The sequence below is a fragment of the Xenopus tropicalis genome, chromosome 3 (genome assembly GCF_000004195.4).
Source record: "Xenopus tropicalis strain Nigerian chromosome 3, UCB_Xtro_10.0, whole genome shotgun sequence".
Lineage (NCBI taxonomy): Eukaryota > Metazoa > Chordata > Amphibia > Anura > Pipidae > Xenopus > Xenopus tropicalis.
The window spans coordinates 107,331,826-107,400,013 of record NC_030679.2 but is presented as its reverse complement, the minus strand read 5'-3'; the positions used below and the strand labels follow the sequence as shown (position 1 = coordinate 107,400,013).

The window sequence follows — 68,188 nt, the reverse complement described above, 5'->3', positions numbered from 1 at the left end:
CTAAAGGGGTAGTTCACCTTTAAATTAGCTTTTAATATGATGTAGACATTGATTTTCTGAGACAATTTGCAATTGGTCTTCATTTCTTATTTAGTATGGTTTTTCAGTTTTTTTTTTTTTAGCTTATCTCCATTTATTACTTTAGCAGCTATCTGGTTGCTAGAATCTTATTTAATCTAGCAGCCAGGCAGTGGTTTAAACGAGAGATGGGAATCAATAGTAGAGGGCCTGTGTAGAAAGATTAAGTAAGAAAAAGTAACATTAATAATAAAACTGTAGCCTCACACAGCAGTAGTTCTCGGCTGCCGGGGTCAGTGATCCCTATTTGAAAGCTTGAAAGAGGCAGAAGAGAAAGGATAATAATTCAAAAACAATAAAAAATAAATAATAATAACCAATTGCAAGGTTGCTAGGAATAGGCCATTCTTTGACATACTAAAAGTTAACTTAAAGGTGAACCACATCAGATTCTTGACTAATTACACCGTTCTGTCTTTCTTTGGGGTTTCAGGGATTCTACAACTTACAAAGACTCATTTAAAAAGAATTCAAACATTTTGTACAGGATCTGTTATTTGGAAACCTGTTAACCAGAAATCTGCAAAATACAGCAATTCCATTTCACATAACATCCTATTCAAACAAATGACTCTTCATTTTCACTAATTTGCTTTTTCTTTGTAAAAATAAGATCCTTGTAATTGATGTTACTCCGAGGTAGCATACATCCAATTTGACATCATTCCTATTGTTAGTTTAATATTTAAATTTGTGCTGCCATAAGGCATGGGGTTCCATCCATATTACATTTACTTATGTGGCAATCCCCAGGTCCCAAGCATTCTGAATTATAGTTTCCATGCCTGTACTGAAACGGTACGGCATGATTGCTCCCTGCTGAACTACCAAACCAAATACTGAAACATACTGCTTACCATTTGGTCCTTTGTTAATATGAAGCTATTGTGACCTTTATAAAGAGAGGCAGCCATGCATGCTTTTCTCAATAAAATCTTAATGCCCTAAGGCAGTGCTGTCCAACTGGTGACCCCCCTCTGTGTGGCCCCCCACCTGTCTGGCTGCTGTGACTGATTACCTTTTTGGAAACTTAAGGCTGATGCCACACGCGGCGTAGGGCTGATTTTTTTGGCAAGCGGAAAAACGCTTGCCGAAAATTCAGCCCTACGCCTGCTACTTGTGCCTGCACCCGAATGAATGGGATACGCTCGGGTGCAGGCACATGTAACCGATATACGCACGAAAACGCGAGAGAATGCAAAGTCTCGCGTTTTCATGCGTATATCGGCTACATGTGCCTGCACCCGAGCATATCCCCTTCATTCGGGTGCAGGCACAAGTAGCAGGCGTAGGGCTGAATTTTCAGCAAGCGTTTTTCCGCTTGCCGAAAATTTCAGCCCTACGCCTCGTGTGGCATCAGCCTTAAATGGTGTCAGTACTGATATTAACTGGCCCCTGCATTGTTCACACCTCAGATTGAGGCTGTAAACCCCTGTATTGTTTATTCATGTAATCCCCTGTACTGTTCACACCTTTAAACCCCTGTGTTGTTTGGTGCCTGCATTGTTCACCCCCTGCATTTTTCACACCTCAGGCTCAGACTGTATGCACTCACATTGTTCACCTGTTCACACCTCAGATTGTAGGAGAAGTACCAGCATTGTGTCACTGTATGTACTGCCTGCCCTATGCTGCTTGTGTGTATGGCACACACAACAGCATAGGGCAGGCAGAGTATGGAACACACAGGCAGCATAGGGCAGAAAGAGTATGGCACACACAGGCAGTACAGGGCAGGAAGGTGGATTTAAGAGTATGTCTTAATATGACATAATATAATTCTTTCACATATGAATGATGGGTAATATCCCTACAGTGAGCACCTACCATTCGTGTTTTTTCTGCACTACCACCATTAATGTGGGGATGGTCTTAAAAGCTCTTGTGATAACATGGGTGTGGTTTGAAGTGGGTGTGGTTTAAAAAAGAGGAGTGGACAAAACTGGCTTCCATTATTGGCCCTCCACCATGTAGGCTAGAAAAATTCCGGCCCTCAGTACCACAAAAGTTGGACTAAGGTAAAGTACATTGAAATACCCTAAATATTATCAGGAAACCCGTTATTTGCTTTAAAATATATTTCCAAATACGCATATATAGACTCTGATAAGCAATGCAGTGACTTACTGCTGTACAGTGCTGCATGCACAATGAGATCTATATAAATAAAACTGTATATACATACTGTACAAGGTGGCCAGACTCAAGCTTTATGGGAAAGAACTTGACTTGGAAAGTTTCCAGTTTAGAAATCAGCAGGACTAATTTACAGTGGATCTCAAACTGGAGCAGCTTAGGGGGACATGAATATAGAATTATCTTTACATGTAGAATGCACCTTCTACCAGAAGAGGGAAATGTGGCACAAGACTGGAACACATTTCCCTCTCTCTTGTGTTTCCTGTACGCTGAACTAATACGCTGAACGAAATAATACCTTTCTCCCAGCTGTTACTAATAACCCTAAAGGTTGTTAACGCTTAATGCATAGTTTTTTGCGTTAAAAAGTGTTTGATAATTAAGTATCGATTCAATCAGTCATTTCGCATGCTATACTACTCAAATCGCTGCGCAAAAAAACGCATTATCGCAAAGCGTTATTTGCATCGTATTGCGGTAATTATCTAATAGAAAAAATACTAACGCATAATTCACAAACACATATGAAGCATTAAACGCATGAAATATCGCAGTAATCTTTGCTAATATTAACTCCTACTTGGAGTAGGCGGTATTTAAAAAACATTGCAGTTCGTAGCAAGACAAGATGGAGTTAGCAGTCAGATTTTTGTTGGCTTGTGAAGAAGAGGAACAAGTATGTGTGTCCTAGAGTGATGCATCCTAGAGTTTTCAGGGAAATGGTCATTTTCAGAACACTAGTTTTCAGAAAGTAATGGTTATGTGCGTAATAATGTGCGCTAATATTGCGTGCTACGAAATAAAACATAAATATATTGCATGGTTTAAAATATCGCTTAAAAATATGTCATCGCCAGATAAATAACAACAATAAAATTGTTTCTTAATGTCCTTTTAGTGAATCGATTGTTAATTCGCAAATTATAAGAAGCGATATTTTTAACGCATATTAATGCTATAAATATCACTCGTTTTTTCAGACTTTAATGAATCAGCCCCATTGTATCTTTTTGATGTGAATTAAGGTGGCCATACACAGGCAGGTTTCAGCTGCCGATTCTGGTCCTTCAGACCAATTCAGCAGCTTATATGCTCATGTATGGGCACCCCGGACGGGCCTACCTGACCGATATATAGCCTAAAATTGAGCAAATCTTGAATAGGCAGGTTTAATTTTCCGTCAGATCAGGGACCGCATTGGATTATTGATTTGGTCCGACGGCGCCTAAACCTGCCATTGTAAGTTGATCATTTGGGCCTAAGGCAAAACAATTAGCCCTTAGGTGGGAATTTTAGGACAAGATAAGCTCATTTGGCGACCTTGGCAAACAAGCGAATCTTCCCATGTGTACCTTTATATAGGTATCTGTCTGTGACGGTGCTTTTGGCTTTAAACACTTTTCTACTTGTAAATTTATATTAGCCTATGACTAAGGGGCTGATTTACTAACCCACGAATCCGACCCGAATTGGAAAAGTTCCGACTTGAAAACGAACATTTTGCGACTTTTTCGTATGTTTTGCGATTTTTTCGGATTCTGTACGAATTTTTCGTTACCAATACGATTTTTGCGTAAAAACGCGAGTTTTTCGTATCCATTACGAAAGTTGCGTAAAAAGTTGCGCATTTTGCGTAGCGTTAAAACTTACGCGAAAAGTTGCGCATTTTTCGTGTAAGTTTTAACGCTACGAAAAATGCGCAACTTTTTACGCAACTTTCGTAATGGATACGAAAAACTCGCGTTTTTACGCAAAAATCGTATTGGTAACGAAAAATTCGTAAAGAATCCGAAAAAATCGCAAAACATACGAAAAAATCGCAAAATACCGATCATTACGAAAAAAACGCAATCGGACTCCATTCGACCCGTTCGTGGGTAAGTAAATCAGCCCCTAAGTGTGCTATAACATGAAATGCATAAGGCCAATGCAGGGTCGGACTGGGGGGTGCAGGGCCCACAGGGTCCTCCGCCGGACGTGTCCCCTGGAGGCCTCGCCGCACACCCATAACCACCCCGCTGGGGACCCCGTTCGACATACTCCCCTGAATGCGCATATCAGGGAAGGACATTGGCGGCCAGGGGAAGCGGCAACAGGGTCAGGTCTGGGCCAATGGGGCCCACCAGGTATTTTCCTTGTACTGGGTTCTGCTGTATATAATTTTAAGTGTGCTTGCTTTACAAAGGAGGGGCATATCTATGCATTTGCACCCCTCAGTTTAGTGCTATTTTTCAGAACGCAAAAAACACAGGTGGATGGGTACAATGCACAAAGAGAGCCCTGTACTTTATTCCTGGTCATTGGCAGGTTCTGCAAACCTTTGCATGTAGCGCCCAGCAATGCATTATCATCTAAAATCTTTTTTTTAAACAGATAAACAAACAGATAAAAGAATAAATGAATAGGACCCAAGATTAATTACTCAAGACCTTGATGATATTTAAACAAATGTGAAAATTCCCTTTCAAATATAAGTAGAATGCAAAATAATTCTAACAATTTGCTTTAATAAATCTTCTTATAAAACGATTTCAAAGGTAAACTATTCCTTGTTTTTTAAAATGCTGTTGTTCACTTTACATTTCTTCACAAACACATTAAAATGCATGGACATAGGTAATTCTAGACATAGGTCTTTGTTCATCTGGATATATATTTTAGTCAGTTTCTTCCCTTTTGGGAATAAAATATTATCGCCAAATTATGGGCAAAAATGGTGGAAAGTTTACAGGCTTCTTCTTATCTGAACAGTTAGTTCACCCAAAAAACAGAAGAAGCCCAAAGTATTTAGTGTCCTCAATAAGCCATTATTGATCATTATGACTGGGTAAGCATTCTTTACAAGGACAATGAAATGCTTAAATTCATTTCTCTAACACTTTTGCATGAAACTCCTGTTGCTAAACAGACTTTATAGCAGAATAAATCCTTTCTCATTGAGAGACCATGGGATGCTGCAACTTTGCATATTTAAAAGGGAATCTTAAATATAATATAATATCTCTTGTGGCAATGCTCTGCTAACACCGGAGGATGTCTGTTCTGTGTCTCCATAGTGACATATTTCTGAAACCAACCAGCGAAACTAGAAAATAAGCAAATCAAAGAGACTGAGAGGTCTCACTTGCTACTCTATTATTCAGAAAGCAAATGGAGCTTTGCTGCTTCCCGCCCTATCAATAATTGAGCAGCTCCCCTTTTGTGTTCTGAGAAAGTGGGCCCTGGATGAGGCTGTTTATGACAAGTGCCCAGGAGTGCTGGGCTTCGGGTTACAGGCTGAGACAAGGCTGCGGTGTCAGGTGAAAGGCTGAAATGATCAATTTTGACATCAAATAGAGCATATTACTATTTCTGGCTACCTGAGCCTTTTCATTCTCATGATGTTCCCTCATCTGGATACTTTATGTTAACCCTTTTGCCCACAGCAAAGTTTATTCTAGAGTTTTATATGTTTGTATTTTTCCTTAAAGATTCTTGTTTGTGATCTTGGAATATATAGCTCTAAATGTGATATTTGGATTTGAAACCCATTTATGGGAATACATTTAGTTAAATAGTTCATAAGTGATTCCAGTAAAAAAGATATGATAAACCAAGAAATAGGATAATTTACTATTATGTGAGCATTTCAGTAATCCATATATTTTTTTCAGGCTTTTGAAACCAGGGTAATAAAGAATTCACTTTCAATTTTTTTTTCTATAAATCTTCACTTAAACATTGTCCAAAAATGGCACAGTGCTTGTTTGCTTTACAGGTTAACTTTGGAACACAGCATCTCTTTGTACCAATGCTGGAGTACAATTACTCCAGTAACATGATAAGCAATTTGAGATAAGCTCTGGAGTTTTGGCGCCATAAATAGAGTTTTTATGTCATAAAACTCACATATGACATTGTCGTTACTAAGGCCTGATTTAGAAATCCGAAAAATAGGGAAAAAAAACCTCAGAAGGTTTGCTGCAAAACATTTATTATGGGCAGTGGTAGGGTGGTAGGGTGGTACCACTACCCATAATAACTGTTTTGCAGCAAACCTGCTGAAGCCTTATTTTTTGGATTTCTACAATTGTATTTGGTTGCAGCACAGAGCAACAACTAGGAGCTAAAGCTTTTTTTTCACAAGTATTTTATATAAGATTCACCAACAATTTTTAATGGTTAAGGCCTGATTTACTTTTTCGATATTCACAAATTTTTTGAATGGAAATTTAAATAGACGTTCATTTCTAGGAATCCTTTTTATTTTTCCCAAACAGGAATTGCTCCAGCAGCCACTTCAGGAGCATTGGCGCTCATTCTTGAAAAACAATAATGTGTTTAAGTTTTACTTGAAACTGGGTGAAATAGAAAACAATGATGGGATTAACTTCACTAGGAAAAGGACAAGTTGACAATGAATATTCACATTTTTAACAATTTTCAAGTTAAATTCGAACATTTCTAGTATTTGAAGCCTTCCATAGGACTCAATGGTACTTGACAGATCAAACCTGCCAAATGTTTTTTTCCCAGAAAAAAGTAACCTAAATGTTTATAAATCTCAAATTATTTGAGTTATTTTCTAATACAAATTTGCAGAGAAACAATATTATTATTATTATTATTATTAACATTTATTTATAAAGCGCCAACATATTCCGCAGCGCTGTACAATAAGTGAGTTTCATACATTGGACATACAGAGTAACATATAAAGCAATCAATAACCGATACAAGAGGTGAAGAGGGCCCTGCCCAAAAGAGCTTACAATCTACAAAATCGGAAATATTGAGTGCTGGTGAAAAGCCATTCGTAAATCTTGAAAAGTAAAAAAAAAAAAACTTTTTCTCAAAATTACTTAGTAAATGTGCCCCTTAGTCTACTTTACATATTATTGTGCAAGCCTTGGAATTTAGCTTTGGGTATTGCAACAATAGCAGGTCCTCTGGCCTATAAATTCATGTGCTGCATTCATGGGTGCCTGGACTGCCAAACTGCCAAGGGTGACCATGCTCTAAGGCTCATACATAATACTACCAGTTATGGAGCTCAAGGGATGTATTCTCAGGTTCATATATCCCAGTACTCAATGTTTTTGCAGATATTCTACATAAGTCACATATTGCTGGTACTTTGGTACAAGCAAGTATTTGTTACATTATGCATAATGATTTGTATAATATATAAAGGAAAACATTTGAGACATTTGGTTGTGTTATGTCATAAAATAGATACAAAATGGCCGCTTGTGTAATTGGCGTAAACTAAAGGCAAAAGCATTACATTGCTTTTCATTAACCTGGTAGCTATTACAATGCTTGTATGGCTAGTGGCAAACTATATCTCCAATAAATGTGATTAACTTAAACCCTGCTGCTAGTGATACTTCTATGACATAAACAGAACTGAAGAAATTGCAGTGTTTTACAGTGTATAATTAAGAGCATCGAATATCTACTAAATAGGATACAAAATCCTTGACTTCTACTGTATCTGCTCCATCAATCTGCTTTCACCAATTATAATCTAGAATAGAAACAAGAATCCGCTTTCCAACAAAGCTGTCTCTTTCAACCATGTAATAGGAATATTGGCTACAGGTTCACCAGGCATTGTTACTTTCCCAAGATAAGTCTTTTCATGAAGGTTCTAATTTCTACAAAACATGGGAATTGACACTGTAGGGAGATAAGTGGTTGCAGATATATGGGAAGAAATGAATAGTGTAAGAAATAAGGATAATACTTTGTGTACAAAAGCTATATTGTCTCTCATGTTGTTATCAGCACCCAATGATCTTTAACTGGACTGTGCTCATTGATTCATGGGTTTGTATGTTACAACAAACACTAGTGTTGTCTTTCGGAACTAGAATAGATTGTGATGTAACTGACATAAGGAAACATGCAGAATCCTATAGACTATAACTATGTAAAAACTGAAAACATTCTCTTTATGGAATAAAGGTGTGTTTTGTTTTCTGCCCCAAAACCTGAGGCTATTTAATACATATAATTAAAACAGACTGACAACAAAAACAAGTCTTGCATAATCACTGTATACAGGAAAAAATATTTGTGTTACAATAGGGGCAAAAGACGCAACAGTTGCTGGGAGGCCCAAGTATATTAAGAGCCAAGTGAGGGACTGACTATGTTTTTCTTGAAATATATGGTTGGAAGCTATGCAAAGATTTGTGAGGCCTAGTAATTAGTGACTTTAATTACTTTCAATAGATTTTTATTGCAAATTTCTACAAATTCAATTCCAGTGCTATTACAAAAAATGAAAATTGTTTGTGCATATTATACAGTTCACAATACTAACATCCTTATTTAAGTACATACTTGGTATGTCTAAATGAATCAAGTAAGTAAAGGAAGAAAAAAAAGTAAAAGAAAAAAAAATAAAGATAAGAAAAGACAAAAATAAATGGATACAGTTCCATGTATATATCTCCCATTATGACACACCCCGAGTTATAGAAGTCCCGCATTTCCCTGGGGCTCAAATTACATTTTATTATTACAAAGACAACAATTACCTCTGTAGAGAACCTTAACAGCTCTAATCAATCCAGGGCTGCCAAATTGCAATGAAGGACTGATGTTTATCTAATACTATATTAATTAGATTCTCATTGCAGAAAATCCAATAATGTTTCACCTTTAGAAAGTGACTTTACTTTCAGTTTGAGACTTTGCCATAAAATATATATATATATGTATAATAACAAAATATTCCTATTATATCCTATTAAAATCAATGGGGTATAGTTACATATTTAAGTTGAATATTGTGCTTGTCCAATAAATCATCCAGGCCCCTTTTAAAGGCATTAACAGAATCTGCCATTACAACATCACTAGGAAGGGCATTCCCCAACCTCACTGCCCTCACCGTGAAGAACCACCTACGCTGTTATAAATAAAAAGCTCTGTTCCTCCAATCTAAAGGGGTGGTCGCTGGTGCAATAATCATTTTTACTGAAAGAAAGAAAATGGAGGCAGGGGGACTTTGACCAGGTTGGGCATGCCAGGGAGGAGAGGGTTAACCTCTTAGCATCCTTGTTGAGTAATTGTTCCTGTCACTTTACATGTACATTTTGGTTAACATTGATAATAAAAGCTGCAGCCTTAAATGGTAAATGGTGGGTCAAGTAAAGGTAAGAATGACTGGTAGCCTTAATGCTGCCCAGATCAAAGCTGAATGTTAACAAAAAACTTGGCTTTTTTGTATAAAAATACATAGCATGTAATATAATTGCTGTGATCACTGGCCCTAGCAACTAGACTGGACCAACCAGTATGAAAGACAATTCAGAATGCACTGTATGTCCCCAATATTCCTGGCTTGCGCTGACACACAAGTTGGGAGACCCATGTATTACCCTGCCTCTTGGCAGTACTGCGAGAGAAAAGAGTAAAATGTTTTATTCCAAATTTTACTCATAAGGAAAAGTTTTATGAGTATAATCCAAATATAGGCTTATCTTGCACTGGTAATAATGTTTTTTTCTATAAGCTATTATCTTATTAGGTTTAATAAATAAGTTACTCCAGCAGCTGCCATTTTAGTTCATTAACTAACACTATGCAGATGTGCTACTAGCAGTAATCTGTTGTAATCCATCAGCTACACTAGTGCAAATTTGCCAACTGTTAGTAAATGAGCCCCAGGGGTTTAAGTTCTTACATAGAGATAAACAGGGTTCACTTGTAATTCACACACCTATATACTAACAGCCTTTCTAATATAAAATAAGACTATTGTTCTCAGATATATTTTTTTTCAGGTGCTAGGCATCTCTTTAAGGGGTCCAGTAGGTGCCAAGCCCTGCCTGGGGAAGCAGAAATATACAGTGAGGCTTTTATAGGACTGCATCTTGTGGCACAGAAGGGCGTAGGTTTTAACCAGCTATAAAGTATGAGTTTCCAGCAAAGACATGCTAATAGTGACAGTAAATGTGCAACAGGATCCTTTTTAAGCTTGAAGCTGGCCAGCAGTTTCAACTTAAGTGCACCTTAAATATTAGCTTGTGGATGTTACAAATGAGTCTTTGACAAAGGAGTAATGTGCACTTAAGCTATAGTTTTTGTCCATGTAAAATGTAAAAGCGATAATTGAGCTCCACCCTACAGGTCATGGTATCTGGGTATCATCTAAAGGATGGTCAAAGGGTCCAGAAAAGGAGTGTGTGTGTGTCACTACCCTTCAGTAATCTGATCAGGCAGAGCTGCTGATGGAATACGCCTCTGTTTCTGCTGGCCACAGATAGGTGAATAGGAGAAAAGGGAAGACGCCTGAACCAGGTACAGCAAGATCAGGTTTAGGAGCAGCTGAAAACCTCTTCTTACCAGCTTGGGATTCTGCAAGGGCAACTGCACCTGGGGGACGTGAGTAGCAAATGTGATGTTGTGCATGCAGTGTACCTTCTTTGGCTACAAACAAATGGTTTTCATGAGTGCCATACAAATTCCTTATTAAGCACGAGAGAGCAAATGCCATTACATGATACTGCCTTTTTTATTGGGGAATTGGATATTTCATGGTAAGAACATTTATATGAGTATGATTGCCTATACCAGCAGATCAGTCATTTTTTATTTATCCAGGAAGCTCTGACTTGCAGAAAGGCCATCTCCTATAGACTCCATTTTTGTTAAACAATTCAAAATCTCAAAAATCATTTCCTTTTTCTCTGTAATATTAAAACATTAACTTGTATTTGATCCCAACTAAGATATAATTAATCTTTTTAGTAGATTAAAATTACAGAAAGACACCTTATCCGTTAAACCCCAGGTCCCAAGCATTCTGGGTAACAGGTTCCATATTTGTATATATTCATATATTCATATATATATATATATATATATGAGATCAATATTGCCTGTAACTTGTTTTTGTTGTCTGCTAAGATTATATTAATGCACACTACGGGGGTAATTTACAAAAAATGGGAATATTTGCATTAATGCAGTAACCCATGGCAGCCTATTAGATTTTTGCTTCTATTATTTTTCCTGCTGCTGGCTGAACAAAGCTAACATATTTGTCTAGTATGGAGAGAATAAGAACTAAAATTATTTTTTTCCCAACACTGTGAAACTTGGCAATTTACTTTTTTCTATTGTATTTCTCTGTTAAAATTGCTATAACACGTTCCTTGGCTACTATATAAACATTTTGACATTTTGACAATGATAAAGTTAAGCTGCTCAGGTTTGTAAAGAAATGTGTTTGTCACTGTGTGTGCAGTGAGTTAAATGACCATTTGAATGATTAAAGTAGCACTGGAGGTATCACTGGAAGTTGCAGAATGTAATGCCTACTACTAAACTTACATCTGTATCACTAAGGTGAAAGGCCACCCCCAGTAACTTTAAGAGAAAGTTACATTTATTAACCAGAAATTCAACTCTTTTTTGTAGAACATCTTAATTACATTTTTTTACACTGGCAATACCACTATCCCACCCTGCTCTGAGAACAAGGTGTTTACAGGGCTCATAGGGAGGTAGCAACAGATGTGTTTGTATATTCATTTTCTTGCCACCTTGAAGTTATAACAATATATCATATACATTATTTGTACACTTTTTTGTACATTCATTACATTGTACAGGATCTGTTACCCAGAGACTTGAAGGCCATTTCTCTAGACTCCATTTTAATCAAATTCTAAAATTTTAAAATATACTGTAGTTCCTTTTTCTCTGTAATACAGGTATAGGACCTGTTATCCAGAATGCTCGGGACCAAGGGTATTCCCAATCAGGGGCCTTTCTGTAATTTGGATCTTCATACCTTAAGTCTACTAAAAAATCAATAAAACATTAATTAAACCAAATGATTATTTTGCATCCAGTAAGGATTAATTATATCTTAATTTGGATCAAATACAAAGCACTGTTTTATTTTTACAGAGAAAAAGGAAATCAATTCTAAAAATCTGAATTATTTGATTAAAATGGAGCCTATGGGAGACGGGCTTTCCATAATTTGGAGCTTTCTGGATATTGGGTTTCCGGATAACTAATCCTTATTGCCAAGAAAACTATCCTATTGGGTTTAATTAATGTTTAGACTTAACGTATGGAGATACAAATAACTGAAAGATCCCTTATCCGAAAAACCCCAGGTTCCAAGTATTCTGGATAACAGGTTTCATATCTGTATTTGAATATGAATATGGTCTCACAGAACCATGCTTATTATATTTAGTGAGATTGCCAGAAATGCTCCTTTATTAACCTTAGCCAGAGACTTGTATTCGAAGATTAACAGTAAACTTAACTTTTTCCTTACAAAGGAGAAATACTTTTTCTACCTATCATTATTTTTCTTCTACATGTTAATTGAGGACTGGCCAACTAACATGGTGTACTTTGTCCAAAATATTTATTTCCATAAGTGGAACTCGCAATTACTAGGCATTGGCAGTGTGTTTTACTTAGATAACACAGTAACATTGCACTGATTATAAGATTCATTCTCAAGATACCCTTTTTTGTTAAGGTACTGTAGTGTTATAAAAGGTGTATTGAAAAACGGACTTTAATGAGGTTTATTGTTGTTGCTAATCCCTAACCAGCATAATTGGCATCATGCAGTATGCATGCTGCCATTGCCTTGTCAGAGTCACTTCTCTTTCATGTGCTTAGTGGAAAGTGTAACTTGAGTACTGAGAGTAAGTAATGGTTGTAACTCCAGAAACTGATCGGGAAAGGTAGGAGTTTTGGTACTCAAGTGACAGTTCTATCATATCTTGTTTCCAGGTGCTCAGATGGCTCTCCGCTTACTCTAGGCTGCAGATACCAGAAGACATGAAGTTCCACGGTACATAAAGTATCACTACAGCTGTATTTCTCTTCACCATTGGGATACTGGTTTTATGTCCTGAGACAGAATATGACAAAGCAAAGGTTATGGATAATGGTGCTAGGGATGCTGCTGCTTGTAAGCAGAGGTATATGCTATTGCTAAGTAATATATATACATAAACTATATAACACTCAAAATAACATAATATAGCAAGATAAGTGTGGACCATATTTTGCTGCATCAATACAGCATATGCTCATATATGACAAGCTTAAGCAAGGCGATCTTGCAAGCAAAAAAAATGATCAGTGCAATGGGTGGTAATTAGATGCCCAGTGCTTCAGGCTGTGATAATACAACAAGAGGCCAGCAGAAAATCCTTGTATACCACAAACAGATCTAACTTCTTCAACCTTGATGCCAAAACACTAATTCCAATATAATTAACATGTATAATAGTTTCTGTTGAGGCAGCCTTCTTAATAACGTTGAGTGAAAAATTGCGCATGGTTCCATTTGTCAAGAGTGAACTGTTATTTCACATCTACCTTCTAAGAACTTTACAACATGTTAAGGTCTGTATTAGAAAACTACTGGGCAGATCTATCAAAATTCGGGTTTGTGTAGCTTTTTTTCTACCATCATTAAATTCCTTATTTATTGTGAATAAATAGCTCCCCCAAGAATTAGTACAGATCCTATTGACTTCTACATGACCTCAACAGCTTTTAAATGTGTGTTTTTAATGGAAAAATGGTGGTTTTAGCACAAAAAAATATGAATTGCAGAAAAAAAATAATAGGACCTTTGATAAATCTGAACTTTCCCTTGCTTTGCGTGAGCCTCCCGTATATGTAAGTGCTGTAGCGATGCAATCAGAAATGTGACAACAGGGAAAGCAGGACCTGCAGCTTCTGTATGTCCAGGATTGTAGAGTACTGAACTTGGCAACAACTGATGTTTGCAACACAAAGCATATTCCTTCAGTTTTTGGGGGCCCAGTAACTTCTAGGTATACATGTGAGCCAAATTACCAGGGGCTTCCGTTAACTAGTTTATTAAGATTGAATGATCATCTGAAAGTTACATTTTGCTAATGAAAAGATTCCAATGAGAATGTATTTGTTCCCCAAAAATGTTTTTTTCACTTATGAGTAAACAATACATTTGCTTTACACAGTCACAAATAAAAACTAGTTCAGACTTACACCATAATTATTGGAAACTGCAAAATGTATGGAATGCTATCTACAATATTTCTGAAGTATTTGCTTTCATCATACAGGTCACCAGCAGGAGAAAAAACAAAACATTCTAGAGAAAATTGTTTCCAACTGGAGGTCAAAGCTAAGACATTCTCTTCCTGTGGCACCTATTGTAAAAACTGTCCGTAAGCCTTACAGTGATGTATACAACTCCCTGGATAAAATGTTGGCCAGTTTGGAATCTCTTTGGATCAATCCAGACTCTATTTCACCATTTCCTGTTGTTCGCAAAAATAAAGTGAAACAGAACCGTCTGTCTGAATTCCTTTACAATATTTCGGTTTACTTGCAAAACCAAGAATCCCAAGAGCAGGAGGCAGAAACTTGGGAGAGCCTCCTTCACCAGCTCTTCCAGGTTCCAGTAGAGAGATCTCCTACGCTACCACTTGTGAATCTTCAGGATTTCCTTGTCTCTCTAAGAGCAAGTCAAAACTGGAGTACACTGTTAAACTTGATACAGATCATTGTTAAGGTGATCAGTAGCAGCAATGCTGCTCTCCAGCTTTTAAGCCAGAACTGGGAGATGATCACTGGGTTGCTTGATACTCTGTTTCAAGCTTTGCTTAGTGGAACCCTGACCCAGACTAGTACAGCACTGCAAGGGGTCTTGTGTTCCCTTATGGGTCACAGTAATTGTGGCTTTAACCCTAACCAGTTACAGAAGATTCTGTTGCACTTTGAGGCTAATAACTGGAAACCAATAATAAACATACAATCAGGAAGCTCTGCACCATCACATGAGAAATACAGACCACTGAGCATGCTCCCTGGGTCTTTTAAAGATAAGCATCCCAACTTTACCAGAATAAATTCAAGCTTGAATCCACCAGAGGTTCAAAATGTCTTGGAGATATTCTACCGATCCAGGAATAAAGAAAAAGAAATTAAACCTAGTACTTCTAATGAGGGGCCAGATTATGTTGTCTGGAAGGTACTAGAAGACCTGCGCCAAAGCCTCTTGCAAAGAATGGAAAGGTCTGCCTATGATACCTTGAACAGGAAAGTGTCCCGCATGACAGGATCACTGATGAGTAAGGTCTCTTCTGTAATAGGTGTGCCTCAGTATGATAAGAATGGAAAGTGTTTTGTAGGTAAGCCACAATGTACCTTTGAAACTTTCATGTCATGTATCAATAGCTATTGTTTTGTGGTAAAATAAGCTACAACCTGCTACTTCTTATTATGTATTACTTTTAACAGGCTTTTTGTCCTCTTTTAACAGGGAATATACAGCAGCTGCTCTTATGGTAAGTTCAGCAAACTTGCAGTAATGTGTAGTTTTAAATGCCATCTTAATGAGGATTGTATTCTATAAAAAAAATAGTCTGGCATGGATTGTATTACAGTTGTAAAAATAAGTCAATTAAACTTAGCATATTAGGTTTTTTTCTGCATGTGTGTGTGCAGAATTATACTGCTTTCTAAATTGTTTAGCTACAAATAATAATTGATGGCTTGCATAGACCAACTTTCTCATGGTTAGGATGAGAAAGGTACAAACGAGAACTGAAACTTTGGGCAGTTTCTCTACACGTAAAAATTGCTGGCCCAATTATCAATCACTTTGGCCCCAATTTTAGTATTTAATTGTACATCTGAGATTACCGCGACCTTATGTATTATGCTTATCCAAGAGGTCATCCAAGCCACTCCCAAAGGTCCGGCAGGGTATTCCACAACCTCTCTACCCTCCCCATTTTTCCTGCTACAATTGAAAGCTTGGTTCCTAAAGAGAACTAAGTTGCTTAATTCTAAAGCTATGGCCTTATTTGTCCTTTTCTATGTAAAAATAGATTCCTTACTTTTACTCCAGAGATCACAGCCACAACTTTTATAGTCTATCCCCATAGCTTTTTATCAAACTAAAAGTTGTAGCAAAGCCAAAGTACATTATATCCTCTGCACCCCAGTGTCAATGTTTCTTTTCACCTTATCATAGAAGGCAACTACATTTGACAAGATCTATTGTGTGTAAAAACATCCTGTGACAAATTCATTAGGACTGTGATTTGGACTGTGATTTGAACCTACCCCAGATGTCAAACTTATTGGCCTATAGTTTTCAGAGAATGGGATAACTTTTTGAATAATTGCACCACATTAGCAATTCAGCAATCTCTTAGCACCAGGCTAGACATTAATGAATACTATGGATACTGGAAAAAGTACGGTTGTTTGGTAATCACTGCACTAAGCTCTTTTACTAACTTGGGTGAATGCCATCCGGATTTTGGACCTTTCTTTACCCTTAACCCTTTGCAAGTTTGGAAGAGTCATCCAGCTATCAATAGTTAAATTATTAGATTTGTTTCAAAGGTCTATGTAGAAAGTATTTTTTACTCAGGGTATACTCTCCCAGTATCAGTTCTTTTTTTTTGTTTTCCATGCAGGGGAATAAAACATAATATTACTTGGAACATCAAGTCAGTTGATTTGACATCCACGAACTTTCCACCTGATCCTCCAATTTTCACATGCAGTAGATCAGCTGGCATTCTTGATCAAAGTGAAGGCAAAGCTCACCATATTGATAAGAGGTCAGAGCTCAGTGTTAAGGAAGAACCTCATTTTTATTCAGAAGTTCTGGAGGCTGTATGTAATGACACCATTCCAGGCTTGCCTGGTGTTTCTAACTTTACCATTTTCCTGTATTGCAATATTTACAATGAAACTGGGTATTCAGTTCAGTCTACGTATGACCTAAAAGCTGCCTGTGCAGATGCAGCTTGGTACTTGTCCTCAATGGAAGAAGATTCATTTTGGGTGTGGGTGTGCAGAGAATATTTTCCACTCGAGTTTAATGTCACTGTATGCAGAAATGCTAGTTTGGTAAGGAGCAGTCTTAGCTCTTCGTTGATGAGTGATTTATGCAGCAATATATCCAGCAGCTCTGATGCTGTGAGAGAGCTAAGGAACAGTATCAGGTGCTCTGATGTGTGGCAGGGAACATCCATGAATCCAAAGACTTTGAAGACTTGCCTTTTTGAAAATAAAACCATTTGGGTGGAAAGGTTGTGCAATAATGATACATTTTCAGCCGTGGCAGAGGATACCAAAGTTTCCATTTCAAAGTTCTGTTCCCACCACTCTTTAAAATCAAATGAACACAATAGGACCATTTCTTCATGCCAATATAAGACATGGGGCCAAAGTGAATTCAGAAATGCCACTTTGGTGGAAGAATGCAGAGGTATAAACGTTCAAGAATTTGTAGAAAATGTTTGTCAAAATATTACACTGTATGGCTATTTAAAACCGACTTCTCAATGGATTGCTGAATTCTGTAGGGAAAAAAACTCATCAGAAGATGGGAAATGCTTCCTTCAGAGACTAGCAGACATGCTTCCACTTTCCAGAAGCTTTGATTTATCTCAGCTTTGCAAAAATCCCATTTCATACATTCTAAGACTTGTCTCTCAGCTCTCTCAGTGTGACAGTGAGTCTGCTGGCTGGGCATTAAATGTACATTACCTCCTGAAGATCCTGGATTTTTTGTTTACACTCTCTGACTTGGATCAGATAGGTAAGGGAACAAGGGATAGACTGGGAGAAGCAATCCTGCTTTCTAGCCTTCTGGATAATAGCTCTTTTTGGGCTTCTTTCAAGATGAATTCATCCCTGAGCATCATTCAAGATGTGGAATGGTACCTGGAGCAAGAGAACAATGGCTCTGATAAGGAAGATCTCCTGAGTTGCTTCAGTGTGAGTTTCCTTGATCATTTTATATTGCAAAAATGACAGGTCTGTTTATGATTAAACACTTTCACAGATATACTCAAGGCCACTGAAATAATATGGGGAAGATTAATCAAAGGTCAGCTAAAAATCCCTTACTTTTAACATTTTATGACCAATAAAAAAAGGATTTTTTTTCCATATTTATTATTGATTCCTAGCATTTAATCTTAAGTGAAAAACTATGAAAAATATTTAGTCAGTTGTTGAACTTTCCCATAGTCTTGTGTGTGATAAATTTCCAACAACAAAAAAAGCCTTATCTAGCCCCAGTGTGTATATTTTTAATTAATAAGCAGAACATGAACTGCAAACTTAAGAAAGTTTAAAATTAACTTATCAGTAATTTATTCCTTATTTTAAACTTAGACAGATGAATAACCAGTTATTGAATGCGGAAAGAAGTAAGATATACAAAACACTGCAAATCTACCACACATTTTGAAGGACAGTTGATGGGTAGTTGGTATCTTTGAGGCACTATGGCTTTTATTGCAATGCTGTTACTATACCCTCTTAATTATAACCTGAAATGCAATGCTAATTAATGATGATTGCAGAAACTTTATCACTGACATCTTTGTCAGGATATAATATAATGAAATTTCTTTGTTCCGATGTCTAATAAAGTCATATTTACTGAACCCTAACAAGCTGTCACAGCCATATTTAAATTATTTTATCTGTCTGACAGCCAGTTCTGTGGGAGCTCATGCAAAAAGAAGACAATGTGACTGCTTTTCAGATCCTTCTTCAGGTATTTGTTTGATACAAGTGTAGCTATACATTTCCAATCTTATTCCTGTGCTGTCATTTGCTTTTTAGGGTTCCATGTTACTCAATTTATACTTAGTAGTTCCTACTGCATTTTATTTTCCTTTCCCACCTATTTCATCAGTACATGATCTCCTTCATGCATAGGATTTCCAGCTTTTGAGTTGGCAAAGTCCAGACATGGGAGGTATGTGTAGGCTGGGGTGGGTGACGTCAGGGCACTGTGACATTTCATGGGCGGGTCAGAGATGTCAGGTGGTCCCGACTGGCTAAACATTGTGTTATTTACTTCAGAGTCCTGTACAGATTTTTTAATTTGGATATCTGGCCAGGTAGTTTTCACCTGAACAGCCCTTCCAAAAACTGGGCAGTCTGTGTCAAAAACACAAAGTTGCAAAACGGCAACCTTATTCATACAGGCCCACATCGGACAGCTTACTGATTAGTGTGCCCCAGGCTTTATGCCTGTCTGATACTATTATACTTCCTAATAATTTTATCTTTAGCCTTACAGCACAGAATTTTTTAACCAAAGGAGGGCCTTGTTTACCTTTCTAAAGGAAAAAACACTTTCTCCAAAAAAAAAATAAGCACAAAAAAGTGATAATACCTTTTCAGAAATAAATGCACATTCTTTCAAAATCAACATACTACAGTACCTCATATTGTATTTAGATGTCAGAAAAACAATATTCGTAGGACAGCATGCCTTTAAATTAATGCTATTCCTTATAGAATATACTTGGATTTGGTGTATTATAAGGTAAATGCCAATGCCAGGCATATTTTCAGTGATAAAGTCTGTTTTGTATTATAATTATTTTTGATTTGGTCAAAGCACTTTATTACATAACCAGTTTTAGTTCTACTTGCTAAAAATTCACTGTACTTAAAATATTCTGATAATGTTGCCCTCTGAGTTTTCTATTCATTTGGCTTGTGATGCCATGTTTGTTTCTAGTAAGGGGATTATGAGGAGTACGTTGCCAAACAGCCTGACATTGGAGGTACAAGCACAACAGAAACTGCAGTCTGGAGCTGTATAACTATCACATTATTTGTCTATAATCCCCTCTAATGTACTTGTGAAAAGTAATCATGTCCCCTCACAAGCACCTTTTCTCCAGATAAAACAACATCAGCCACGATAGTCAATCCTTGTAGTATAAATACTCCAACCTTTTACAAGTTTAGTTGCAGGTCTGTGCATTCTTTCACGCTCAATAATATGAGCCTAAAACCATACTGCATAAGGTTAGGTATTACCAGGTATCTTTAAGGAGGCTAACCTTGCATTTATCAACACTGAACCTGATTTCCCTGTTTACTGCCCAGTTCTGCAATTTAGTTAAACCTTATTGCAAAGTGGCACCAACCTTCAGGGAACTCATAGTTTTGCATTTTATATAGTTTATATTACTGCTTATAATAATGCTCCATGTTGTGGTGGTTGAAAATTGTTTTACAGCAATAACAATACGTTTAAATAGGAAGCACTTTCAATTGGTTTATTGCATGTTCCCCCCCCCCTCTCCCCCAACTCCCAGCTACAAACAACTCATCATGCTGTGATCAGTCATTTCAAGTTGTTGACCCATACTGGGACGTCATGTTCACCAGGTATCACTAATAGCATGTAAAGCAGAATGTTTTAATTACAGGAATACCTGCAAATGCCTCGAGAAGGCTTCCAGAAAGTTCTGATGTCAGCAGAGAATGATGCAATGGAACATTTTCTGTCACTGATGCATCGCTCTTGGCCTCAGATTAAGGTACAGGGGAAATGTACAAAAATTCAAGGCTACTTTTAAAGGAGAAGGAAAGTCATTTTGGCATTTTACTGCCAATAGATTTGCCACATTAGATGCGGTCCCCGATCCGACTAAATTTTTAAACCTACCCGATCGATATCTGGTTGATTTCAGGCCAGATGTCGGTTGGGCAGTGCCCCTACATGGGCCAATAAGCTGCCAAATCGGTCTTAGGGACCTGTTTGGCCACCTTTACTTAGTTTTTACCTTTCCTTCTCCTTAATGGGAAAATAATTAACATTAGCTTTCCAGTTTATAGAAAATGACCTGTTGACTTTTAATACTCTGCTCTACCTTGACTATATTCTATTGCATTGCCCAGAATTCTCTAGCTTTTATATTCAGAATGATGGTGAGGCTAGGGTTGTTCCAAAGGACACCCATGTACAGCGCACCTCTCCGCTTCCTCTCAACAAATTGCTGCCAAACTCAGATAGTACTGCATAAGGCATAAAGTTGCCAGCTGTTCTAGAAAAGAATACCGTCCCTTCTATAGTTTTTCCTGTTATTAACATTGGCATCAAGAATCATTTTTACATGCCAGGAGTAAGCCAGAGTAAGGTACAAAGTGCATAAAAAGTGGGCAAATTGCTATAATTGTATGTATTATTTCTGTTTAAAAACAATGTTTTTTTTCTTATTTCAGGTGTCAAAAGCAAATGGGAAAGGACTGGAGGCTTTGACATCTATGGTTATCCAAAAATTCCCGATTTTAACACCTAAGATATTCATAGACCTTGCCCAGTTTATTCCATTTATGTCCGTGTCTGACATTGTCAACTTTCCACCGTCACTGCTGGCCAATCAAAGTGTGTAAGTGGCAAAGCTTAAACTCGCAGCTTATCAAAAACTATAATTTCTATACTTTAAAACTATGCGTTAACATAAATATGTTAATGCAGGTATGGGAGCTGGAATTTTGGGATCTGTGGTTTTCCAGATAACAAGTCTATTTGTAATGTAGAGCACCATACTGTTACAAACTATGGGCCAGATTCAGTTCAATCAGAAAAAGTTCTCATGGTTCATCACATGAAAACTTATGGACAAGATTCAATTCAAGAAGAAAAAACTTTTCTCCAAATGTAGTTAGTTTTTTCCCGCGACAAAACTCCTTGTTCGCGGGCGACTAATCTCCTCGAGTTGCCTACCCCTGCCATCCCACCGGCGATGGCAGACGCGGCGGCGCGATTTCGCGCAAATCGCCGAAAAAGACTTGCGAGTCTTTTTTGGCGATTTCCTGCTCTAAGAGTACTGGGTGTAATTGGTGTCAGAAAGGTTTGATTAAAACCAAACAGCATCGCACTTTGAAATGTTTAATGTTGGAATAGTTTGAAGGCATTTATTAAATCCTGCCATAGAACCATAGAACATACTATAATATAGTCTATAATCCAGCTATAGCAGGGTGGATTTTAGTTACTAACACTTTCTTTTATATTGCATACAAACACCCAGCCTAAAGAACAGAAGTATTTTTGTGCTACAGAATAATACAATAAAGTGAAAATGTCAATATTTCTATGAAATAAAGATGTGTTACTGTAACTGGTAACTGGAAATCTGGAATTCTAGCATTTTAAATAAAAGGGGTGTCCAACCTTTGACCTTCCACTTTGTTAAAAGTAGCATCTGTCGGCAGCTGAATGCAGGGAGAAGTAGCTCAATGCAGGCATAAACTGAATAAACCTGATGGATGAATTGGATGCTATACTAAAGGGAGATTGTTTGTTCCAGATTAGATGCAATCAGAATCTACAGTCCAGACATGAAGCTTGCACAAAAGCGGGCATTTGCAAAGCGCCTCATGCAAGCCAACATGTTCGGTGATATCTCTTCGTGGCCACCATATTTCCTGAGGTCCATTCAGCCACTGCTCCCTTATCTGCCCTTTTGCCACTTTGTTCAGCTCACCCCAGATCAAGTACGTATTGCCGTTCATATATGAGCTACAGCAGCAACATAAAAACAGTAATATAAATATCATTCACATACGACTGCATTATTAGTCTGTCTTTCTGTTTCTATATAGAATTATAAAGTAAAAAATGGACTTTAGTAAGAATAATTAGAATTAGTTGTGTGTGTCTTTATACTTTCGTTTACAAAAAGATAAAAAACAGCTCTGATTCATATAGGTCATGGATAAAGAAAAATGACCTATTTGTAAACTTTTAAGATAATCATGAAATAATATTGTGCAGCAGGAGGAAAAAAGTCTGTAATGTCAAGTAATGAAAATGAAACATTAAATGAATTGGGGTATTTTCTAAGAATGAAATCAGGCTTGCTTTGATACAGGCTGCCTATGTGCAATACTCCATGCAGAGAGCAGAGAATCACAGGTATTTGGGCAGTGTACAAGATCAGAATAAAAGATCTGTAAGTGGGGTAATGACAGTCATACTAATCACTGGCTTTGTGTTGATCAGATTAAGTTGCTGGCAGATGGTTGGAATGATGTGAAGCTAGAGATGGTTCAGGGGCGGCATGTGGCACTGAGCCTTATGAATACAAGCAGGGATAACACTGAGGATCAGCTCCAAAGGTATACACTGCTGAAACAATATGAGTTTGCTTAATAAAAGGAAAGGTATAATGTCTGTAAGAGAGGTTCTGCCAATAACCATCAAATAAACATCAGCAATACCTTTACAGGTTCAGTTAATAAACAATTGGGAGTAATAAAAGCAGAAACCTTGTGAGATGGAAAAGGTATTCAGAACACAGTATTTCCGAAATAGTATTTTTTAAACTTTGTGGGTGAGATGGAATTTTGTATTCCTGGGCTAATAACAAGGAACGACCAGATGAGTCAGACTTGAAAAGCTCATATACAGACATAAGTGGAATATGTCAAAAGTGCAAAATCAGATGCAAATAGCACAAGTTAGGGGGCAGAGGGGGGGACACCTATATTTGCAGTTGTAAATGAGCCCTCTTGATTTTGCTTATTATGTGGGCCCTTAGTATCAATTTCTCTGGTGGACCTAGGGGCCCAGTCAAACACTGCAACACACTACAGTAAAAGTACGTTATGATCAGCATTATATTTTTTCGGCAAAAACCAAATATCATGTGTAGTATCTGGGATCTGTATTAGACAAGCTGTAGGCAAATCACACACAGTAAGTCCAGGCAGTAAACCTAATTAAACAGATTGTGCCATTTTCCAATTGACTGATACTCTATATGGACTTATATTTACACTGTCACTTTACATTAAAGTCTTGGGAGTTTCAGTTGTTACCTTACATATGAAGATCTAGAAGACATTCTTCCACTCCAGTACCCACTAAGACAATTGGAGAAGAATCTTCTAGAATGCATAAATGAAGGAATAATATCACCTTTTGGGCGGGTAAGTCTTTGTTGATTTAATGTTTAAAGTATTTTTTAGTAGACAAAGAATGAAGATCCAAATTACGGAAAACCCGCCATGTCCTGAGCGTTCTGAATAACGGGTCCCATACCTGTAGATGCATGCTTCTGTGTACCTGAAGGCCTGGAGTTAAAGACAGTGGACATGTTAGTGTGATATGTTCTACTAGTAGCATAATGAAGAGAAGGAATGCCTCTTTATGCTTTAATTTCACCTTATTTGAATTTATTTTAGAGCATTTTTTTCACAAATTGTCCTTATTGGCCAGTTAATGTCTGTGTATGTATCTGTCTTTAAATTGTAATCAGTGGCATTGGCATTTATATGAACTACATTTATTATGATGTAAGCAGGTGGTTCCCTTTAGAAATGTACTTTACTTATATTATTGTTCTTAAAGGGGTAGTTCATCTTTTCGTTAACCTTTAGTATGTTTTTGAATAGCCTACCCTAAGCAACTTTTCAATTAGTTTTCACTTTTTATTTTTTATAGTTTTTTAGTTTTGATTTTAGATTTGGCTTCTTCATCTGACTTTTTTCAGCTTTCAAAACCTATAACCTTCTAGAGGCATCTATCATAGTTAACAATTTCACCTTCTCCCCAGGCCCAGTGCCTTTGGGTTATCCTTTACTCTACCTTGTCCTTCATTCCTCATATCCAGTCACTTATCAAATCATGTCACTTTCAAACTAATGACCCTCACATTCAAAGCAGTTCACAACTCCTCCCCACCCTACATCTCAACTTATCTCTAGGTACTCTCAAACTAGCTTGTTACTCTCCTCTACTGACCTGCTCCTCAACTCATCTCATTCCCTCCTCACACACTCGCATTCAAGATTTTTCAGGGGCTGCCCCCCTTCTCTGGAATTCTCTCCCACATTCTGTTCTACTTTCTCCCAATCTTTCTGCCTTTAAAAGACCTCTTAAAACCATTTATTTCAAGAAGCTTAACCTCATTAAATTTAGCACAACTTCAGTGTGTTGCAGAAACCTGTTCTACATCTCTCACTTTACTTAATTCTAATCTTGCCCATTCCCACACCTTGTGTCTCAATCCCTTCTCCTTACATTGTAAACTCTTTTGGGCAGGGTTCTCTTCACCTCTTATATTGGTTATTGGTTGCTTTGTATGTAATTCTGTATGTATAAACCCTCTTATTGTACAGTGCTGCAGAATATGTTGGAGCTTTCTAAATACATATTATTATTATTATTATTATTAACATCAACAATAATAATAATAAATTGAGCACATTAAAAAAATGTGAGAATAGAGCTCAATTTCCCCATTTTCTATTTATTCTTGTTTGTTATATATTCTTTTAGAAGCTTACTTATCAGTGGTTGAAAGTTAGAATTTACTGTTTGATAAACATGCTTCTACAGTGGGTACATTTTACTGTGGTGAGCTCTATATCTGACGTTTTGATCAATCTGCTGTTTAAAGTTCATTATAACGTTCCAAAAACCAAGAAATCATTACAAGTGCACTAGCAAAATGGGTTGTATTTTCAGGTGGCTTATGCACTGGTGGATTTGCTGAAAAGGGTAAATGTGCACGCCATGGACCACAGTGAGCTGATCAGTTTGAGAGGATTGTTGCCAGAGTTGGGTGTTGGTTTCTTCCAAAGACTTACAGACTCACAGGTGGTTGGTTTACTTCCAAAGCTTCATACAGAAGATCTCTCGGCAGCCCAGGTATGAACACTGGATACTAATCTTCATTAATAACCATTGTGGCAATTGTTCTTATAATGTATTTCTTACCAACTTCAAACTGATGATTCAGACAGAATTCTCATGAGGGTCCTTGACATAAAATACATTTATTTTGCATTTTAGTCCTATAAAGTCAATTATTTCTAGTCTTTTTCTGCCTCCAACCAGCAACTCCTCATGCATAGGGGCATATTTTTACTATTATCACTAATACATTTTGGTGTATTTATCTATATCTCCACCACAAGCACATTTGGATGTTGAATGTGATCCTGTACATGTTGGTCTGAACCTAATGCTTTTGTCAGTGAAAATAATAAATAACACATGTCTTTTCAGGCACTTTTCACACTACTGAAGCACATCACACCCAAAAAGAATGTAAGTACTTTTGCTGCTGCACTACCAACTGCTTGTTGCTGATTGTAAATTTAAAGGAGACAGAGATTGTAATTTTTCCAACACAGTTTAGTGCCAGTTTTAGAATCCTTAAAAGAAGCAACTTTCCAAAGTATAGCTATTATTATATATGTATTATTTTTTGTATAAGCTTCCTTTAGTAATTATAAGCCCCAGCCTTCAGCTGTGTGTATTTGTTTGTGACTGTAGGGGGCAGGATGGGGGACTCCTGTGTGCATCCTTCAGTCCAAATACCTGCTTCTGTAGTTGCTCAAACCAGGCAGTATGCAGAAAAACATAGCAGCTTGTACCTGGTTTTTGTACTTTGCACCCTGCTCCCATGCTGATAAATAAACCCTGATATCTGGGCAGTTTCTAACACTGTTTCTCTGTTTAGGTTGCAGAGCTGGTGATTTGTAGATATCACTCCCTGATTCCTGCTCTTGGCCCTGAGCTACTGAGTTCTCTCTCTCCTTCTCTTCTGAACAAAGCCTGCCAATGTCTGAGGCCATCACTCTCCCTGCTGTCAGCTCCACAGAAAGCAGCTCTGATGCAGACTCTGCGGGTACACTGTCTGTTATGCCTGTTACTAATACCCTGTCAGTTTAGCAGCATGGGGGCTTCTTCTATGCTATTTTGCTACTTTGGCAATAATATATAAATAAATATGAAAATACATATGCTAGAAAGACGTATGGGTTTTCAGAGAGGTCATACTTTGTTGTATACAGTCACAACAATGGCAAAAGGTATCGAAACAACCCACAGTATGATGTAATTAGGCAGGGAAAGCAAAAAATGATGAGCGGTTAAAATATCTAAGCAGTCTGTTTAGTTGTATATTAGTTCTTAAAGTGGACCTGTCACCCAGACATAAAAAGTTGTATAATAAAAGTCCTTTTCAAATTAAACATGAAACCCAAAATAATTTTTTTATTACCACATCCATACCCATTATAAAAGCATTTTAAAATCCCAGCTGTCAATCATATAATGCCTGCCCCGCCTCTATGCCTTAGGCATAGAGGTGGGGCAGACAGTTACTTTCACTTTCAATTCAGAACTTCTTAGATGTTGCTGCCCTCCACACATTCCCCCTCCCTCCTCACCATGTAATTGTGTAACCAGTGCATGGACATGGGCATCAGGTCCCCCCGTACTGGCACAGAAACAAGATTTTGGCAGGATGCAATGCCTGCTTTGATAACAGTGTCCACAAAATGGCCCCTGCCTGCTTGCTGCAATTGCTGTGAATTCCAAGGATGAAGAAAATAAAATTAAAATAATTTATACAGTGTAAGTAAAGTTTATTTTGCTTGCCAAACACAACAGAAAACAATTTGAAATTATTTCTTAAGGTGACAGGTCCGCTTTAATGAAATTTTGCTGGTTTTAGCTTGTCCTGCTCCAGGCCTGGACTGGCAAACTGTGGGTTCTGGCAAATTCCAGAAGGGCTGCTATAAGATGCTATAGACCAGTGTTCCCCAACCAGTGGCTCTGGGGCAACATGTTACTCACCAACCCCTTGGATGTTGCTCTCAGTGCCCCCAAACCAGGGAGTTATTTTTGAATTCCTGACTTGGGGGCAAGTTTTGGTTCAAGAAAAACAAGATTTCCTACCAAAAAAGCCCCCTGTAAGCTGATAGTGTGCATAGAGGCTGCCTAATAGCCAATCTTAGCCCTTATTTGGCTCCTCCATGAACTTTTATGATTCTTGTGTTGCTCTCCAAGTCTTTTTACATTTGACTGTGGCTCACAAATAAGAAAGGTTGGGGAGCCTCTCCATAGACAGTCACTATTTATTGGGCTGGTGGGGGAGGGGGCCTGTTTGGGCCTCTGGGTACTTGGAATGTCAGGGCTTATTTTGACTCCCAGTCCAGGCCTGACCCGCTCATTACTTAAAGAGATAAGTACACAAGGCAATTAATTGTTTTATTAAGAACCAGTAGATGGATCTCTGATACATGGTAGCATATTGCCTCTCATTTCTTCATTACTGTGTTCCTTTGCTAACTTCAAAAAATGCTGCAACCACATTGTTATTTTATAGCATTATTTCTTATTCCAATGGATTTAGAGATACACACATGAAAGGGAAATCTGGCCCCTTCATTTGGCTTGTCTCCTCCCGCTCGCACCACTCAAGCTCCTACATTTAGATACACAGATGTTGCTGAGGAACATGAGTCTTTATGGAGAACTGGCCTGGATGCCTCAGCAGGTACTTTTTATATTCCTTCCCACTAAATGAATGCACGTCATACTAATTGTGGCTTGGATAGGTAATGGAAGTTAAATTAACTTTTTAAGGAATACATTTAGGCTTGCCACCTGTTCGGTTTGCAGAACATTGCCTTGCTGGCCCATTGCTCTGTATAATCTGTATTCTTTATCCGCAGACCCAGTTCCTTTGGAAGAAAATTCAAACTGGTTCAAATCTAACTAAATCCACAATCCTGTAAGTAAGCATGTAATGGGTGGGTATTGAAACCATGATAGGGTGTAGAGGACTACCTTTGGGTCCCAATTAGAGTTATGAATTTCTATATAATATGGAGCATATATAATGTTATTACCCAAATGGTTTACTGTGCCACCCATTTGATATAATCTTATAGAGGAATTCTATCATGGGAAATCCATTTTGTAAGAGAGCAAACAGATTGTTTTATATTTAATTTTGAAATGTGACATGGGGCTATGCACTGAGACGGCTGCCTACACATCAATATTACAGCTCAAAAAAGATACATTTGTACCATTTAAATGGTAGAATGAGTTATTTTCAATGGGAGCAGTGTAAACTAGTAATAAAAACTATACCATAAAAATCATGACAGAATCCCTATATGCAACAGTCCAAAAATTGGTTTAGGGCCTGCATTTGCCAGTTTGGGCACAAAGACATGGGTAAATATAAATCCCCATTGGCCAAATTCCACAGAAAAGATTATAGTGATGAAAAAACCATGAATGTGCCTTAAATGTTGGTGTCAGTGCAAGATACAAAATATATGTACGCAATTCCATAGAAAGTTGGGGAACCATGTAAATAAATATAGGTAGGATAACCCATTTATGTACAGTATATATAATATAGGCAGAATAGCCCACTTTAGTTATGGATTTTATTATTAACCATTATTGTGGCATCATTGGGGCATTCTCAAGAAAATGTAAAGCTTGTTGTTTTCCGTCCGTTTCTAACAGTACCCTTGGCAGTCTTGCTAATGGGATCGAATGTGACATCCTGCAGCAACTGAACACCATTGCTGAAATCAGAGAGGTGGCCATATATCTCCATGGGATTCCCAGTGGCCTGCACAAAGGCCTTGTAAGAAACATATCATATTAACAACAATATCTATCATAAAATGATTGATTTTATAATACCTTACCCCATGTGTAGTTTAAATTTTCCATATTTGTTTTGAGGTTTTAAGGTTTCCTTGTGTGCCTTCTTTCATAGAGGAAGTGCATCCTAGAAGAACTTCAGAGGCGACCTGGCATATCCTGGGAGGACACAGCATGGCTTGGACCAGAATTTATCTCTGACTTACCGTATGTGTTATCTATAGTGTATTTATTATGTGATAATATTGCTTGTGCAGTACTACTGCAACAATATTGAGACAATAGTTGGCTGTATCCATATAGTAAGTTGTGCATTATGTATAATCCTAAATATGCATTCCTGTAAAGCCTGTGTCATGTGTAACAATTTGGAACTGCCTGAAATAGGTGTCCTTTTTTTCTGTGTGCCAATGCATATGTAGCTACAAAAAGTAGACTCCTGAAAGAAATCAGTGACATTTTTGCAGTCAACTTTAATTAGAAACCATAAGGCTAATGCCACATGAGGCTGTGGATAAATGTGTAGGCCTGGATGCTGCTACATGCAATGGAGTTTGGCACGAAATTACTGGTATGTACAGTTTCGAGCTGAATTCAGTGTGTGCCTGTGCCAGGTCCGATGCAATGACTCCACGTGCTGGCACAACCAAAAGCTTTTTTGAGCTTAGGGTCTCATACTTGGCCTGCGTTTATCCTCAGAGCAAGATTCTGCCCTGTGTGGCACTAGCCTAAGTCTGTATGTGTCTGACATACACCTAATCAGAACAGAATTATCGCACAGGAGAGACATGTTGAAAGATCAGTACATTTACCACATTTGTTGCCTCACTTTAAAATATATATTTTCATAGTGGTGATTTACCTTGTTTTATTTCTTTATGGTAGAAAGATTAAATAATTGGACCCTTTCAGGTATAATAATTTCCTAAACCCCCAAGCCAACCCAGTGTTTTAGATGCAAGTCAACAGTCAATGGTTTAGACCAAGTGGCTCCTTCTGCTAGGATCTGATAAGGGAATGATTAAGATTTCCTCCATAATGGTATAAATTGGAAAACCAGCAGAAGTTTAGATGGAGAATGCAATTGGTTTTAACCATAAATAAGCTTTTCAGCTGAGGTCTGTTACATGACTTAGTACTAATAATTGTTGTGTTACTGTGTCTCTATTCCTCTATGCAGTGTGAAGCTAATTGGCAGTCTTTCTAATGAATCAATGAAGCAGTTCTTAGAACATGTCCATAAACACCCGAGAAGTTTCTTTGAACTTCCACTTCATAAGAAAACTGCACTGACCCAACGAGCGCTAAATGTTTTGGTAAGAGAATGGAGCAGTTCCTTTCTTATTTCTCTTATGTATTATTAAATGTTATTATGAAATGTTATAGCATAAATTCAAGCCCCTTGCTTAATACTTGAATATAAAATATCTGCTCTTAATTAAAATAGTCTTAATGTTTAATGCTTATACACCTAGGTGGCACATCAGCACCACTTCTATGTGGATCTACTCAGGATGACATTTAACAGCCTATGTGGATAAAATAGAAATAAGCTGAAATAGGAAGCATTTCTCAGAGTTTTAGGCTAACTGATAATACATGTGTGTAATCGTGTTGATGGAAGCGCATGGAATTAGAGAAAAACAAAAGCAAAACTAGTGCAATACGTACAAAACTTTCTTTGTGACTAAAACGCTAAAAGATTTTTAGCGTTCTAATTTGGTGCAAAATGTGCAAATATATTAAGTGAATCGAACAATCAAAAGTGCTTATATATCAGCCCAATGCAGTGTATCACACCCACACGATGTGTCCAAAGTAAATGCTCACCAGATTTAATTAAAATAAGAGCATGTAGAGAAATCAATTCGGCTATTGATTGCAGTGCATCCTTAGTCCTCAGAGTATATAAAATGAAGAGGAATCGAAAATAGTATAAAATCGTTTAATATGTAAAATAAAGCCCCTGCACAATGCAGGCTACTTACAGTGTGAAGCAGTATATCAGACACAACAAAAAGCCCAACGCGTTTCGCGTGCTCACGGCATGCTTCCTCAGGAGCAAATGAGCCCACCATCAATCCCCCCTGGCTATTTATACCCTTCCCACTTTTTTTTTTTTTAAACTTTACGGAAACATACATAGTAATTTCACACAGTGGGGATTGATTAAAATCAGCGGAATAATAAAATAAAATAACACATACATATAAATATAAGAGGACAATAAATGCCTATCTTTACCCGCCAACAGCAAGATATAATAAAATAAAGCATACCCATAGATATAGAGAGGAGGCAGCACACGATCACACAGTTTCTACTATACTGAAGATTTGGTTTCAAAGAACTCCACCAAGAAGCGCTGAGTATTTGGGGGACCACCCTATTAACTGTTACACTGATAATACATGTGATTATGGTACATTAAATCATCAGTTGTGTTCATTTAGAAACCCTTTTGGGATGAATCTGTAGCCACAGTGGCAGCAGCTACTAATGTCAAACTTGGAGAAAGAAAGTTTGCCAGCGCTTAGTTTGCCTTTAAAAATAATTTTTACAGAAAATGAGGTGTTAGTACCACACTTTGGCCAAAATATGTAAGCTCACGTGCCACGTCAAGGCCCCTCATTGTACGTGAGTCCTACACTGCCTAATGACTTTGAGTCTGTGATGCAATTAAAATAAAGTCCCCCAGAAAACAATGTGAGTGAGTAGTAAGACCCTGTTGCACCTACCTTTAGCTCTAGTGGAAAAGCAGGGAGCTTTTAAGCCCGAGCTCATTAGCACACACATGAAAGTGATTCATTGGTTTAAAGGCTACATAGCAGCTAGAAGCAAAATTTGGCTACAATTTGTACACAAAACACAGAAAGAAATCGCCAGCGCTCGGTCTAACCCACACTGTAGTGTTGACCAGCTGCTAGAGTGTTTCTAGCAGCTGGTCAACACTACAGCGTGGGTTTGACCAAGCGCTGGCGATTTCTTTCTGTGTAATGTCAAACTTGTCCTGGGGTCCCCTTGTGCATCCCCTTGCATCAATAGGTATTAATAGTATAAGGGCAGAAAGGGAGTGGGAGTCACTTCTGCACTGAATCTTGCTTGACAAGACAATGAGATTGCTGCATTGCTTTTGTCGGGATACTTTCAAACAAGTTTGTTACAAACAAGAAGAATTTCAGTTGACCAAAATAGCGCATCTTGGACTTCTCCATCATTGCATTTCTAACTGAATTCAAGTAAATCAGGATGAGAAGTTTATATGCCTTTAAACCTGGTTCCTTGCGAAGTGTTAAACTAAGTTTCTATTTTATAACAATAAGCGTTGATATGGATAAAAAAATAGACAATTAACTTGGCTGTATTTTTTGCTAGCAAAACCATGTGAATGGAGAGATTAATGTGGAAGAGCTGAATCTGCTGGGGCCTTTGATTGGATATGTGGGAGAAGAAAACGTTGCACACATTAACAGGAGACACTTGCTGCTTAACCTGGAGGAACTGGCTTCATATTGCCTTTCTGATGAGTTCATAAGCCAACTGGGCAACATGCTAACAGAAGAGGACATGCTTGGGTATCTATCTGTGTATCTATCTGTCTATAAGAATGTCTATATATTTACATAAAGGGTGTTTATACACACAGAAGATCAGGATGTGCATGCATTTAGTACATAATATGAATTTACCACTAGAGGCTCTCTGTGCTCTATATATCAGGCACTGTTCAGGGTGGCTTGTGTCTTCTCAGTACTAGAAATAGTTTATAGCAGTGAATGGAAGAGGATGTTTTGCCATTTTCTCTCTATGTAAGCCATGACACTCAACCTGTGAGCTTTGTGCTCTCAAATCTGTCTCCTCTGTATTAGGAGCAATAGGTGCTTTTGCTATCAGCCTGCACAAAACAGCAGGTTTATATCTTCATAGGACTGCAAAAGTATGCAATATATGAAACTTTCAGTCAGAGGGTAAAAAAGATATGGACATTATTCACCCAGAGGAACATATGTCATAGTTTCATTTTTATAACTGTAACAGATGTTATTCACAGATCTACCTACAGCATGAAAGCATGTGTTATTTTGTTATGTTCTGATGGCTGATACTGTCAATCATGTACTAATTTATGTACTCTAAAATGGACACAATGGAGAGTCATATGGGCGCAATTTATTAAGGTACAAACATGAACTGGGCAATTGCGCTACAATGATGGGGAAAACTATGGAGATTTGTGTCTGAAATTTGCCTTTTTCTTTAAAAACAGCAGGCTGGAACAAACTGGCCCATCACAATATGGTTTTATTTGAAGAAAAAGACCTGTATGCATTCATAAAGCATCACACAATTTAACACGAAAGTATATCAACCATCACGTTTAGTGTGGTAGCCCATAATGTTTTATTAAAACATACCAGGCCCAGTCATATATATCATAAGTGCAATATGCTTAATTTAAAAAAATTTGTTTTTTTTTTAATATTTGACACTATGGAGCCGCACCCCTCTTTTTGTTTAAGAACTGTTACTAGGAGTGCAAGATGTTATATTCTGTTTCTTTAGGCATCCCACACAGTGGACAAGGACTGATATAGAAGCTGCAGGAAGGCTGATCTTCTATCTTACAACTGAAAATATGAATTTGCTGCCCAAGGTAAGCTCTACCTATTATATATGACTACAGGAAAGAAGGTCAGGAACAGTTTATTGATCAGTTAAATGTTCACATGACTATCTATTCCTTTAGTCATATTCAACAAGGAAAGCACCTTCAGGATAAAAGTTGTGGTACTGACTATGAAAGGTCTGCTTTTTTTAACATATGTAAAATTATGAGGCCAAGGACAATTTAAGAAAGAAGGTGTAAATACCAAAACATCTATGTGTTTTATAGGTGCTTTGTAATTCTACCAAGGCAGATGTTCTAGCCAAATGTGCCTCTGGCACTGGGGGCCCAGTGTAACTGTCCTATCTCCCTTAGCCTAAAGCTGGTCCTGGACAGAAATTCCACACAGACAGAAACCAATTAAAATTGCTTTTTCTGTTCCCAGGAAATGTTGTCCCGGGATACACTAGAATGGCTTTTGGAGAGTCAAAGGCTGTGGGAGGAGAGCGAGATGGGGACAATATGTACAAAGCAAAGCGCAATTCTTCAGGACAAATTAAGAAGGAACAAAGTCATCTTAACGTCTTCCATGTCAAGAACCCGCTTTAGAGGCAATCGAGGTGAACATTTTTTTCTGAAAGAAAATCTGTTTTTGCACTTAGAAATGCTGCTGATTTCATTAAATTTGATATTCAAGTCATATCTATTATTATATATGTTTGTAATTATTTTGCAAGGTCCACCATTCTAGTCTTAAGGTGGCCATACACAGGTCGATTGTAGCTGCCGATATTGGTCCCTTGGACCGATTCGGCAGTTTATCGGCCCATGTAGGGGCACAAACGAGGGGCATGCCTGAAATTGGCCAGATATTGATAGGGCAGGTTAAAAGATTTAGTCGGATCGGGGACCGCATTGGCTCGTCGATGCGGTCCCCAAACCGATTGCCCCATTGCCGCCATTATAATTCGATCGTTTGGCCCCAGGGTCAAACGATCGAATTAGCCTACATTTTCCCCGATATCGCCCACCCGTAGGTGGGGATATTGGGAGAAGATCCGCTCGCTTGGCGACCTCACAAAACGAGCGGATCTTCACGTGTATGGGCACCTTTAGCAATGATCATAAGCCTATGCCTGCTCACTGCATGGAAATGTGAGTGTTTGGCGATGTTACATGCAGATATCTATAAATCTCCTTGAGTTTCAAATACAGTGAAACCTCAGTTTTATATATCCTATATTTAGGAGTTCACGCATACATTCAGGCAGGTTAATTGACTCCTGACTAAACTGACCATAGTGTGTGTTAATGTCATAGGGACCTTACATTGTAATCTCCTCTAGGACAGGGACTGATGTAAATGTTGTAAAATCTCTCGCACTATATAAATAACAGTAAATAGATTAAGATGTTAATTATACTAACCAGATGTATATTTTGCCATTGTTCTATCTGTAAATAGTCCAATTAGTGTGCATCTCATACAGTCATACACAAATCACTTATTAGGTTGTGCATGTCACAGAGGCCTTGCCCCACTCCCCATAGTGTAACATTAATGCTGCACTGCCTAACACTTGTCCTTAACACAGTAAATATTGTATGTCAAAGTAAAACTGATTCCTGTGCTTATATTATTTAAGTACTTGAAGAATAAGATGCTGGTCCTGGCCCCCTGAAAAATATAAAATGGGGCTTCTACTGTATAGCAGTAAACAACTGTCAACTGTACGATCAAACCTGAGGAAAGAAATTAACTACATTAAATCCATTCTGACTTTATTCTTTTATTATTCTTTATTTAGTTAATGCTGACATATACTTACTGACACTAATGTAACAGGAAAAAGACTCTATATAATACAAATGGTGTGACAAATGCCAGAGAAGAGCTGCTGTTCAGTGGCTACTCTAGTGTTAAAAATGACCTTCCTTCCACAGAACCCATTCCTACCTGTGCGGATATGAGAGTGACCTTCCCCTCGGCATGGACTGCTGCTCAGATCACTGGCATGGCTGCCTCTGAATTTGAAGACTGTCTGGGGTTGATTTGTCGAGATACTGAGCTCACAGGTGAACAGGCCAGGGCTGCGCTGGCAAAAATAAAGCAGGTAAACGTGTTTCATTAGCTGTACTGCTCCAGCCATGTCATCCATTTTGTTATTCTCTTGGTACTTTGTGCTATATAAGTCCTTTTTTGTTCCTAGTCAATATTCACAGTGGGAAAGTAATGTGATACTGTTGATATTATGCACCACAGCTGTTTGGTCCCGTGAAAACCATGAGCCCAGTTCTGATCCTACAGATGGGCAACCTACCCATGCACATTAATGATAAAGAACTGCAAGAAATGGAGATCCCAGACTGGGGAGTAGTATCATACCTCAGCCACATGGAAAACTGGACTCCCAAACAGGTATATCTGCAAAAGTGTTTGCTAACTTTATCTCCATCTGAGAAAATTACTATCTGGAATGCTTGGGACCTGGAGTTTTCTGGATAAGGGATCTTTCTGTACCTTGAATCACCATACCCTAAACCTGCTAAAAATCATTAAAACATGAATTAAACCTAGTAGGATTGTTTTGTCACCAATACGCAGCTCAGTTACTTGTAAGTATAAGGTACTGTTTTATTATTACAGAGGAAAAAGAAACTGATTTTTTAGAATTTGAATTTGATGAACATGGAAACAAGGGAAAGTTGCGCTCACCACTACATTTTTAACCATTAATCGGGGGTGCAATGAGGCTATGACAACAAAATTCATACAGAAAAGAAAAAGAGGTCCCCGGCCCCCAAACAGGGATTCTTTGATCCCAGTGGAGCCAATAAAAGGGCAACCATTTGGGGGTTTTAACCTTGAAAGGAAGAAAGTTACAGGTAAAACTCAGTCCCTTTGTTAAATGTATATTGAAGCAGTAGAATCTTAATGAAACAGATAAAAGTGAGTGTAGGACTGGCCAGACTGGGGATGACTGTGATATAGTTGGCCAGCTTGATTATATTGTAATATATGGACAAACAATTCCTGTTTTGCTTAAAGGGAAGGTCGTTGCTTGGGCGCTGAATGCACAGAATATCTTAATGTCCTGTATATACTGGTAATGGGTGAGTGCAGAGGATCTCTTGTTGATGTTGATTAAAATGGAAACTATGGGAGATGGCTTTCCTTTAATTAAGAGCTTTTTGGATCATCTAACAGTTGTTTACTGACAGTAGGTAGCAGAAGATGGGTTCCTAAAACTTTAACCCTTTATATGCCAGCAAACATAGAAACTATAGTGCAGGCTTTGAAGTATATTGTGCAGTATATTGTGCTGACAAAATAGATTCTTTGTGTGTGGATTGCATTTTGATATATGGTTTGATGTGTTTCTACGAACAACAAGCAGGAAGAACAAATGGCACCTGCATTTAAAGGGTTCAAGCTATTGGATAATTTATAAAAAGAAAGCCTCTTAGAAATTACTTTATTAAAAACCATCTAAAATTTAAGGAGTTAAACATATCATATACTGAATTTTCCTTAAATCAGAGTGGCAATGGATTCATGTAGCCTGATTGGTTCATTTCTATGACCCTTTCTGACCAATCAACCTTTTTCTAAAGATGAGGATATTGGTATCGAGCATTCTCCGTCAGACAAGAAAAACTGCCTCCGACCTAGATCTAACTGAGCTGACAGCACTGGGACACCTTATTTGTGGACTTGGAGTAGAAGACTTAAAGAAAATAAACACGCGTGAGTTCAGGTTGGTCTGTTACACAGATTTTCAATAATTACATGTTATCTAATAGCAAGCATATAATACTGTTTCCTATTCCCACACTCTTGGTGATGTCAGGATTGTCTTTCTACAGCTACAAAACGTTTCTGTCAGCGTTGGGGAGAAGTTGTGTTGTAAGTTATTACTATAGTCATGGAAATGTTGTAATGCAGTAAAACGTTACTGCTGGTACATTATTTTAATAGTGTTTAAAAAAAAAAATCAGAACAAATACAATTTTTATGCCTCCACTGGTAATAGGGGAAACATTTTTATCGGGTCAGAAATTAAAAATATATTTCAGAAATATTTTTCTCTAAAGGATTCTTTTATGTTAGGATAAATGAGCAGAAATGTTGGAAGTAAATCTGAAAATGTGACCAAATTTGATTTGTTTTGCATCTTTTGGAAATCAATTTGGGATTCATTTTGTAGGAAAGAAATGTAATTAGAGGAAAATTGTAATTGTATGAAGTACATGATAAGACAAGAGGGGTCACTTACTAGGACTATGGATAGAGCGGTAAGGGGCAAAAATTGTGCTTGTTCGTATTCATTCAAGAACATTTGCAGGGTCTTACTGTGCTATTTACTTTGTGCTGTATAAATCGCCTATGTGCCTCCCCTCCGTGACTACAGAGCTACTGAATACAGACAGAGCTGTATTCATGGTAAAAGCAAAGGTATTTGTGCCCCATTCTGGAGCTCAAGGACCTGTGCCGGTGCCCCAACAATGGTAAAAGGACCCTAAGGTCTCATATTTGTTCTTATTAACTTTTTGTGGGCAGCAAAAATGTCTGATCCTTTGTATGTTCCTGCAGTCAGGCAGCAGTATTTGTGGGTACACTCAAACTGAAATGTTCTGAGACTCAGCTGGAAACCCTGGCGGAACTCCTGACGTCCAGCTCAGCTTTTGGAGTGGTGAGCAGATGGGGCCCTGAGATATTCACAGAGATTGGAACACTCGCAGGTGAGAAAAACCTTTACACTGCATTTCCCCATTGCTGTATTGCTGAGATTCATTTTGGAAAGAGTGCTGTCAGTGAAAGCTGCTATTTGTTTCAGGACAATGTGATGGTGTTGGCAAATAGAGGGGATATATGTAATACAAATGGTGAGGTTTGGGTGGGGGAGATGTGTCCAACTTATATACATGGGAGGAAGATTTAGGGTTTAACATGTTCTTTAAGTGGATGTGACAGAACATGTATCTGTGCCATTTGTTTGTGTGTGTACAGTTAATCGTATGATCCCAGGGGGCGGCTCTAAGTACCTATAATGCCAATTTTCTATTTATTATTATCCAATGCACACTAAGAATTATAGAGCATTACTTTTATTGAAAATGGTTTATTTAGATGCAGCAAGGTTTTACATATGAGCTGTGATCGTAAGGGGTATAGTTTTCCTTTAAAAGGCAATCTGCCAATATTGCTAAATAATTTCTGCACATAGAAAAATAAATGTTCTAAAGAGACGTACAGTACTAGGTCTGGAGAGTTTGTATATCTCTTTAACCATATTCCCTCTCTGTAGCTGGCCTTCCGGACATTGTACTGTCTTCTGTAATACGGGATCAGATAAAAGGACTAACGCCAAGTGCTATCTCCCTTATTCCTGCACAGAAATTTGCTGTGAGTAAAACGCGCTCATATAATCATTATATCATTAGCATTTCTCTCTCATTTGTTTATATATCACTGCAAATCCTTTGTTGATCCTTGCATGCTTTTTGATTCCCTATTCACCTTAGCTTGACATTTAGGGCTCTGGTACACGGGGAGATTAGTCGCCCGCGGCAAAACTCCCTGCTCGCGGGCGACTAATCTCCCCGAGTTGCCTTCTCCCTGCCATCCCACCGGCGAACATGTAAGTTGCCAGCGGGATGGCACACCCGGCGGGGCGATTTCAGGAAATCGCCGAAAAAGACTTGCGAGTCTTTTTCGGCGATTTGCGCGAAATCGCGCCGCCGCGTCTGCCATCCCGCCGGCAACTTACATGTTCGCCGGTGGGATGGCAGGGGTAGGCAACTCGGGGAGATTAGTCGCCCGCGAACAGGGAGTTTTGTCGCGGGCGACTAATCTCCCCCGTGTGCCAGAGCCCTTAGGGGCACATTTTGCAATGGTTGGCAAATAGTCATGAATGCAAACTGACAATAGTTATAGGCATATGCATGGCACATTTTATAGAAGAGAACGCATGTGATATTTCATGTTTCTGTCATTCTAAATCTGTGACAAAAAGGTTAATGACCTCAATATTGTCCTACCAAGATGCCATAGATTCAATGGAATGTGGGGGTTTTTTGCCAGTGAAAACTGAAAATCCCAATAAAATAACTTAAAGATACATAGGAAACCGCAATTACTGAAATTATTTTCGTGATTAAGGAACAGAAACACCAAAAAATTAAAGTGTTTCAAAGTAATGTAATGCACTGTTGCCTCCGCTGGCTGTGTGTTTGCATCAGAAACCCTAGTACAGTTCATATAGACGCACTGTTGTGTAGCCCTGGGGCAGCTATATAAATTGAAATAGGGCTAGTGGGATCTTACATAGCAGATAATGGATAAGTTCTGTATAACACCATTGTTTTCTACAGAGCTCATCCATTATCTCCTGTGTAACCTGTGCCTTTTCTCTTGAATGGCTGCCCCTGTAGTTACACGGCAGCTTATTTATATAAATTATAATAGTGTTTCTGGTGCTTTAGGTGTTGTTAAAGGGAAAATCCACCCGAATGCAGCTCAAGCTTTCTGAAAATTAAACATAATTTTAAGCAACTTTGCAATATACATTAATTATAAAATATCCAGCCTTTTCATGATTTCTAATGTAATAATATGGTTTTGAACAGTTACCCAAGCCCCACCCCCTGTTCTCCTGCTGATCTGGCTGACTACTTTGAGACTTAAATAAAATGTAACAGTAGTTGACTGTCCTCAGCCTGCTTTCAGCCTGCATCTTCCAAATCCCACAATTCCCTGCACACGTAATATCAATAAGAAAAGGAACAATGCAATGCATTGTGGGTTATGTAGTTCCTGCATGCTGCCTTTAAGCTGTGGAGAAGTTGTTACAATTTGTAACATCAATGTTTTAGTCTCTCCTCCCCTGCCAGGATTTTAAATGATACAGAAAGAGAAGAACTACTTTGCAGCTGGATTTCAGCATATAAAGATTCTATTTATTTATACTTTTTGAAGGGACAGATTACAGTGATAGGTATAGTTCTGTGTTGTGTGGGGCTCTTTAACAAATTTTGGTTCAGAAGCTGGAGTTCCCCTTTAAGCAAAGATTCCTCCTCCACTTTCTGTGCATTTTTAAACTCCCTGAAAATCAGAAAACAAATTCTACATATGGGCGCTGTCTGTGCTAACAAATCAGATACAGTATATTAATTATGTGAATTCTAATGCAATAACAAGAACTATGTGCCAACAAAAAACCAAATAATTGCACAGATTTAAGCTGCCAATTTGGCCTCTTTAGATTCATTGAGCAGTTTATGGGCCCATGTATGGGTCCCTCTCATGGCCTCCCGATTGATATCTGGCTGAAGATTGTCCAACAGCTGTAGGGCCTCAGGTTGAACATGCCTAATGCATAGCCAGCAGCTTTTTCTATAAAATAATACGTCCTTTGTTCTTTTATGCTTTGTACTTTTCTGTAGCTTTTCTTCCTTAGAGGTTTCTCTTATGCTGGGGGGGCCACACAGATGTCCTTTCTGCCCTACACTGGAACCCAGCCTTGTGGGTTATGAGCTCTTTATGGAACTAATGAAACCATAATAAATGAAACCATAGCTATAATTTTTTTCTCTTGTAGCTCTCACCAGTATCTCATTAAAAGTGTATCTCTGTCTATGGAAGCTTATAATGGAAACCCCTATGGTATTTGCCTTCAATCTGTGTGAAGCTTACTCTCAGTAACATTCAGCAAACAGTAACAGGACATGTTCCATGTCAGGTTGTGTTTAGTCCTGCTCAGCTTTCCGTCTTCACCAGCGATCAGGCAGCCGCAGTGACTCCTGAGCAATATGACCATCTCAACTACCAACAACGCCAGGCCATATCTACTGCAAAGTACGAGGGAGACGTTCATCAGGATCCTAGAGGTACCCTGACAAATTTGAAGGCCACTTTGGCACATGGAGCTGTACTCACTGAGCTTGCTGTAACAAATACTTACACAGGCCAATACTGTAGGAGTTTATATATAAACATATAGAAATATTTTGCTAGTCTAATTCTAAAAATGCTATCATAGGGCTCAGTTACATTGTCACTATATGGAGAAATTTTCAGCTGAAAGTATCTAGACACACTATATAAAGTTGGAGTCTGGATACTTTTAGCCATATAGTCTACAGCAGTGCTGTCCAACTTCTGTTGTACCGAGGGCCGGAATTTTTCCGACCTACGTGGTGGAGGGCCGATAATGGAAGCCAGTTTTGACCACTCCCCTTTTTGAAACTGCACCCACTTGAAACCACACCCATGTTATCACATGACCATACCCATATTAATGGTTGTAGTACAGCAAAAACCTGCCATACTCTGCCTGCCCTACCCTGCCTGTGTGTGCCATACTCTGCCTTCCCTACCCTGCCTGTGTGTGCCATACTCTGCCTTCCCTACCAAGCCTGTGTGCCATACTTGGCTGGTTTGTGCCATACTTGGCCTGTGTGTGCCATACTCTGCCTGCCCTACCCTGCCTGTGTGTGCCATACTCTGCCTTCCCTACCCTGCCTGCATGTGCCATACTTTCACTGTGTTTGCCATTCTTGACTGGTTTGTGCCATACTTGGCCTGTGTGTGCCATACTCTGCCTTCCCTACCCTGCCTGTGTGTGCCATACTCTGCTTGCCCTATGATGCCTGTGTGTATGGCACACACAGGCAGCCTACTGTGACACAATGCTGGCACTGCTCCAACAGTCTGCACAATAACTATATATTAAAAAACTTTTTAATTGCAGTACCACCTCAGTATATGTTCTTTTTGTAGTGTGCAGGGTGTATTTGTGGGTTTCTACTGCTCCTGAGGTGTGAACAGGGGAACAATATGGGTGATTACAGCCTGAGCCTGAGGTGTGAACACTGCAGGGGGTGAACAATGCAGAGATTAAAAGGTGTGAAAAACACAAGGGATTACATATTTAAACAATACAGGGGGTTTACAGCCTGAATCTGAGGTGAGAACCATGCAGGGGGGGCAGTTAATCACAGTACTGATACCATTTAAAGCTTACACAAGAGTAAGCCATCAAAGCAGCCAGACAGGTGGGGGGCCACACAGAGGGGGGTCGCGGGCCGCATGCGGCCCGTGGGCCGCCAGTTGGACAGCACTGGTCTACAGTATATCCAGATACATATAGAAACTGATATTTGCATTGCACGGGGTGCTACAGGATTAGTAACACATATGAGATTCAACTACCCCCTGTGTTGGTAGTAAGGCAATGTTTTTCTAATGATGTGCTTCCCTTCATTTACAGGAGAGAACAGTGGCACCATTGCCTGGAGGCAGAATCTGGCTGTGTATTTCATTACGATACTCCTGATCCTGATGTGATGTTCATTCCCAGCCTTGTTGGTTGGAGTTTTATGAGATGTTTTTGTAAAACAATACTTACGGGTCCAATGTAAATTTATAATAAAGCTTTCCAGGTGGAATTACACAAAGCGCTGGTCTTCTGTTTTACTCTAGAAAAGCCCTTCCTGTTGGCTTTATGGTGCATAATACATTCATTGGCATTTAAGCAAATACTAGATTTCTACTGGCAGTTGCTCATAGCCATGCAATAATCAACTCCATATGCGAGCACAATATATTTGTGAGGAGAAAAGACAAATTGAAAATTGGATGTTGATTTTTTGTATAAACAATAAAGACATTAGTTTGTGTTGGAAGGGGGGCATTTCTAATGGGATATGTATTATTTGACCAACAAACAGTTGCTTCCATATAAGAGGTTATATATGGCCATTATGTAAAGGAATTAGTCAGCTCGGCAACACAGTGCTCACCACCTCTATCTGTGTTGGTATAGCCATATTAAAGGGCAAATGGCTGCCTCCAAAAAAAGGCAGTGCAGCCCTGAACCTTCCTCCTCTGCAAAGTACAACAACAATTAAATGTTTCATGTAATAAAAGTCACTACATTTGCCCATAGCAACTAACCAGCAGGTAGAATTTACTGATCACCTGTTTAAAAGTAACTATTTTATTGTTGCTACAGTTAACTACACCTGGGCAAACCTAGTGTCTTTTATTACATGGGGGTAAGGGTTATTTAATAGTTTTAGTTAGTTACGTAGTTAATTTGGGTTGGAAAAAGACAAATGTCTATCAATTTCAAACACTCCAAATGACCCCCCATTGCTTGTATATACACACATCTATCAATCCATCAATCCACTCACATATATAAAACTATATATATACAAATTCAGTACCAGTATTAACTAATTGTAGATTTTAGTATCAAAATAGAATAAGCATACAGGTATGGGATCCCTTATCCGGAAACCCGTCATCCAGAAAGTTCAGAATTAATCCATTTTAATCAAATAATTCAGATTTTTAAAACTGATTTACTTTTTCTTTATAGTAATAAAACAGTACCTTGTAAGTAATCCAGTTAAGATATATATAATCCACATTCGATGCAAAACAATCCCATTTGGTTTAATTAATGTTTTATTGATTTTTTAGTAGAGATCCAAATTACGGAAAGACTCCTTATCCGGAATACCCTTGGTCCTGAGCATTCTGGATAATGGGTCCTATACCTGTATTACGCTGGTCCAGGAAGTCATCCAAGCCTCTCTAAAAGGCACTGATAGAATCTGTCCTCACAGCATACCCCGTCAGGACATTCCACAACCTCACTTCCCCCCACCTACAATGTTTTTGATATTTACAGGTAATCAGAAATCATATTTACAGGTAAATCTATCGTACCAAGCCAACCTATGGCTTTCGGCCAGTGCTTGTTGGGCTTTTTTAGTTCAAGACACCCTTGGAAGGCCAACTTCAGATACAGGACATAATTTGTGTATATTTTAATATATATATGTACTTATGTACGCAGTGCTGTATCAGTCAAAAAAGTCTTTTCACCCTACCTGACCTCCAAGCTGAGCTTTGGAGTATTTAGGAGAACAAACAGGCAAAGCCTCTTAAGTGGCCTTCAGACTGATCCCCACTGCTGCAAGCTCTCCCAGAGGGGTCAGCCACACAGCTTGGAAACCATTGCTATAGGCTCATGGGGCAGATTGTGTGTCTGTGAAAAAACACCTAAAACTGCTATGCCACTTTTCATTGCCTATAATATGTAGTATTTGGTCGGAAAATACTTCAGTGTGCATTTTGATGAGTATATTGACATCTCATCTTAAAGACACTAATAAATCATAATCCTCCAGTAGCCAACTGTCATTAAATGATTAGATTACATTGGAAGTGACTCACCGTAGACATTAAGGGAGTAAATAAATATATACAGAATTGTGTATGTATTACTATACCTAAAATAAAGGTTAAACCAAAGGGCCATCATAGGGTAAAGCAAAAAACATATTTGCTCTGGGCACCTACCATGTGAAGGGCCCCTTGGTTAGACAACAATGATCTATGAAACAATTTTAGGATATACATGAGGGATTTACAGCAAGACCTGCCAGGCTTGGACTGCAACTCACAGCAAAATAAACAAATGGCTGTCAAGGAGTGCAGAAAGTTGCTTGAATAGGGGTTCTATGCATTCCAGGGCCCACATTCTCTAACTCTAGGCCTTGTTAAAGCCATAACATTATAGTTTGGCTGAATATGAACATATTTATATGTTATATGATATGAAACATTTATATCTTTGTTTATAATTTCATACTGGTTACTCAACATCATGTTTCCAATAATTCTATTTCTCTGTGTTAAAGCAGTAGGATCAGATTGTTTCCTGTGATAAAGGAGCCATTGTTTTTGCAAGCTGTTTAGCTGTTGTTAGGATAATAAGGCTGTTGTGTGCTAGACGGCAGTGTTAGCCTGCCAGCGGCCTGCATGGGATACATTGTTCAGACTGCAATGTAGAAGTAAGTGGGCACCTGATAATTACAGAGTGCTGATATAGCGCAATGTGCCCACCATCAGACGCTCACGCACACACTTTGTGCTCCTGCCATTCTCTCCGGAGCACTGCTCAGCTACCTGCCCTGTGTGGAAGAGTTTGCTTTTCTGTTTCTATGGAGACTTTTTCTATTTTAAGGTTAAGCATTTATTTTAGCCAGTGAATTTCCTACCTGTGCGTTTGTGATCATGCACTGGAAGTAACAGCTTTATTAAATGGATTTGTCCTAAATTTAAGCTTGGACTTTTAGTTTTAATCAAACTAAAACTTTTAGCATTCCCCTATCATATTTGGGTGTTTGGGGGATGCTGAAAGTTGTAGTTTACAAACACCTGGTCTGCTTTTGGCAGCTTTATTCAATATTACATTTATTTTGATGACAAATATATATTCTTTTTGGTGCTGTTCCGTGAGCCTCCCTGCTGTCAGAGAAAGAAATGAAGAGAAAGATGCCAGCAGTGTTGTTTATTGAAATGGAAGCAGGACAATGTTTATATATAATAATGTATTTATAGATATTCACACCATGCTGCAACTGCTGTACAATATTTAGGGCGCATGTGTATAGCAAGCTGCCCACCATATCCAGTGGGGCATATCCAGTGATTTTGATTTATCCCACTTCCATTCTGAAAAGGGGCCATGGCATTTGGTGTCAAAGTTTATGGCTTTACATTAGTGTTTGAACTGGGCCACGGGGGAAGGAATGCGGATATCTTGCCCTTTCTCTAGACGCTTCTCACAGTCAATAAGGTAATTGACTCCATCAATAACCATCTGCGTCAGCTCCACCTGTATAGATTAAAAGGAGATTAAGTAAAGGTCACATATGGTCAGTGAAGATACTTTTGGCTCTCAAATCAGCTTCTGTAGAAATCTTATTGGGTCCTGAAGGTGACCCTGCAAATGTCTATCCAATAATTGCACACTAAACCATAAGGGCTAAGAGAAACTCCTCCACTTGCACAAAACATAAATATGGAAAAAAAGGAAAATAATGCAGTCAATAGGATTCAGTAAGAATAATCAGAACTGCTGATTTTGTTTTAGCTTTGTGCCATGGATTTGGCCCAGTGCTTCTTGTTGCTCTAGATTGTATTTAGAGGCCAAGTTGAAGCTAAGATTACCAACACAAACCTTCAAGCAGGAGAAAAACTTTTACACCCATGCAGTCAATTTTATCGAAGCACACCCAATTATAGTTACATACTGGAACACTGCTAACAGGGCATAATTCATTTGTAAATTAAGGGGCATGAGATTGGAGCTCCCCATGGAAAAATTCACACACTTCTATTCATTCCTATGGGATTTTTACAAGTGTATTTATCAAATAGTGACCTCTAACTCACCCATTACATAGTTAAGTTGAGTTGAAAAAAAGTCCACCAAGTTCAACCCTTCCAAGCAAACACCAAAACCCACACATAGACCCATACTGACCTATCTATACACTCACATACAGACCCATACTGACCTATCTATACACTCACATACATAAACCCATACTGACCTATCTATATACTCACATACATAAACCCATACTGACCTATCTATACACTCACATACAGACCCATACTGACCTATCTATACACTCACATACATAAACCCACACTGACCTATCTATCCACTCACATACATAAACCCATACTGACCTATCTATACACTCACATACAGACCCATACTGACCTATCTATCCACTCACATACATAAACCTATACTGACCTATCTATACACTCACATACAGACCCATACTGACCTATCTATCCACTCACATACAGACCCATACTGACCTATCTATACACTCACATACATAAACCCATACTGACCTATCTATCCACTCACATACATAAACCTATACTGACCTATCTATACACTCACATACAGACCCATACTGACCTATCTATCCACTCACATACAGACCCATACTGACCTATCTATCCACTCACATACATAAACCTATACTGACCTATCTATACACTCACATACAGACCCATACTGACCTATCTATCCACTCACATACATAAACCTATACTGACCTATCTATACACTCACATACAGACCCATACTGACCTATCTATCCACTCACATACAGACCCATACTGACCTATCTATCCACTCACATACATAAACCTATACTGACCTATCTATACACTCACATACAGACCCATACTGACCTATCTATCCACTCACATACAGACCCATACTGACCTATCTATACACTCACATACAGACCCATACTGACCTATCTATCCACTCACATACAGACCCATACTGACCTATCTATACACTCACATACAGACCCATACTGACCTATCTATACACTCACATACAGACCCATACTGACCTATATATCCACTCACATACAGACCCATACTGACCTATCTATACACTCACATACATAAACCCATACTGACCTATCTATACACTCACATACAGACCCATACTGACCTATCTATACACTCACATACATAAACCCATACTGACTTATCTATACACTCACATACAGACCCACACTGACCTATCTATACACTCACATACATAAACCCATACTGACCTATCTATACACTCACATACAGACCCATACTGACCTATCTATCCACTCACATACATAAACCCATACTGACTTATCTATACACTCACATACAGACCCATACTGACCTATCTATCCACTCACATACATAAACCCATACTGACTTATCTATACACTCACATACAGACCCATACTGACCTATCTATACACTCACATACAGACCCATACTGACCTATCTATACACTCACATACAGACCCATACTGACCTATCTATACACTCACATGCATATACCATACTATATATACCAACATCAATACTAACTGTAGATTTTAGTATCACAATAGCTTTGGATATTATGTTCAAGAAATCATACCATTGATACATTTGTTTCTTAAGATCCCATAGAAATGAATAGAAAGTGGGTGAAATTTAATGAGCTCTAATCTCACATTTTGATGAATTTGCCCCTGCGTGATATATATATATATATATATATATGCAATGTTTCATAGGAAATTTCAGTTTCAGGACATAGACTAATGTGCAGATTATATGTGATGTAAGTGTGTAGAAGAAGAAAAATAAAGCAATACCAGGAACAGATTAGTAGTGTAATAGTAGTGTACCTCAGATTTTCCTAAACGATCCAAGTTAGAGATATCGAATGTGCTTCCAACAGCAGCAGTGTCAACTCCTCCTGTGCCTCTCTTCTGAAGACGGAGGTTTTCCAGTATCTTTGCAAAACGAGCATCCTAAAAGACAGAAATACAGTTCTCAGGCCTACATGATAAATACAGCAGAAGAACAAGTCTAACCATGACGGCTGAAGACTATAAAATAAAACAGAATTATTGACTTCACAAGAATCCCTATTAATGCTTCTCTGTGTATTGACAATAACTCCGACAATGATTCACCACATAATAAAGATAATATAATCCAATCAAAAGCCTGTGGGCTGTTTACCTTGCTCAGGAGAGGTAGTTTAATGTGCACTCCGGCTCTCAGGCCTGTGCCCAAGTTGGATGGACAAGTTAGGATATAACCCAGTCGCTCATTCCACATGAACTCCCAGCCTTTTTCTTGAATCAGTCTCTCAACCTGTAACAAACAAGGAAAGGCTTTAACAACTGGATAAATGTTGAACACAGGCAACACAGAACGGTAGAGCCCTGTTGCAGAGACCAATTTGTTGCATGTGCATAGCTCCCAACTGTCCCAATTTTATCCAAATTTAGTCAAATAGGAGTGGTATTTAGGGGATGTGGTTGCAAAATTCGCCATGCCGCGTGCGGCATTTGTTTTTGTTCCTCTTTCCATTTTCAAAATGTCGGGAGGTATGCATGTGTTTGCTCTCATATGTTCCAACTATGTATTGGTGAAAATTGTCTCGCTGATATATTGCATAAAACTGCAGGTGTTAAGAATTGGGTGAATGTCAGTTGTGTTAGTAAATGATGTCCCGGATTTCTAAAACTAAGGCATGTGGGAAGTGTGAGACAATAGCTGTTATTCAGTTTTTAGCTCTCATAAAATATTTCTGACCCCTGGCTTAACAGCAAGATGCCATAACACTGTGGCACTTAGTCGAGTTTATACCATTCTGTTTCCATACCTCCTTCAGGCCCCGACAGAACCGCTCAAAGACCCTCTTCATATTTCCCCCCTTTTCCATAGAGATGACCCTTGTGTGGTCCTCTTCATTAATCCAGATGAGGAAGGTCTTCTCATTGTTGTGCCTGTTACATTTGGGAAAGGAGAAGAGTGATGAGCATTAATTAAGGCTTTAAAAAGATAATATAAAAATTAGAAGAGGCCTATCATCCTCCCCTTGCTTTCAGCCAATGCTGGGTGATTTGTGGCATGACTTGGAAATGATTTACACATGAAATAGATCTAGAGCTGTAAATACATGGAAAAATCTGTTTATTTGGCCAGGCCATTAAATGAGAGGATGCTTTTGACATATCTTTGTGTGTGTTGCAGTGCTGGGCATAAAAGGCTTTATCATTACCATATTCCTCTAGCATCAGGCCAGTCCCGCGCCATTCCAGCTGCTGTCAGCAATGGGGATACAGGTTTGTCAAAGAGGAAGTGGTCCTTTAGCAACAAAGAGATAAACAGGAAAGTGATAAGAATTAGGTGAAATATTTTTAACGTGACAGCAGCACAGAGCATGTGCAGTGAATCAGCAGAAAAGAAGATGGGGAGCTACTGGGGCATATACAGAGGCACAGATCTTCCCTGCTAAAGGGCTGTGGTTGCCTTGGGCTGGTACAGAGCCCAAAACATAATGTACAACATTTCTAGCCTACTTTTAGTTAGGCTTTAAAGTTAGTTATCAGAAGTAGCTTTATGCTGCCCCTGGTAATATGTGGGGCATTGCCACCTGTGGCAACTTTCTCAACTTGCCTCATGGCTGGCCTGGTGTACCCATGGCTGGGCTCACCTGACACGCATAATACAAAGAATAATTTATAATCTCCCTCTCATAATCTTTAAAGCCCTTCAATCCTCTGCCCCTCAGTACTTCTCTTCAATTGTGTCTCCACTGTGACACTAAACTCTTAATATTAATGTAACTGTATTTTGTATTTATCTGTATTTATCATTGTAATGACCCATGTTTGTTCTGTTATTGTTCTGCTGTACTGTGCTGCATACATAAGTAGCAATATATAATTACAAATATACACACCAACATAAATATACATAAGAACTCATGTGACCACAAAAAGCAATATGATGCCAAACCAAGCAGAGAGCATTGCTGCAGAGCTGAGTGGTCTCACAGCAAATAATAATAATAATAATAATAAACTTCCATTCTGGCAATAGACTTGCACACTCAGCTCCCCAGTTGAATGCAATCACATATACTCATAAGCAGATATCATATTATAGCACAGATATGGTAGATACTAGTCCCTAGAAATCACTGATAGTATCTGCAGTCCTGGCAGGCAATACATTTGCAGAGATTTATTTAATGTACAAGCATGCCTTCAGTGTGCCGTCCTTGTCATATATCATAATTACATGAACTGCGAGGAATATTATGGGAAGTGAATGCTGTCTCACTCTGCTCATTGAGTCTATAATATAGCTGTACTCATCAGGCATAGCTGTATTCATCAGGAAGATGATCGGGAGCCGGGAGCTACACAGGCACAGGCTTCATCCTGGGAAACTCTGCACTGTTCCACTGTGCATATTTCTGTTTATCTTTAGATGATGTGTTATAGAACTGAGCAATTCATGTAAGAAATCTGTGCATGTGTGGCCAGCTAAAGGTACATATCAATCCTGTCTGGCAATCTGTGAATTCTGGCAAATGCTAGAGGGGCTGCTGTAAGTTGCCATAGACAGTCACTATTTATTGGGCCTTTGGGGTTGTTTGGGCATTTGTGTACTTGAAATGCCAGGGCCTATTTTGAATCTGGTAGCTAAAAATATAAAATCAAGGAATTAGAATCTGATGGTTAGTAAATGGGCCCCTAACTCTTGTCTCCATGGATAACCTAACAATGAACTAAGTCCCACCGATTAAACTATTAGCCCCAAACAATCTGCTTACATCAATAAGCTGCTGCTGTTGCTTTTCTGTCATTTGCGTCAGGCTGTAGTAGTGTCCAGATAAGTCTCCCTGGAGTCCATTAAGGGCATCTGCTGTCACCTTTTCCACTTCCCTTCTCTCTGCTCGGGTGCAAGCTGGGGGCAGGCTCAGACCGCGGATGCTTCGGCCAGTACGGACACGAGAGGAAAGCACATAGCGTTCGTCAAAGAAGCCACCTTTGATCTGTCGGACAAAAAACAGGCTATAACTGTAAAGCATGTATATCTCATGTGCACAACTTGCCCTGCAACACACTGATTTCATTTATAAATAAAGGGCAAATTTGCACAGTTTTTATAAATGAGACCTAGTCTAAATGTGTGGAAAAAAGGGAAAAACAATACAAATATCTACAGAGTATACTTCTTTCAGTTCTGCACATCCTTATGATTGATGCTACAAGCAAAAACTGATCAACCCCCTTAATGTGCCATAGCCCTTATACTAACATGTACTTTAAACTTGTACAATAGCAGGGCTAAAATACAGGGCTCACTTGCACCTTGGTCACATTACTAGCCACAACAAGTGCTCTGGTGCTAGCAGCTAGGAAAGTATCTAATTTTAGCATACAAATCTGTAAGCTTTTTGTGCCTTGGTTACACCTACAATAGTTAACAAGGCCATCTGTATCAATTCAGACTTATTATAATGAAAATTGAAACCAGTTTAAATTTACAAGCACTAGATGGCAGAGTTCTCTTAAACTATCTGGAAAATACCTAAACCAATTCAAGCAACATGGTCAATCCCATTCATTAATCATGGCAAATATGCGAAATTCATGTTAAAAAAAACATATATACATGGTATATTTTCTCCTTTCAGCATGTACTTCCCAAGTGTTTACCTTGCTTGCATCTAAGTCTGTGGGGTGCTTCATGGTTCGTGGGTCATAGCCATTGTGGCGTTCCTTTATAACAGGGTCAAACAGATCTGCAAACACCTAAAACAAAGGATTATTTTTACATGAAAGAAGGTAGATCTAACATGTTGCATCTCATAACATGAAAGAAGACATTTGATGTTTTATCTTTTTATCTGGCACAGTTATCCATGCTGTATCTAGAAATACTGTACAATGCTTAGGCCCATATCACTATTTTATAGGCAGTTAGAAAACAATTTACCATTTACAATTAAAAAAAAAAAAATAATTGTCAGCGAAGAAAGAAAACTCCAGTGTTTTGTATTAAAAGGAAATATTAACTGATACAGAGAAACTGTGTGAATGCCACTAACGAGGATACAAATTACATGGAAATGTATTATCAAATGAATTTGTAGCAATGTGTATGTACAAGATTTACTTTAGTGTATGTATTTCTATACTGGCCAAAGGACAGGATCAATTTTTAAGTGACTATGTGAGAAAAAGAACTTTGGCCAGAAGCACCTTCCCCATTAAATCCCTTCTAAACTCATTCCACTGCCAGCCCCTTCCTTCTCTTTAGTTTATACTGCTTGCACTGGAGCTTGTTCCAGACTGAGCAACCCATCTTCCCATGTATGCTCACTGTGACTGCCTGCTTGTTGACAGCAAACACTTGCCAGGCTAGAAGTCCTGTGAGTTTATACTCTCTCAAGCCATACAAAGCTGTTCGTGTATTTCAGTGATTGCCCAATGTCATTGGACAGTTGTTGGCCATGATGGCTAGTGACTTTACACAATCGAGTCTTTCTGTTCCTGCTGATTGGCTAAACTGTGAGCCAAGTTACCGAATTACCTGATCACATTGATCAAACTTCACTTATTTGATTGCTGGACCCTTGATCTAATCATTCAGACTGGCCAGAAATCAATAAGGAGGTATCACGTTTAATAGGGATCACACATTAGAGTAGTCACCATATTACTTTGTTGGGGTCTCACCTCATAGCATTCTTCATCTCCTGCTACCATCCCTACTGTCTTAATAAAGGGATGCCCTGGGTTATCCACCCCAGTCTGGATGCATTGGTCCACCGTGAAACCTGCAGGTGTCTTCTTGTCGCAGAGTTTGGTGTAGATGGCAGGAGTAAGATTGCTTGCCATACAGTTGTTGTGCTTGCGCAGATCAGGATACTCTGCACTGTGTAACAACAGAATTGTCAGAAAAATATAAACCTACAATGGTTTTATTTGCCTTGGAATGACTAAAAGCAGGGTCTACAAAGGATTTGCACATATAAACCTATAGTAAAAACATACTTATCAACATATTCAACCAAGGGACACATATTACATTAATAATTTTTAGACTGAATATGTCTGTACAGGCTTGATCACTGCCTAGCTGATAGCTGCCTAGCATTTAACATTGTTGTGTACTGTCCCTTGATAAGCTAGTTCAATTCCATAAGTAAAAGATCAGCTTGCATCACAAATATTCATGTACGACTTAAAATATATATACAAAGCAATGGTGACCATGTACAAAGTGAACACTTATGGAGTTATGTAATAAAAGACACTAAGGGGCACATTTACTAATCCACGAATCCGAATCACGAATGGGAAAAAATCGTATTGGAAACGAAAATTTGGGAAGATCGCAAATATCACGAAAATGCTTACGAAAAAATCGTATTAGTCACGATAATATCGTATTGGCGATCCGAAAGTCACGAAATTTTCATACCGAACAATTGTAAACAGCGGTAAAACCTTTCAGATTTTTTGTGCAAACGTCCGAAAAAGTCGTGCGGCGTACGAAAAAGTCGTGCGGACGCCCGAAAAAATCAGCGAAAATACGCTCGGAGTGTTCGCATGAACGCTCGAGCGTTCGTGCTTTTGTAAATGTGCCCCTAAGTTTGCCCAGGAGCAGTAACCCATAGCAACCAACTGGCAGGAAGCATTTACTGGTCACTTGTTTAAAAGCAAACATCTTATTGGTTGCTATGGGTTACTGCTCCCAAGCAAACTTAGTGCCTTTTATTTCATACAAGGTTTTTTCTGTCTGCATTTTTGTGAATCAACCTGCCATTTTAAATGCCAGGAGGACGCATGGTAGTTCTCAGAGGGACTGACTTGCAAACAGGCCTGCACTTTATTCCTTAGCCTGTCTCTGTCAGGGTCACTGGTGATGCACACTGGGCCCCATTCATTTTCAAGGGACTATTGTGTTCAAAGTTATTATTTCTATGTGACTGCCATGTTCAGCCACTGACCCCTCTCGAGCTAGCCATCAGTAATGAGTTCATCAGAGATGTGTGTCTGGCTGTTAATTGGGTGTCCCTCAGCATGTGGCTGGATGGCCAGCTGCCCAACATTGACAGCTGCTAAAAGCAGAGGTTCTGAGTGTGACTCTACTGCTCAGCATGGAACATTCCATTTCTAGGGGCTGTAGAAGGCCCAGTGTCACCTAAGTGATGTGTAATTTTAATATACGTGACATCTTCACCTCTTGTATGAGTTATTGGTTGGCACTTTTTAAATGTGTGTTGTTAATAATAATAACAATATTATTATTTTTTACCTTTGCCAAATAGCATCTTATAGCACTGTAAGCAACCCAAGCAAAGCATTTGCTATTCCATGTATTTTAGGTTATAGATTTTGACATACCTAAAGGGTTTAAAGTCAAACCAAGTGGCCCAGACTTAGGGATCCAGCATGTAAGCAGCTTGAGGTTATATTAGGAAGAATCCTTTCCTGTTAATCACCTTATGCTCCTGAATCTCATAACCTAATCTCCATCCTCTCTCAGGTTGTGGACTTTTTATGCACTAACTGCACAGTATTGTAAAAGAGGTCACACAGGACTTTGTATAAATTAGCTTTACATGTGTTTTAAAGTAAACTATACCCCCACATTGAATACATAACCAACAGATGGTTTATATCATAGTAAGTAGCCTATCAAAGAATCTTGCCAAACTGGAGTATATATATTAGTGAATATTGCCTTTTACATCTTTTCCCTTGAGCCACCATTTAGTGCTGGGCTGTGTGCTCCCTCAGAGAGATCACCTGACAGGAAATAATGCAGCTCTAACTGTAACAGGAAGTAGTGTGAGAGTAAAAGACAGAACTTTGTCCATTAATTGGCTGATATGACCTAGCATGTATGTGTGCCCTTGGTTTGTTTGTGTGCACTGTGAATCGTATGATCCATTGATCATATTACCCAATGGCACATGCTACTAAAAAAGAAGTTGATGTAGATGAAGCAGGGTTTTACATATGTGCTGTGTTATGCAATTCATTTTTATAGAGACCTACATTCTTTGGGGGGTTTAGTTTTCCTCTAAGTGTTGTACATGTCTGTGTATTACTACATCTGCATATGGGCTAAATTACACGTACTGATCCTTTTAGTATCTGTATTATAAATAAGTGCTGGGTATGTCCTAATGTTCATTCTACCAAGCACAGTTGGATGTGGGTGTTTCAGCCTTTTGCTAGTTGCAGCTTTGCCATCACACAAGAAAAGATACTGTACTGATGTTCCCTATCAGGTCTGCCAAGCCACTGGCTGTCTGCCCACAAGATAGGATTGGCTGGCATCCTTGCAGTTCATAGTGCTGAGTGCCTATGGGTCTCCGAAACAGCCAGTAGAGCAGCCAATGTAATTAAAAAAGCAGCACACAAAGGAATATCTTCCTTCTATATCTAGAGGTGTATATGAAAATGGCAAACATAATATATATATATGCCAACCTTATAAAGAAATGTACTGTTACCCTGCCCTGGTAAAAACGTATATGCATAAGCTGCTCTATAGCCAGCTTTAAATAAAAACAAAACAAAACACTTTTTGATGTTACTGGGCCTTTATTGCTGATAGATAAATGTCATCAGCCAAGGGACCACTTATAATCGAAAAAAGTTGTAAAGGTGTACTAATACTACTGGATATATATCACTGCACATATCCCATAATGCAGCTGATATTGTCACCATGGAGACTCCATAGATGCATAATTAGCACATCAGACCCAACAAAAAATAAACCATTACATGTTATTGCCTTAGTGAAGTATGGTGTTTCTGATGCCAGAGTTTCAGGGTGGAATTAGTTCACACTCTGAAAATAATTCCTGATGGAATTTTAATGCACTTCGCAGCATTGTAAGATTTATTGTCTGTTTAATAGGAGGGCTTTGTGTTAATCTAAGGAGGGGTGCACCACCAGCATACAAAAAAGAAGGTTTGATTGCTGGGAGAAATGTTCACACACACACACACACATATGATTTCTGCAGTCTGTCCTTCCTCTTCCTCTTGTGCGTGTGAGTGGGCAAACAATTTTCCTCTGTAGTTCATACTTAATGTCAAAAGAATTTACAGCAGGAAGTAGAAAGGGCAAGAGTAAACAGAAAATTATTATGAAAATCAGAGGGTTTTGTTTCATTTATTTCTAATGGGTTACACAAAAAACAGTTGGAACAAAATCAGAATTCTGCCAGCAAAAGGATCTAAGTATAGTGACAGCTACAGAGGATAGACTGTCCTTGAGACCGCCTGCATGGCAGTGCATTATTGCACATACAATTAGATTTACATACAATACAGTATTATTTATTACTGTGTATAGCACAACCCTAAGTTATCCCAGAATGCACAGGGGGGTATGTAATGCAAACACTCTACATTTTATACAGAGATGCTTTTACACTTGTTATCTATCATCCATCTATCTATCTATCTATCTATCTATCTATATCATCATAAATAATAATCTGCAGTATCTCTCTCTCCCTCTATATATACATACATACATGCACACACTCACACACACACACACACACATATATATTTATATATCCAGTAGTAAGCGGAATCTTTATTTTTAGATGGATTTACTTGCACATATTAGCATTAGCATTATATAAATGTAAATGTATGGAACACCCCCCTCCCCCCTAGGAGAATGATTGATTGGAGCTTGCTCAGTTGAACAGGAAAATAGAAAACAGCAACCCCCAATCTGATTATGACTGTGCTGCTATTTAGAAGCCCATAAACAGTTAAGACAATATGGCTTAAATGTCATGTGAATTTTATAGTTTTGTTAGCTATAGGACATGCTTTAGTTGCTGATACAGCAGAGTAATATTGATATATTAATAGGTCATAGCTGCACTAAATCAACTGTATTTAACCCAAGACTAAAAAGCCACATTTTCTGCAATCCAGGTATCTATCTGTGATGAAGCTAGCAAAATCCAACCTGAAAATGGTATCATAGAAGCCAGATGGATTCTCTGTGTAGGCACCAGTATAGACTGACTATGCAGGAATAATGTTAACCCTTTCTTGCCAGTGTTTATACTGCTATGGTTCTGCTTAGGAGCTTAGGAATGAGAAGCAGAAATCTACTAATATACTAAATGTATCTCTGCATTATTCATTCATAATAGAGTGGAGCCATACACTAAATGAATCAGCCTGAGGCCAATGTCAGCAGCATCTGGGACTAATTCTTGTTTATTATGGTAAATGACTTAAAGACGAGGCAGGGGAGCAATCTACCAACGTAACATTTGGGAAAAGGACACAGCTAAGGAGAACATAACATTTACACTCATCATCTTGGTACTTGTGCAATACTAGCCAGATCACTGACTACTATAAATCTGTCAGTTGTTAGATGCTCCTTGGAACACAGTATCCCGGTGTCTTTCAGATATCAGATGCCCATAATATATTTGGAAAGACCCATGATTACCAGCTTTTCAAACCTGACCAAATGAACCAAAGCTTTGGCTTCTTTTTTCTTTTGAAAATGAAGCAATTATAAGCATCTGCTTGGAATACTCATTAACATTAACACAGCAGGAGGGCTGCAAATGTGAGAGTTGTATGATGGTAACATGGGGTGCATTTCTTATTTTTAAATCTCCAACTAGGTATCAGTATAGAGAAAATGGAGATCTTGGGGTAATAATGACATGCTACAAACTACTGATTCAAAACATAAAGGAGAAGTTCTAAATCGGCTCTACTTTCAGTTGCCTATAGAAGAAATCTGGTTCCATCCCTGCTTGCTGCAGGTTTTATCACATACTCACATATCACTACTGCTGCAGCAGCTCCTCCAGAATACATTCTATCACAGAGTAATGGCATGTGCAAGAGACAGAGTTTCCAGGATAACCATAAAGCACTAACTATACGTTCATATATTCTTCAGCAGCTCCAGTGCCATCCAGCTAATGCAATAAATTGCCAGCAGTATTTGTTCCCCTTACCTTGCTGGGTAAAGCCTCCTATTGCTGGTGTCGGCACTGATTGCTTCTCTGGTCATTAGGTATCCAGCTGCTACAGAACCTGCTCCAACCATTGCCAGGAGTCCAGCTGATTTCCTTGAGGACAGGATTCTGGTGAAAGTACTGGCCATTTTGGGGATCCTGAAGCTCTAGGGGAAAGAAAGAGTATGAGAGGAGCAGAGGCACCAAGGGCAAGGCAGAGAGAGTAAGAGGGGGCTGTAGCTATGTGTGTGAGAGAGAGACAGAAGGAAGAGTGGCTGGGGGGGAGGACGTGATGTGAATAGAAAAGCACTGCACTCAACAGAAGAGATTACAGCACTGACTGCAGCCTGCCCACTGGGTATCCAGCCTATGTCCCCTAAGCACTAGGACAGGCAAAGGCATCTCCTGCAAAATGTAGCTGTGGAACTACTCATCCTGTTTAGCACTCTCCTCTCTCTTTTAAGTGGGTGCATTCCTTCAACTGGACAATGGACATGGGTAATTTGCAACTTATAGACCTATAGCCCAACAAAGAATTATGCTAGAAATGCTACATTTTATTTCATGCTTCTGTACCAGCAAAGGTGACCACAGCCCTTTATCAGAGAAGCACTGTGCCTCCAAATATGCCCCAGTAGCTCCCTGTCTTCTTTTCTGCTGATTCACTGTACGCGCTCTGTGCTGCTGTCACTTACTGAGCTTAGGGACCCACTCACAATACACAGAATATCCACACAACATAATATTCACAATACTAGGCTGATTAGTAGTTAATTTTAGAATGTAAGCTCTTGTGAGCAGGGCCCTCAACCTAGTGTCTCCAATCCTTATCCAAATAACTGTAAACCATTTTTTGTGAATTGTCTATATGTACATGTTAACTGTTCTGTCTTCTGTACTCCTTTATTCTGTAAAGCGCTGCGTGAATTGATGGTGCTATATAAATAATAATAATTATTATTATAACATACAAGCTAGTGCATTATTTACCCTATCTGATTAATAATCAGCCTTGTAGCGCCTCACTTTCTGCTAATGTTTTGATAATTCCCAACAACCTAGAAACTTACTTTCTCAAACGCAGCTCTGAGTACACTGAACATGTGCAGTGTCACTGACAAGATCAAATCATGGCAGCTCTAAAAAATTCTTTATTTTTGGTCATAGCTCTTTTTTAAAGGAAGAAAAAGGGCAACAGTACATTATATTTTAATTCATTTGATACAGTTTAATTTTTTTGGTGTTACTGCACTCCTGACTCCTGACCTGATTTTGGATTGGAATTATTGCAGCCATAGAGGCTGTGTTAGTAACTCCATTTGACCAATGATCATATTGGTCTGTGCAAACAAAGTGCCTAAACTGTTAATTTAGATGACTGCTTCATGATTAGACCTGGCCCATTTAGCTAAATGTGCATGTACCTAGATTTGCCTACAACTTGACCATTCATGCCCATGAACATACAGTTGTATAGAACTTGGTCCCAAGCTAAATTAAGCATATTACCTAAGAAAGCCATTCTTTATATATGGAGATATATTTGCTAGTTGTAAGACTACAGCAAATGCCCTTGTCCTGCTTAAATAGTTCTTAAAGGGGATGCTAAGACTTGTAGAAGAACAGCTGAAAGTATATGAACACATTTTAATATGTTCGTGTTTTAGATAGCTAGTGCAAAGTTTTTGTAGGTTTTGAATCTGAACCCTTTCAGTCACATGGCTTCAAAATCAGAAGGAAGTTAGTCAAATTTTATTTTCAGAATTCTGCAATGGGATGAAAGATCCAGGCAGCAGAAGGAATATGAAATAGGAGGAATGCTCTCAGCCTATTGTTATTGATCCATGACCATTGGGGGATGGAGGTCAGAACATAGTCCTGGAACCATAAACAGCATAAAGGAACAGCAGGAACAATGATGCAGGGGTAAAGCCTGCTTAACAAACTGGAGATTACCCTACGTAGCATAATATAGGCATGAATATCTGAGTGAATAAATGCGATCACAGCTCCAAGATTATGTTAAATATATAACAGCGTCTAATTTAATTATTCCTTATATGTCTTGTCCTTGGCAGATACTTTTTGAACTGCAGAAAAACATTGTATGTATTAAAGGTATGGGATCTGATATACGGAAGCCTATTATATAGAAAGTCCAGAATTACAGGAATGCCATTTCCCACAGACTCCATTATAATAAAATATCTTAAATGATTTAAAAATGATTTCCTTTTTCTTTGTACTAATAAAATAGTATCTTGTAAATGATCCTAACTAATATTTAATGAATTCTTATTGGAGGCATAATAATCCTATTGGGTTTATTTAATGTTTAAATGATTTTTTAGTGGACCTAAAGTATGAAGATCCAATTACCCCTTATCTGGAAATCCATAGGTCCCGAGCATTCTGGATAACAAGCCCCATACCTGTATAATTAATTAATTTCATTTAATTCTGTTAAGAGATGTCCCTGAGGAATTCTTAAAACTAAAGTTCAGCGCACATATACTCTCCACTTTTTATTATCTTTATAAAACAACTGGACTTTTCTGAGTTTTTCTTGAAAACGTTTCACCACTCATCCGAGTGGCTTCTTCAGTTCAAATGACTGGTAGGGAATTCCCCGGTATTTAAACTCTTGATGGTAGTAGAGTCACAGACATCCAATCACAATGGTTCCATTGAACTTGTTCAGTTAGGTGTTAGCTGAAACTGACAGGTGTAAGAAGGTATGATCCAATCACAATGGTACCAAGATTCTCATTGATGAAGGTGTTAATCCTTCAATGACTGGAAGTGTGAACTGTTGTGAAACTGCCGGGGTAAGGATGTCAACGCGCCATTGTATGTTGGTGACAAGCGGTGTCTCAGGCCCCCTCCTCTGTTCAGGGATTGTTTTAGACTTAATTTAGACTTAATTCTACTAGATACTGTATATCATGACCTGGATGAATAAGAATCTTCATAGACATCTTTATAAACATGAGCTCCAAATACTGAAGTTGAGGTTTCATACATGTGCAACAGGTGAAAAATATGGTTTTCGATTTTTTAAAAGACTTATAGTTGTGGGGCAAAACCAAGTGATATATATGGAAAAATATACCCCCTATTGTAAAATAAAAGGTAATAAGAAGTCAGGGAGCATTTCCATGATCATATAAATGGAAAGCTGCAGCCTGTGTGCATGTAATACAAATATCATCAAGGGCCAAGCAGAACTGATAAAAACTCTAAGCACCATTTATAATGATGCACTTTACAGCTTATACACGTCTCTTGTGTAATATCATCATATCAATATGATTGTCTGTAATGCTTTGGTAATGGGGGTGGGGGAGTTATATGCCAAAATCGCCTGAAATTTCCTTGTGAGGCAACTTCGGAAAACCGAAGCGACGCATATGCCATCCCACTGGCGATTTACATTCTTGCTGGTATGGTGGTATTTCGGGGAGATTAGTCACTTTTGGTAGCAAAGATTAATCGTGGGCGACTAATCTTCACGTCTGCCACTTCCCTAAGGCTGATGCCAATGGAAAGCCAAATGTGTCACTTGAGAAAAACAAAGCCATGTGTAGGCCTTTCCACCACCGATTCCCTTTATTGCTGGTAAAAAGGCTTTTCAGGGGATTAGTCACTCGCAGAGAGTTATAGCAGGCAACTAATCTCCCCTTGGGATATTAGCCTTAGCCAGTGGAACTAGTGCCCAAAACCATCCCTGCTGTCCCCCATTGACTTCAGCAGGACCATCCAACATCAGTAGTACTGGAGATTCCCACCTGAAAACACTGAAACATGCCTTTTTGGACTGAGAGCTACAATTTCTCGTGGTGTCTGGAAATTGCTATTGAAATCAATGGGCTTGAATATCAGCTATAATAATAATATATCTAGTATATAATAGTAAAATAATAATTTACTGCTACTGCTATTTAATTAATTAGCCTTTTGTTTTCTTACTATTAACTGATACTTGGGGGTCTTATGACACCTGAAAATAGTATAGTGAAAAACATGACTGTATGATTTTCGTGGGTATCTCCCAATAATTTTCGTACCATGGCAATTTCATATAGTCGATTGGACAGGTTAAAAAATTTTGGTGGGATACAGATAAAATCTGGGCATGTATTGTGTATCTGCCAATATCCTTATGGGGCCTACAATGCATGTTCAGAACATCCTCTGTATCCTTTGCCTACAATTTTAATCTGAATGTTAGTTTTAGATTGTTGCATTTAAATGTAAATATTCGAACATTTCTTTGGAAGAACACTAAAATCTGGAAGTGTCTTATGCCATAAAATATAGACATAACTGTCCTAATGCAGAATAAAGCCCTCCAAGGGATTTTCTGGTCCCCAGCTTTCCCAAGAACCCCATATAAATGTTTACATTAAACTATAAATGTATTGGAATCCAAATATTTAATGCTAATCTGTTCACTTCACAGAAAGATTGTTGGGCACAGCAGAACAGTACAAGGGAGGGTGGCAGACACATAGTTCCACCTTTTCAGACAATGACAGTGACGTGACCCTAATTAAAAGGCTTAATGAATAGCGTTCATTCCTGTTTGCCCCCCATTGGTCCTTAGTCCTTAAGGGCTCTGGCACACGGGGGAGATTAGTCGCCCGCGATTAACTCCCTGTTCGCGGGCGACTAATCTCCCCCGTGTGCCAGAGCCCTAAAGAGGCATTTAGTTTAACCAGTTTAACAGATATTGTCTGGGATTATCCAAAGTCTTCTGTTTTCTCTAGCCAATGTATTACTTTTTGTTTGCTTAACCAGTATGATTATCTGGTTTTATCACCCATTACAGTCTCTAGCAGATAAGTGCAGTATGTTTGGCACCATTGAATAAAGCAGTGTTCCTCCTTTCAACCTTGAAGCCAGCTCTCTCTCTGTGTCTGACAGTCAGTAGAAGAAAGTGTTTCTTGCAGTTGAAAGTAAGTTTATTGTACCTGTTCACACATTTTAAAGACAAGAACATAAATCCATCTACAAGATGGAATAATAAAGTCTCATGGTCTATCTCAAAGACCGAATCTCTAAATCCATCTTCCAAATATGCATCTACCTTTGGATCCTTAATCTGAGACCACAATAATGATTAACTGATGTGTCCTACTAATAAATAAGGTTCTTTTCTAGACAAAGTGATATTTAACATTGCAATTTCTTTCCTCTACATATTTGAATGCATTAGTACAGAACCTGCTATAAAACTTGCACTATTAAGGAGGTAAAATTAAAATGATCATTTTAATTAGTATTAATTAGAGAGTAAATTGCAACAGAGCTTTAAGTAACTTTTCAATGAATATTAATTATAATGTAGTTTAAAAGGGTATTTGCTTTTCTATTCTACCTCTCTAGAATCTGTAATTTAAAAAGTCAGATGTAGTTAATTATTACTTTTTATTTATTGTCTCTCATTCAAGCTACCGCCTGGTTGCTAAAGTAACTTTAACTACAGATATGAAGAACAAATAAGGGAATGTAATAAACTACACCAGGGATCCCCAACCTTTTTTCCACATTCAAATATAAAGTGTTGGAGAGCAACACAAGCATGAAAAATGTTCCTGGGGTTACAAATAGGGGCTGTAATTGGCAATTTGGTAGGCCCTGTGTGGGCTGGCAGCCTACATGAGGCTCTGTTTGGCAGTACATCTGGTTTTTATGCAAACAAACTTGGCCAAAAGCCAGGAATTCAAAAATAAACATCTACTTTGAGGCCACTGGACGCAACATCCAAGGGACTGGAGAGCAACATGTTGCACATGAGCCACTGGTTGGGGATCTACACTAAGAACTTCACTAATGGAACAAATATGCACAAGGTGAACAGGGTTGTATTTAGGTCTGTGCACCCACCCCAACCTGCCCCCTCCCCTGACAACTGGTGCAAGTACAGATGGCCCTGCTGTCCTGCGCATGTGCCACCACATTTACCATATTGTCAATATGGGAAACCACACTAAAGTTGCCACCCTTGGCAGGGGCCCTCAAGTTCCTAAAAGCAGGTCTTACAATTTCACAATGCGCAATTACAGTTTGCAAAGCAGTCACCTACCTTATAAATATAATTACATTGCCTATTTTTATTATTTATTCATGTATGTCTTGTATTACATTCAATTCTATATTGAAATAATTCCATAAATTATAAGGCCTCTTTCAAAAATATGAAAGTTGCCTCAACAACCAATAAAAGTTAATTATAATGTAAACATGTCAAAAGGAAAACTATACCCCTAGAATGAATACTTAACCAACAGATAGTTTATATTATGTTAAGTGACCTATTAAGGAATCTTGCCAAACTGGAATATATATATCAGTAAATATTGCCCTTTTATATCCTTCCCTGTGATCCACCATTTAGTGATGGGCTGTGTTTGTGTGCACCATGGATCATATATTCTCAGGAGGCGGCCCTAAATTCCTAAAATGGCAATTTTCTATTTAGAGTACCCAATAGCACATACTAATAAAATAGTATATTTTTATAAAAATGGTTTATTTAGATGAAGCAGGGTTTTACATATGAGCTTGTATATGCACTATATTTTTGTATGTTGAGATCTAGATTGTTTGGAGATATAGTTTCCTTTAAGACTATGCAGCACAGTGCATTTGCCCACTAACATAATGGTTCTAATCCTGTTTAAAAGTGTTAAGTGTTTCCATTGCTGACAGTTATACCAGGGAACTAGGGCAGAAACACAAATTTTGTTGGAAAACTTTAAACATTATGCACTTGTTTTTCCAGTGCCACGTATACATGTATGCATCCAGTACACAGTGAATGGGAAGTGATGAAATCACATGCTGCTTGGCGATACTGGTGAGCACTAACCGCCTACTTTCACTATACAATTTTGTAGTTATAACTGTGGAGCTGATTTATGATTACACACGTTCAGTTGCCAATAGCAACCAACTGCCAATTTGTTTCAGTCTACTGTAAATTGGAAAATGAAAGCAAAGGTTTGATTGGGTAGCGGCTGCACTTGTTCAGTTTGGCACCTTTGATCTTAATCAGTCCATGTTATAACCAGAACACATTAGATTGCAGGAGAAAATGTGACAAGGTAGGCGCACCCTGGTCTAAGAGAAGCAAAGTGGTGTATAAAGGTGTATTGTATCCCTACTTGAAATAGTGTTATTAACTTTAAAAAGCTAATATGACGTATAGCATGTGTTTGTTCTATAGCTATAGCACTGCTGAAATTCTAGAGAAGGAAAAAGGGAAAGATTTATTCAGTCTCGGTCTAGGAGTATCTGGGGCTCACATACAGACTAGGAGAGATGGAATCAGCAGAGGTCTGTGTGGTATATTAATCAGTAACCCGGCACACCCTTGTCTGGAACTTTCCCTGGCCTGCATTGTTTTATCATCCTCATGTAAGCCAAGGCAAATAGGGGAAATGAGTAAAGTATATTTTTTGTAATAAAAGTATTTAAATGTTGGTGGTCTGTTCGTATCTGCTTATTAATACTTAATAATTACAATATATCTCAAGCCATATGAGACAACCAAAGTAAGCAAAGTGGGTGTTCCATGCTTCCATGCAATATATGAAAAATAAACTATACCTTTAAATAGATATATATGAAAGAAAAGCATCCAGTTTATGAAAAGCTATGCCTACACATAATAAATAAAACATAAATTGTACCTTTAAATAGATATATGCAAGAAAGGATTTATAAATATGAAATATGAAGGATAAAATGAATCTTTAAATAGATATATGCAAGAAAGGTGTTATTATGTATATGAAAAGCTATGCCTCCTTATGTTAAATGAAAGATAAACTATACCTTTAAACAGCATATTAAAGGTCACCTTGCTCTGATTTGGCATTTGACCTTGTAGCTCCGTATAATTTGTGACTTCTAATATCGGTATATTAGGTAGAGTCTTTATAACCCTCTGTGTACAGTTCATAAGGTAAATTTGTTTTTGGAGCAAGAACCTTCTGAAAACCAAGGGTAAATTATATCTTACTAATTAAAGCAGAAAATCGATAGGAAGAAAACATGAAAAATCAGTGCACTGTCATACCTGTAAAATATATACACGTGGAATAGAAAAATCCTACTGGAAGCATACAGCAGGGGGATTATAAGATACATTAACAGAATGTACTGAAATATCCTTTAATGTAAATACCTCACCCATTAGTATAAACCCAGAGCTGCATATGCAAAATAGGTTCAGCCTATGCCACCCGGAGTACCTATTTGTGGCACCATTCTATGCCATTCACATAAGTGCAAATGAGTCACTGAGACCTTAGGCAATGTCTCCAAGATCCAATTCTGTCCTTTAGATCAGAACCAATTCTACAAAAAAATTAACTGGATTTCCACATTGCAAGTATAAAAATGATAATCAATTAACTCTTCTAATAAAAAAATGATTGAAAAAAGGCTAAAGCAGAATCCATGCACGCTTTCTGTATAGTACCACTTGTCTGAACAGAATCACTGGTTATGTGAGCAGTGCTCATGTACAAGAATAGTCTGTATATGAATCATCTCTCTTACCTGTGTGTGCTGACTTGTCCTGGATGGTGGCTTCTCTGCAGATGCAGTGACCTAACTGATGCTCAGGAGCTCCTTTAAATCCACATCTGAACCCTTTCATGTGTAATCTGAAGTGGATTGTAATCCCTCCCACTTTACACACATGGTCACATTGTCATCTCTTATCGCACTCTACCGGCTCTGAGCTTTGACTTTTGTGCTTACAGTATTTTCTATACAGCACTGGACAAGCCCATAGCACACCATTCATATTCACCAAGCCATGTCTCTTTTAACAAACAACATCCTCCCCTGTTTACTCTGTGTCTG

The 68,188-nt window shown here is 38.4% G+C and overlaps 2 protein-coding genes across 3 annotated transcripts; one reads left to right on the top strand and one right to left on the bottom strand.

The window, feature by feature from the left end:
* Nucleotides 1-12,817: 12,817 nt before the first annotated feature.
* On the top strand, nt 12,818-43,536 carry strc (stereocilin). Its single transcript, XM_031898215.1, has 28 exons — nt 12,818-12,893; nt 14,313-15,383; nt 15,515-15,539; nt 16,683-17,994; nt 18,722-18,784; nt 20,463-20,573; nt 21,259-21,425; nt 22,350-22,536; nt 23,045-23,160; nt 23,841-23,973; nt 25,514-25,696; nt 26,057-26,098; nt 26,514-26,681; nt 28,194-28,337; nt 28,516-28,574; nt 29,327-29,450; nt 29,586-29,677; nt 30,651-30,786; nt 32,846-33,045; nt 34,034-34,124; nt 34,522-34,696; nt 36,021-36,190; nt 36,340-36,495; nt 37,692-37,834; nt 38,671-38,819; nt 39,386-39,483; nt 41,819-41,966; nt 43,349-43,536. The coding sequence occupies exons 1-28, from the start codon at nt 12,818-12,820 to the stop codon at nt 43,423-43,425; spliced, it is 5,616 nt and encodes a 1,871-aa protein (XP_031754075.1). The 3' UTR covers nt 43,426-43,536.
* A 2,896-nt stretch (nt 43,537-46,432) lies between these two features.
* Nucleotides 46,433-67,902, bottom strand: ckmt1b (creatine kinase, mitochondrial 1B). 2 transcript variants are annotated; one of them, NM_204038.1, is made up of 10 exons: nt 67,880-67,902; nt 59,309-59,475; nt 54,006-54,204; nt 52,983-53,078; nt 52,094-52,315; nt 50,531-50,616; nt 50,132-50,255; nt 49,483-49,617; nt 49,143-49,268; nt 46,433-46,774 (listed from the first exon to the last, which is right to left on the bottom strand). In NM_204038.1, the coding sequence occupies exons 2-10, from the start codon at nt 59,455-59,457 to the stop codon at nt 46,658-46,660; spliced, it is 1,254 nt and encodes a 417-aa protein (NP_989369.1). In that variant the 5' UTR covers nt 59,458-59,475; nt 67,880-67,902; the 3' UTR covers nt 46,433-46,657. The 2 variants fall into 2 exon arrangements, with proteins under 2 accessions (NP_989369.1, XP_017947501.1); XM_018092012.2 differs by lacking the exon at nt 67,880-67,902 and adding an exon at nt 67,151-67,172.
* Between the last annotated feature and the right edge of the window lie 286 nt (nt 67,903-68,188).

Bases quoted from the DNA above. Each gene is read 5' to 3' on its own strand.
- strc (XM_031898215.1), top strand. From the start codon at position 12,818: ATGCATGCTGCCATTGCCTTGTCAGAGTCACTTCTCTTTCATGTGCTT. The intron at 15,384-15,514 runs GTAAGCCACAAT...CTCTTTTAACAG, and splicing joins GAATGGAAAGTGTTTTGTAG to GGAATATACAGCAGCTGCTC. The intron at 18,785-20,462 runs GTATTTGTTTGA...TTTTAATTACAG, and splicing joins CTTTTCAGATCCTTCTTCAG to GAATACCTGCAAATGCCTCG.
- ckmt1b (NM_204038.1), bottom strand. From the start codon at position 59,457: ATGGCCAGTACTTTCACCAGAATCCTGTCCTCAAGGAAATCAGCTGGA. The intron at 54,205-59,308 runs GTAAGGGGAACA...GTTGTTACACAG, and splicing joins AGGAGGCTTTACCCAGCAAG to TGCAGAGTATCCTGATCTGC. The intron at 49,618-50,131 runs GTATGGAAACAG...TGTTTGTTACAG, and splicing joins TCTGTCGGGGCCTGAAGGAG to GTTGAGAGACTGATTCAAGA.